This window comes from Monodelphis domestica, chromosome 4, assembly GCF_027887165.1.
Source record: "Monodelphis domestica isolate mMonDom1 chromosome 4, mMonDom1.pri, whole genome shotgun sequence".
NCBI lineage: Eukaryota > Metazoa > Chordata > Mammalia > Didelphimorphia > Didelphidae > Monodelphis > Monodelphis domestica.
In genome coordinates this window covers 424,017,654-424,089,742 of record NC_077230.1, presented here as the reverse complement: position 1 = coordinate 424,089,742, position 72,089 = coordinate 424,017,654, and the positions used below count along the sequence as shown (strand labels likewise).

Below are 72,089 nucleotides of genomic sequence, written 5' to 3'. Positions count from 1 at the left end.
GCCACAAACTTTATGCCTCAGCCTTTGGACTCTAAAGCCATATAAGGGTACACTGTAGATGAAACTGCACAAAGACAATAGTCATTCTTGGTCACCGAGAGACTACCACTATATGTTTTCATGATCCACTGGGGAGACTGTTATCCCAAAGGATAACAAGGGGATATGTGTTGATTTAGAATCTTGAATCCTAGAGACTACATTTCCCACAACCCCCTTTTCCTTTTCCTGTATGTGTCTCTTTGCATTGAGGGAGTTTGGAATTTCCATTTTTGCCCAAGTGGTCTCTTGGGCTGTTATCAGTGTGAAGGAGGAAGCAGGTTTTGGCTTTTCTCTCTTTTTTCTTTTTCTGGTTGTTTTTAATTTCTCTCTGATCTAGGTAGATTTTAATAAATGGTACTAAAATAATACCTGGAGTATTGGATATTAATTTTAATCTTAGGATAAGAAAATGGGGGTTAAATGACTTGCCCAGGGTCACACATCTAGGAAGTGTCTGAGGGCAGGTTTATACCTATGACCTCCCATCTTTAGGCCTGTCTCTCCATCCACTGAACCACCCAGCTGTTGCTCTGACTTCATTTATTAAAGTGTTATGAACCTGAGGTGTTATTCAAATGTAATGGCTTCTAAATGACAGATGGTAAAAATAAATATCTATAAAAATGCTGGCAGGAGCATCTAGGTTGCACAATGGATATAACACTGAGCCCAGAGTCTGGAAAATCTGGGTTCAAATTTGCTCTCAGATGCTCCCTAGCTATGTGACCCTGGGCAAGTCACTTAACCCCACTTACCAACCCTGACCACTCTTTTGTCTTGGAATTCATACTTAGACAAAAGGTAAGGGTTGAAAAAATGCTGGCAGACATTCTACTTATCCTATATTTGCTGCTTCTTCAAGGGCATCTATACTTTTACTTGGGATCACGTGAATTTACCATACAGTTTTTGGCATCTAAGAAGTACTTAATGAATGGAGTTATTTTTAAATGAATTCATTCATTATCTCCTTAGTTGGGGCTCATACCTAACTTTCTATTGATAAGGGTACATTTTAGGGGTTGAGACAGAATATAATTTTAGTGGTTGCCAACATTTTTGGACATGTTCCACTTAAGATATGCTGTTGTTGGGGCATTTGGTTTGAGTTATCATGTTCCCAATTTCTAATTCTAGAATTATTATTCCCAAAGTTGTGGTTTCTATTATCATTATTATAGTTATTTCTATAATTATTTTTTCTGTAGTTGTTATTAAATTCCATATTATTTCTGATTGCCTTGAATAAATTTATACACTCCATCATTCTGTTACCCTTCTTACAGAATTGGCAGGTAATGGATTGATAGTTAGATCCTTGGAGAGGCGCAAGTGCCATTGGTTGTGTATAGTGCCCTTTTTCCAGTTTATCTATCTTATCTTTTAAATATTTCAATTCTTTCCTAATTGTCTCCAAGAAATCATTAGTCTCTTCCTCTTTTCCTTTTTTTCCCTTTGAAACATATACAGCAGTTTTTCTCAAATCATCAAGATCCATTTTAGGCCACCTTAGGCAATGAGTTCTAAAATAATCCCTGATCACTTTTGAAGACTTATTAACAAAGTGTCTTCTAATTTGTGTTATTTAATTTTCTTTAGAAAGGTCAAAATCTAGGTATCAACCCCCAAACTCAATGAGTTTATCCATGAATCTGGAGGGTGTCTCATCATCATTTTGCTTAAGTTCAAATTCCATCCTTTTATCTGTGATTTCAGAGTACTCTCTCATAGCAGTTAGAATGACCTTCCTACAATAATATAGTTGTAAATAATATTCAGAGTTGATATAATACCATTCGGGATCTTGAGATGGCCAGCGTTCTGCATTGTGCCCCCACACTTTATTGACATGAGAAATGATTTTATTTTTCTCATGTTCTGTTAAGAAAGCCTTGATTAAGTTTTCAATACCTTTGTAAGAGGGATTATACTGAAAAAATATGTCTGCAATCTTTTTTGTTACCATAAAGGTAACAAAATATAATAATATAAGTGGGAACATTTCATGTGAATTCATTTATGTCTTGGGGAGTAAATGGTATATGGTGCCTTAGAGTCACCACATCTTCATTGCATCCTATTTTGGGTACTTCTCTTAGAGGAAAAAAGGCCTCTAGTTGAATCTGGTAAGGGTGAGTCAGTTTGACTAGAAACAGTTTTGCTAGAAAGATGAGATTTCCTTGGGGCTGGAATTGGTTTTGGGGTGGGAGAAGGAACAGAAGAAACTGGGATTTTAGGAGAAACTGGCATTTCAGGAGAAGGGTCTTGGGATGTAAGTTCAGCCAAGAGTTGCAGACCATGAAAGAAGCAGTCCTGCAGTTGAGTTATAGGAGAAGGTGTCTTCAATCTCCATTTCAGGGGAAGGAGGGGTTAAAGTCAGGTTACGAAAACAAAAGGTGAGGGCATAGTCTCTTTTTAAAAGTCTTTTAATCTAGTCATCTCTTCTAGGTGAAAGGGGACAGAAAACAAAGCCTTTGCCAAAAACTGAGGGTGAGTTTTTTTTAAGTTTGGGAGGGGCCACGAGCTGGTCTCTCCTCCCCTTTGAGGCTAAAACAGTTTCTCTCGTTGAGGAAAGCCTTCACTTTTCCTAGTTGGCCTCACCAGGTTTTTTTTTTACTTCTCACTTAAATTTTAAAATTAGAGACATGTAGGGGCTTGGAAAAAAAAGGAAAGTAGATATCCAGAAGCAGAACAAGGTGAAAACTTTCTCCAGATTTCCCTCACAGCTAGTGAAGAGTAATCTAGTCAGCTAGTATTGTTGGTCAGAGTTGGCTAGGTGGGTTGTTTGTTCCCTAAGGTAAGGGAGATTCAGCTTCCCCAGCTAAGACCTTAGGGCCCTGCCACTTAAGGATGTATTCAATTCAATTTAAGGAGAAAAGAAAAAATATTTTATACTCACCTGATCCAGCATGTGTTTTAATTGTAGGCTTAAGAGGAGGTAGTAAATAGAGAAAGAGGAAATAATTTTTTTCAGGAAGATTGAGGATAGTCATCACAATCCCTTCATGGTTGCCAGACTGTTATGGGTAAATTTTAGGGGTTGAGAAGGAATATAATTTTAGTGCTTGACAGGGATTTAAATTCTAAATCCAAATGAAATACTCAAGTCAGAATGGAATTTTACAGTGGTTTATTTATGATAGAAGACAGAAATTAAGAATGAGGGAGAAAGAGGGAAAAGGGTAGAAGACCTACTCTGGTCTCACCTGAGCCAAGGGGAGTTCAGAAACCTCAGCCAAGGGGCCTTCCCAGAAGATTAAATCTAGTTCGGCTTCCAGCCACAAGGCCTCCTCCAAGATGAGGGGCCTCCTTGGAAGCTGGTGCCTTCAGAAGGGTTAAGGGAAAGGGGAGTCAGCCTTATAACTCACCATGTGTCCACCTAAAAGCAGTAGTCTCAGGACCCATTTCCAGCTCCTCCAACTCAAGTTCCACCACCAACGTCTGCAAAAAGCCACAAAAGTCCCTCTCACAGGAAGTGATGCAAAATATAAAGGCAGTTCTTTACATCACTCCTGTGTCTCACATATAACAATGGTGGCTTCAACTTGATCCCAGGGCATCAGTCAGTTGTTTATTATGTGTCACTTGCTAGCACAGACAGGTCACAGGCCATCCTCCCCCACACTTAATCCTTAGGTGATGGTGTCTACATTCCTGGTTACTAAAATTCTAAAGACTAATCAAGGGTGGACTAAATCTAAAATTCACACTACACTCATTTCCTTTCAACTAGCTATTCTCTGAGGATTTGTGAGGTAATACCACTTGTAATATTCCACCATCATCTTTCATAAAATTCCTGAGCTCTTTTTGACCTCTGTGTCACAATAACTTTCTACAAGTGCAATGCATTATAATAGTTAAAATTAAATCATGAGGCTGTTAATAGCTCAAAAAATTTAATTTAATCAAAGTAGTGATAGTAAAGGGGGAAATGTAGGAAACAAGTAAAGAGTAGCTTAGCTTAATATCTTAATATGACCTTTGATGGAGTGAAACTCACTACCAAGGGTTCCCTCAGGTTCCAATCTCTACTCAGAAGAGCTCGAGAGCTCAAGATCAGCCTTGGTCTTGGCATATAAGCATATAACCTACTAGCTCTCTCATGTCACATCTCAGGAGTCAATCATAATTCCTTTAATTTTGGGTGTAGTAAGCAAAGGAAGATTGCAAAAGGATTCTGCAAAATGAACTGCATTTGATTGACAGGGACATGTGCCATACAATCACATGGGATCCTAGGTCAAGATTCTAAGGTCCCAATTGAAAATACAATTTCCCTGGGGAAGCTTTTGGAGATAGATGAGATATCCCTCTTTCTACAATGTTTCTGGCCCTTTGTAAGATACCAGCTCTAGAGGAGAAAAAACTGTTTGTACTGGTTGCTGGCAACTGGACAGAAGACCAAAGAAGAACCACTTCTCTGCTGGACCTACTCTGGACATTTCCTCTGGGATCTTGGCTCATTTACTAGACTGTTTTGTGAGGTTCTGTTTGGGGGAACTTAACTTGTTTAGCCCAGATAATTTAGCCATTAGAATTTTATTGAGGGAATTTAGGTTTGAGAATAAGATTAAATACTTCCTTCTCCCATTTTACTCTTCTTCCTCTCCCTTTTCCCATCAATAAACATAAAATATTTAGATGTTTCCTTCTTGTCTCTTCCCCATAAACAATCCCACCATAACAGGTGGCACCACATGGGAGGGGAGGGGTAGTGCCTTTGGGATCAGTTTACACTCTTATTGGTTTTAATGGCCTTTCTCTGAGGTTTTGGCTTTACTTGCACATCTGAATGTTAAAGGATCTCCAGGTCCCTGATTGATTACATCAAAACAAAATGACATAACAGGGGAAGGGAATTCCCTTCTGTAAGGGCGAGAATGTAAGGGGTTAATATAAGACATTGGACTAGGCTATTTAAGAGTAGGGTCACTAGGAATTTAATCATTTCCAAAATGACTTTTAAGCAATTTATTTGTAAAATATTGAAAGAGTGAAAGTAAGAAAATAAGAGAGGATAGGGTAAGATATCTAATCTACACAGGAAGTATTTTGCTCCAACCCATAGATCAACCCAAGCAAGGCTAATTAGCCCTTAGTTGGAGGGGCCTCAGTCTTAAACCTAGGACCTGGGGATGCAGGAAAGCCTTTTTCACTATGGTTAGGCCTCTCCTGAGGCTAGTCCCTTCAGAAAATCCAGGAAAGGAGTGTGCCTTTTTCACTTACCCCACATGGTAGTTCTAGGGGAGCAGTTCAAGGTCTCAAGCTGGACCTCCTTCAAGATCAAGTTCAAGGTGAAAGACCTCTTCACAGGAAGTTCTTGGCATTTTTAAAGATCATTCCTTTTCATCACTTCCTGTGACTTCCATTTTACATGTACTTTTGGGTATGCATAGGTATTCGGACTAATAGATGTTTTGAAATTATCCTTCAAAATAAAAAAAAAAAACATTAAAATGATTCCATGTACTTCAAATACAAATAATTAGAAGAAAAATTCAAATATCCCATTGCAAATAAAAAAATAATAAAAATTTTAAAAATCAGGAATTCATTGTTTCAGTCAAAACAGTATGCAACTTGTCTATGGACTATTACAATGGTATTATCTCCAGTCCAGTCAAAGGAGGAGGGTATAAATGAAGACAATTACATGTGACAAGATACAGTTAATCTCTGTGGATAGAAGGTGCCCATTTTACATGTGAGCAGTGAATCGAAGAGTCCTTTTCTCCAGTTCTAATAGCTGTTGAAATGGTTAACAGTAACATTACATACACCTTGTATTTAAATTTTTCATTACAATTATTGTAAACAAGGAATAATGTTCTAAATTGACTAAATAAAATTTTAAAAAAAGGAAAAAAGAAAATTTCAATACAGAGACTTCTTCACTATGAGGAAGGGGAGAGAATGAAACAGTTAACATGTATAAGGCAAGGGAGTCTTAAAAGGCTTAAAATTCACCTCCAGACTCTTTGAGGTCTCTTCCCTTCCCAAGTACCATCAGTCCTCTAGATTTCTTTGATCACACCTCTGGGGTCCCCCCATGCTGAAGAGGGTTGCCACACTAAGTATAATGAGGACAAACCTTATATTGGATGTTTTGGCGTGAGTTATGATTTACCTCATTCTAATTACTATTCCTATGTGAATTCCTATTATTGTTATTATTACTATTTCCCTTGTAGGTAAAACCATTCCTCAGGGTACAGTCTTAGTTTTAGCTGAAAGGTTGGGAAGAGTTCTCTCCCTTCCCCTCCCCCCAGAGGTAAAAAACCAGCAGTGCATGCTTCCAAGTGGGCCTACAGGGCCTTAGCTCTGAGAGGCTCCTGGACTCCAAGGCTTTATTGGGGAAAGTCATAGCAGGGAACCACATCACTGAGCTGGCCTAGGGGGAGGTGGGAACAAATACCTTGGGTAGAGAGCATAGCTATGGCCAGGGTCCCCTTCTGGGATTTTCCCCTAGTAGGCCCTGAAATACTTTGCAGGGTCAAGGGAGCAGCTTTAGAGTTCTTGCTGTTGCTCTCTCTAATGCCCCATCTTCCACTTAAGCAAATGCTGGAGGTACATGGGGGCTCAGAAAGGGCCATAAAAGAGAAAGAAAAAAATGGACTCCCAGAAGTAAGATACCCTCCTTTAAAAAACTAGAAACTGCAGAGATTTGGGGTACACCTGGTTCTTGGGTCAGGAACTCAAAGCTTAATCCCCCGAAACTGGCTCTATTTGAGGGGAAAGGAAAACAAAAGCTAAAATCTAAGCTTGTTCACCTTCCCCAATACTCATTCCCTTCTCATCAATCCAGAATTTTGGGCCACAAGGCTGTAGCTCCATGGGAGGGGGACGTAGCTGCATCAGAAAACAGGCATTCAGGGGGTGGAAGGTCTGACCAGGTGGAGTTCAGTAAGGACCAGCTGATTGTTGCTAAAAACCCAGCTTGCCAGGCAGCAGCAAGTGATGGGCCAGGGCTCTACTCAGTTATTCTCAGGTGCTACTCAGCCCTAAGTTAGTTAAAGGGAAAGGGGATTAATCTGTCCCTCGTCCTTACAGTTCTCTCAGGGAATCAGCAGTGGTTGGGAGGAAACAGCGGTGCAGCTTAAAAGTAGAAGCAAGGACCTTCTAAATTATTTTACACTATCAGACCAAAGGCTAATCTGCCATTTTGTCTATTTCAAACAGCATTACAAACTTAGAGAGGAGAAGTGAGAGTTCCAAACTTGACTTAGCTACAAACACACTGACTTAAGGATAGTTTAGAGAGAATAAAAAGTGAAGACATGAAGAATATGAGGGTGATCATCAAAATCTTTATGGTTGCCAAATTTTAATAGGTAAAATTAAATTATGAGGCTGTTAGTAGCTTTAACAATTTTATTTAATCAAAATAGTGATAGTAAAAAAGAGGGAAATGTAGGAAAGAGGTAATGAGTAGCTTAGCTAAATAGCCTAATGTGCCATTAGATGGATTGAAGTTCATCACCCAGAGGAGTTTCCTCAGGTTCCAATCTCCAGTAAGAAGAGCTCAAGAGCTGGAGAGCTTCCTTGGTCTCAGCTTATAAGTGTTTTGTTTTTTTTTTTTTCCCACCTACTAGCTCTTAATTTGCCTGTCACCACACTGGTGTCAACATGGAATTTAGGAATTCCAAACTTGTGGCCTAGGGAGATCTGATGAACCCCAATTTTAGATTGAGCTTGTAGATTGGAGACCCCAAAAGCTTGTCCTTGTTCCCTGTTCCCATGGGAATCTACCCTAAAGGGAAATGATAATCATGGTTGGGAGAGATAAACATATGCTAAGGACATTCTTTGTTTTAGGTAGCATCCCCTATTGTATTAGAACCTTTCTCAGGAAGATCCACACCTGAGCAGCAACCATCCTTTAGTAACCATTGTAAGCAGATTCTTTTCCCAAGCTTGATTATATCCTGTCAGTGTAGTTTGAACATTTCCATTTTCCTTGTAGCCATAGTGATGCGAATCATCTTTCCCTGCCCCTGGATTTCCCAAACGGTATATAGGCTCCCCAAGTTCTTTTGTTACCCCGGAGTCCATGCTGAGTCGGTGGCACTCTCAGGGGCTGGTGACCAGGGCGTCTTGACTCTGTGCAGTCTTGGGAAGCAGCTCTGTTATCGTATTAGTAGCGCTAACCCCTTTTCCCTTGATTAAAGAGTGATATTGACTATTTAATAGTTCTGTGTTTTTTCTAGTTGACAATGGGTAGGGGCAGTGCCTGTGGGATCAGTCTCCCATATACTTGGTTTCTACTTCCTTTCTCTGAGGTTTTGTCTATACTTGCACATCTCAATAGTACAGGATCTCCAGGTTCCTGATTGATTACATCAAAACAAAGGGACATAATGGGGGAGAATTCCCTTTCCACAGCATGTAAGAAATTAAGTTAATTAGTGATGACTTTTATCTCCCTCATACCCATTTATTATCATAAACAAATGTTGTGAGTGGGTCAGGTTGAAGTAGAAATTGCCTGCAGCATTTTCTTCTTGTCTTTATCCTTTCTTCTGGCCAGACTAGACACAAAAAAACCTAATTCAGTGGTTGTTTCCATGGCAGTAGTCAGTCATTTCCCAAATATAGTCAAATGTGTTTTCTGTTATATCCTTTGGTCCTTGCCATGTTCAGTGTCCTCATATTCTCTTCAGGAAGAAAGTGCACTTGATAAGCACATAGAGGGTTCCTGAGAAGCCTTGGGCCTCCTTTGCTTCTTAATCCAGAGTCATAGTCTATGACATAGTTTTCATCATCCTCCCCTCTGCCAACTTTCACATTGAAATTGCCATATATCAATGAATACTGACTTGCTTGACTTGGTTTGGATGCTCTTATCAACTCTTCATGAGTTATCTATGTCATTATCTTTGCAAGAGAGACTGGACGTAGGAGATGCAATTCCCTTCCTGATGGTGGTCCTTTTTATTCTCATGAACACCACACAACATGCTTTTTGTTACCTTTGGACACACAATGAAACTCTTTCATTGATCAAGCCTCTCCAAAAGAACTCCAGAGCTGCCATATTCCATTTAGACAAAACTCCATGTTTCCTGGTTTCCATTAAAGTAAGAACATCAATAAAGATTGAGGTGGTTCAGTCCTTTCCTTGGGAGACCAATTTCTTTCATCAATGAACAAGGGTCTTGCTCACATTTAGAGTAGATTAAATTAGTTAAATTATTTATGCAGTTAAATTAGTGCTTTTAGTCAACCTAAAAATAATAAGATTTTTCATACCCTCTGACCTCTTTTTTGCCTTTTCACTGTCACTACAAAAAGTGACCACACATGACAGAGAAGCTATTTTAAAAATATATGAATTAAAATTTTTTTACCATTTAAAATACTTCTGACTATCCTCCTTTGGCTAGGTTGTCCTAGTCAAAGAGTTCATCAACTAGTGGACATTCTATTATGATGAGCATCATCACATTTGGCAAGGGTGGTCTATGGACAAGAGGTACAGTCTATCACAAGAAGCATACTCCAAGTTTTCCTAGCTTGGAAAAAAAACTCAGAGTTTATGTGTGTAACTCCAGTCTGGGATGGTGGTTACATATATGCCAGAAATAGTGTTCAAATACAAATAATTATAATTGAAAAATAATAAATGATCATCACTATTCCCCTACATATTTCCTCAGCTCTCTCTCTCTCTCTCTCTCTCTCTCTCTCTCTCTCTCTCTCTCTCTCTCTCTCTCTCTCTCTCCAAATCATTACCTTCTGTCGTAAAATCTATACAAAGTATCAATTCCAAGGCATAAGAGTGGCAAGGGCTAGGGAATTGAGTTTAATAGCCAAGAATCACATAGCTCGGAAGTGTCCGAGGACAGATTTGAACTAAGAAACCCTATTTCCAAGTCTAGCTCTCTTTATCCACTGAGCCACTTAGCTGTCCCTTCAGTTCATTCTCTGACCCACCCACCCCATCATTGTCCCTAGGGCCCAAAGTCCATTTCCTCCAGGAAGTCTTCTTTGACCACCCCCACCAATTATGACAAGCTCCCCACTCACTCAAATAAACAAAACCTGGAATCAGAAGGTAGGAGTAAAAAGATGTAGTTGTTTATTTACTTCATGAAGGAGAACATTTCAGTAATGGTCTAAGAACTGATGACCTATTATGCAGCAAACAGGCACTATATACAAGTTCTCATCACAAGGCTCCCTCACCCACCCCAACCTAAAATCCAAAACTCCTGTGGCTGGGCTGTAGATTCTTCCAACCCAATTCAGATGATGTAAGGGGAGCAACTAAATTGTTTATTGCCCTGTCTCCTTCCCAAACTTGTCCCAGAGTTCTCAATTTTCTTCTTTCCATTCAGCTTTGGTAAGCTGGAAACTCATTCTGGCTCCTTAAAACTGAATGTCTTACTCCACAGAAAGTCTGTCCAGAGCAGGATAGAATAAGATATTCACCTCCCTTCCTCTAGACTTAATGTGTCCTTGTTATTCAATCATGATGGACTCTTCCTGAACCAATCTGAAGTTTTCTTGGCAAAGATGTCAAACATGGTAGAATGCTTTACCATTTCCTTCTCCAGTTCATTTTAAAGATCAAGAAACTGAGACAAGTAGGATGAAGTAACTTTCCCACAGGCAGGCTGGGTTTGAATTCAGGTCTTCCTGATTCCAGGCCCAGAACTCTATCAACAGTGCTACCTGCCTGCACCATGCACCCTAGGAGAGAACTAACCATTCTACCTTCTTTCCTCTACTGTTGACTCAACTTTCACCCAGATCTATCCAGTCAAAATCTCCTCCACTCTTCAGTAAGGAGAGGGTAATTCACAAGTCCTGGAAGGCTATCATCTACATTGGTGAAGGTCATATGCAAGACTTGCATTCTCCTGATCATTCAGCTGGTGAAGATGACAAGACCAAGACTATAAAGTCAATAGTTTTTCTGAGATCCTGACCTAGGCTATTCCTACAAAAAAAAAGAAAAAAGAAAAAAGAAAAGAAAAAGAAAAGAAAACCCATCCCACAGAATTCAGAGCTGGAAGTGACTTCAGTAGTCCTCTGATCTGAAGATGGGAAATTGAGATCCAGAGAAGGGTCTCGGACCTCCTGCCCCATAGATAATGGTAGAATATGCAGTAGAAAACATTTCTTCAGACCACAAGGGCTTCAGTCATTGATGGAGAACCTTTTCTGAGATTGATTACTCAGAGGGCAAATTGAAGTTGCCTATGAGACCCCACATTACAGAAGCGTTGTACTTTCAGAAGAGCTGTAATTAATCTTGAGATTAATCAAGTTATCTTTCTGTTGTTTTTTTCTTGGGAGGAATGGGCAGTGTAAGTATTGCCAAGAATGTGACTAAACAAAGCCATTCTGAAACTGCAAGTCCTGTGAACCCAGTAATACTCTCTGGGACCAGAAGTTATTTTTGATAGGCAGGAAACTACACTTTCAAAAGGTGGGCCACCCTCTCCAGCATCATTTTCAGTCTCTAAGCAGTGCACTGCAGAGCTCAGGCTGTGGGCAGGGTCCCTTGTGGTGATTTTTCCCTTATTGGGCCCTAAAATGCTATTCAGGGTTAAGGGAGCAACTTTATAGATCTTGCTGCTGCTCTCCCCTAAACCCCACCTCCAGATTAAGCTAATGCTGGAGGCATGTGGGCAGTCAGAAAGGGGCCTTTAAAAATAGGGAAAAATGGTTCCTCAGGAGCAAGGTACTTTCCTTTAAAGGTCTAGATACTAGAGATTTGGGTTACACCTGGCTTTAGTGTTAGGAAATCAGAGGTCAATTCCAAAAACCTGGCTCTATTTGGGAACCTCCTCCACCCCCCACCCCCCCACCCACACACACATACACAGAGTTTAAGCTTGCTTTTCTCCCCCAATACTTAACCCTTCCTCCCCAATCCAGAGTTCTGGGCCCTGAGTTGGTAACCTTGATCAGTCTTGATTAATGGGTCTGGTCAGCATCTTGGTGTTTTTTAGCCAGTCTAACTGAGCTACTAACACACTTACTTAAGAATAGTTTAGCGAGAGTAAAAAGTGAAGAAACTGAAGAAAATGAGACTACTTGTCAATTTTGGTGTCAAATTTGGTGGTTGCCAAATTGTAATAATTAAAATTAAATTATGAGGCTGGTAGTAGTTTTAGTAGCTTTATTACATCAGAGTAGTGATAGGAAAGAGAGGGAAATGTGAGAAATATTTAGAGAGTTGATTATCTCATTACCCTATTTTCCTTTTGATGTATTGGAGCTGACCACCAACAGAAATTCCTTCAAGTTCCAAGCTCCAGCCAGAAGAGAGAGAGAAAGAGACAGAGAGAGACAGAAAGAAAGAGACAGAGACAGACAGACAGACAGACAGACAGACAGAGAGGAGAGAGAGAGAGAGAGAGAGAGAGAGAGAGAGAGAGAGAGAGAGAGAGAGAGAGAGAGAGAGAGAGGGAGGGAGAGTTCTGTGACAGAGGTTGGCACTAGAGAAAAAGTGCCAGACTGAAGAGTATGTGAAATTGATTACCTCAATGGGGGAGGGGCTCCAGGAGTGAAATCCAGAAGGAGGAGAAGACTCTGGCTGGAGGAGAGAGGAGTGAGGGCTCTCGGTTTTGAGAAGCCCAAGAGAGAAGGTGGGGAAAAGACTTTCTCCTGAGGGTTACCCACTTTTCCTGCTGGTGACTGGAAATCTTTTCCCCCAACACATCCCAATTGAAGGGAATTTCTGAAGAGAAAACTGAGCAGACTTTATCTCAGCTCCTGTTCCCCAAGGGTGAGTCAACCTGACTTTCTCTCAGGGGACTCAGGCTAAAAGGCCTGAGTTCCCCCCAAACTTGAGGAGGGAGGAAAAGGGTTTAGAGACAGACGTTTTCCCTTTCCCATTCTTCCCTGCCTATTATTCTTTTTGTATTACCTGTTCGAGTTAAACAGATAAAAGTTATCTGTTCTTCAAGCTGAGTGTGATTGAACAGACCAAGGGAAGACCCTTTGTTCTCAAGTAGTGAAGGGGGAACAAGAGCCAATTGGGGAGAGCAGCTTTAGCTAAGGAGGGAAGGCAGAAGGGGGGAAATATTCAAACCCCCTCTCCTCTCTCTGAGCCAAATCATTACATCTGCTGTCTTCCCTGAACCCCATTTTGAGAAGGGAGTTCTCTTCTCTTTCCCCCTCTCCATACTGAAAGTCCAAGCTTCCCTCAGGGCACAATATTTCCTTCTTTATTTTTTAAATACAATTGGCACCCTGGATTTAAAAGAACCCCATTTATTAAAAAAAAAAAAAAAACTTTAGTGACTGTCACCAACTGTCATCAACTGTCAGTTGTGAAGTTGTCAATTACAACTCCTGAGGCTAACAGCCTTTGTCACTGCCTAGCAGTTTCCACACAGGATCCAAAACATCTTGATTCCTTGGGGGAGGGGGGACAAATCAGTTACCAATTGCCACTCTGGTCAGTTACAAAACTGAGGGAGACAGTCTTTTGTAACTGTTAACTCCTGGCAGTTAGAGCCTAGAAAAGATCTAATGGGAAACATGCTACAATTAATATTTTGGTCTTCCATATTAGGAATAATTGCCATTTATTGGGGCTACTGTATCATTTTTAATATAGAGTGGCAGGGATGATAGGCAATGTTCTGGCGACATTAACCAATATGACTATGGGATGGACACAGTTGCCAATGAATTATCTAGATGTAAATTTGTAAAACTTAAAATTTCTTAGACTTATAAATGTTGGAAATTTCACCTTATCTAAGAAAATGCTGTGGTGACCTATTACAGGGAATGAAGCAATTGTCAGAAAGACCCAGTGCATGGAGAAAATTTGACAGATTATCCCAAGAAAAAATAAACACCCAAGCACATTTATTGATTGCCTTATCGAAAAAACTAAGGGACTGTTAGGTTTTAGCCCTGATTCAAAAAAATCAGAAGCACATGTGAGGAGACAATTTCTCAAGGGCTGTGATAAACACTTGAGGGATTCCTACAGGAGCTACTGCCCTAAGTTTGACACCATCTCACTTAATGAACTTAGAGACATTTCTACCTATCTTCATGATAACAAAGAATATCAAGAAAAAGAAAAGAATGATCCAAAGAAAAAACTCCAAGAGACCTCTTTTTGTTAAGGCAGAAAGAATTAGAGGAGGTTAAAAATCTGGCTATAATTAAGACATTTAACAGACAAACCCCACAGTATAGACAGATACCCCAAAGTCAACAGAGGGTGCAAAGGGATACCAGGACTTGCTTTTTGTGTTCTCATCAAGAATACATATAAGAAACTGCCCAATGAAACATCACTTTGAACAGGGCCACAATAGGAGAGATGGGAAAGGTAAAAATGCATAGTGGTAGTCTCTTGGTGACCAAAAATGATAATTGTCTTGGTGCGTTTTCATCTATGGTGTACCCTCATATGGCTTTGAAGTCCAAAGACTGAGGTGCAGAGTTTGTGGCACATGGGTATAAAAATAGACTTGAATACAGGACTACAATCCCCACGAGCCTTTGCTCCACTTCCCCAGAATGCCTTGTAATCTCACCTGGGCCGAGATCAAGAAGGTATTTAAGCTGATTCAAAGGCTTTTGAGGCTCTCTCTTGGCTCTTTTTGGACTTCCGTTTTGGAGCAGGCGGTCTCTTGCGTGATGTGAGGTTATTTTGTCTAGGCCTCTGGCCTAGGCACATGTTTCTTACTTGTATATTCATTAATCTTTAACCTTTAATAAACCTCTAAAAAAATATAATACTCCATGCAGAGAGAAACTAATTTCTACCTGCCTCAGTCTCCCTGTCTCCCCTAAATTTTAATCTTTACATGGGGCATGGGACGCCAGTTGTTATGGGAGGTGCGGCTGTGGCCTGGTGTCGGCGTTCACGCGCAGCGGCAAGACGTCCATGTCGGTTAATGTGGGTTCGCCAGCTGCTTCTGTCAGAGGCAGCAAGTTCTAGTTGCTTTGGTGTAATGCCAGCCCACCTCAAGTTGGATTTTAGCTGATCCTTGAATCTTTTCTTTGGTCGGCCTTGTTTCCTGAATCCAGCTGACATTTCACCATAGAATACCTGTCTTGGTATTCGCTGTGGGTCCATGTCTCACAACCGTACAGGAGTGAGCTGAGGACCACTGTGTTATACACTTTGAGCTTTGTCGCAGTGCTTACACCACTGTGTTGGAAGAATTTGGAACACAGCCGCCTGAGTTCCTGGCTGGCCATTTGGATCCTGGCATTGATCTCATGGTCTAGGGACCTGTTGTTGGCGATGGTGCTGCCCAGGTACTTGAAAGTGTTGACGTTAGAAAGCTGCCTGCTGTCGATTGTAATGCACGGCTAGTTCGTTGGCCTCCCTGGTGCAGGTTGGAACAGCACCTCTGTTTTGCTGAGGCTGACAGTCAGGCCAAACAGTTTTGTTGCGGTGGGGAACGTGTCCACAATGGTTTGAAGATGATTTCCTTGGTGGGCCATGAGAACACAGTCATCTGCAAAGAGAGCTTCCAGGATGAGTCTCTCTGTTGTCTTTGTTTTTGCAGTCAGGCGGCGAAGGTCAAATATTGAGCCATCCAGTCAGTATTTGATGTAGACGCCCAGGTCTAGATCCATCACAGCATGTTGTAATACTAGGGTGAATAATAGGTTGAATGGCACGGGAGCACGGACGCAGCCTTGTTTCACGCCATTGGAGATGTTGAAGTGATTGGAAGTCTCTCCACCAGATAGGACTTCCCCTGTCATGTCGACATGAAAAGGCTGGATCAGTTTGATGAATTTTTCTGGGCAACAGAGCTTGCTGAGGATCACCCACAATGGGTCTCTGTTCACTGTGTCGAATGCCTTTGTCATGTCTATGAAGACAATGTAGAGCCTCAGGTTCTGCTCAAGGCATTTTTCCTGCATTTGCCTCACCGTGAAGACCATGTTGGTGGTGTTGCTATCTGGTCGGAAGGCACATTGTGATTCAGTTAGGTTCTGCTCTGAAACAGATGACAGGAGTCTGTTGAGTATAACATGGGCGAGGATCTTTCCAGCAGTGGAGAGTAGCGAGATGCCTCTGTAGTTGTCACAGGCTGCTCGTAAGCCTTTGTTCTTGTATAGGGCTACAATGGAGGCATCTCTGAGTTCTGGGGGCATGTCTTCCTCTTCCCATATGCTGGTCAGCACTATGTGGAATGCCTGGAGTGCCTTTCCACTTAAGGCCTTACACACCTCGGTAGGGATCTCGTCTTTACCGGGTGCCTTGCCTGCACTCATTTGTTTAATGGCTTTTTGGACTTCCTCTATTGAAGGAGGGGCATCAAGTTGTTCAATGGTGTGGTTTGGGGGGATCTGGTCAAGGGTGTTTTGGTGGACTGAATAGGGTTGGTTGATAAGCTGACTGAAGTGTTCTTTCCACCTGTTGCTGATGCCTTTTTTATCTTTTATGAGAGTGTCACCATCAGAGGATAGCAAGGGAGTGGTGGTGGGTTTTAATGGCCCATAGACAGTCTTGAGGGGAATGAAAAAGTGTTTGTAGTTTTTTGTATCAGCAAAACACTGGATTTCCTCTCCCTTTTTTTCCCACCATCGGTCTTGAATCTTCCTGATCTCATGGTGCGCCGTGGCTTGGAGAGACTTGAATCTGTCCTTTTTAGGAGCAGAGTTTGGGTTATTTTGCCACTCCATAAAGGCTTTGTTCTTTTTGCTCAATAGGTCTTCAATAGCAGTGTTGTTCTCCTCGAACCAGTCCTGGTGGTTGCATTGTTTGGGGCCTAGAACTGCCTTTGATGTTTCCTTCACTGCATCTCTGAAATGGTTCCATTTCTTGGTTGAGCTTCCAGTGAGTGGTCCCTTAGCAGACAGCTTGTCATCCAGGCAGGACTGGAATGTTTGCAAATAAGATGGATCTCTAAGACGACATAAGATGTAAAATGTTCAAACTGTCTGGGTGCGTTTTGGATGGCGAGGCACAATGCGCATTTGAAGAGCCGCTCTAACCAATTGGTGGTCTGTCCAGCATTCAGCTCCTCTCATGGCTCTGGTGATCTGTACATCCTGGATGTCTTGCTAGTGTACAATGATGTAGTCAATGAGAGTAGCCACTGTTTTGATCGTGGGTGCATCCACATTGTTTTATATTTGTTCGCCATTCTGAACACAGTGTTCGTGATGGTGAGTTCGAACTCTGAGCATTTGCTGATTAGCAGTAGGCCATTGTTGTTCATTTTGCCCATGCCATGTTTGCCAAGCACTCCTTTCCATCTTTCATGGTCTTGGCCAATGTGGGCGTTGAAGTCTCCCAGTAGTATCAGCTTGTCATTGGTGGGCACTGAGTGCAGGATGGCACTCAGGTCAGAGTAGAACTGCTCAATGGTCTCCTCTGTGCTGGTCAGTGTTGGGGCATATGCGCTGATGATTGTGGCATATTGGTCTTTGCTGAGAGGTAAACGGATCTTCATGAGCCTCTCGCTGATGCCCACAGGCAAGTCTGGCAGCTGTTTGAGCAAACTGGTCTTGATAGCCAGGCCAACACCGTGGATTCTGTCTTCATTTGAGGCTCTACCTTTCCAGAAGAAGGTGTATCCAGTGGTGGGTTCACTGAGTGATCCCTCTTCTGGTAAGCGTGTTTCGTTTAATGCTGCGATGTCAATGTTATATCACGCCAGTTCTTTATTGATTAGAGCTGTTCTTCTCTCAGGTCTTGGGGTATTCTCTCTGTCAGGGAAAAGTATATAATAACAAAATCTATGGGAGACAGGACTCTAATAGCAAGCAGTATTGCTCTCACTGCAGACTTAGAGAACAGGAGACCCCAGACCTGAAATCCATGGAAGCAGCAATATCTTCTGGAGCAAAACCCCATTATTCAGAAGTTGTAGCGAAAAATAGTCATTATACCTCATGATGCCAGGCTCTAGCATTATCTAGTGAAAAAGAGACGAATTTGGAGGGTACCCCAGGGAGGAAACATGAAGACATAAGCATAAAGGTAAAAAAGGGAGATGGTAGAAAAGAAAATGAAAACTTTACAATTTTAGTGGTGGAGAAACAGATTGTTGGGCAAGATGCCAAGTGAAGCAACTTAAGTACAAAACAAAAGTCTAGAATTGGTGTGGAAAATGAAATTGCACAGATAACAGCAGACATGAAACATGACATTTATGGTTCAAAATACATGGGCACACAAAACTACATGGAGAAAAGGAAGGAACAGATTAAATCCTTTTTGGAAAAATTTTTAACTTGCAGAATGGATCTAGATCGGGGAAAATCAAGCAGGGCTAGCAAATCTTTCAAGCAGCAACTTAAGTATCCAGACAATTCTGACAGTTTAGCCAAATGAGACATTGTTGCAAGAGACTTTGGAGCTGATACATTTATACATCTAAGAGGGGAAAGAAAGGAAAATGAGGGGATGACTAACTTAAATCCAAAATCCAAAGACTTTTACCCACAAAATCCTATAACACTCAAAGATTCCAGTCCTGGGGATGGTTTTAGTACAGATCAATACCAAACTTCCAATGATTTTCTATTCCCTGTACCAGAGACTGCAAAACAATTTAAGGAAGTGGGAACAGAAGAGTCTTTGATAGTGAAACTTCATCCAAGCAGTTCTCAAACTGAAATGAACACAAACACAAACCTTTCCTCTGAGCAGGCCGGTAGCTCACAGACAGCAGTGGTTCAAAGTGATTCAGAGCTAGTTAATAATAGTGCATTGAATGGGGATGGAATAACTGAAGAGGGGATGGTAGATTGCATTATAACATCTACAAAACCTGAAGCATCTAGTAGTTATACAAGTGCATTACAAACCCTGGGGCAAGAAAGTAAAGAGGATAATGGGAAACCTGTGTATGTAAACACCATAATAGCTAATTTATAAGAAACAAATTTGTCACTACAGAACTCAGAATTAGAGCATATTATTGGGCAACAGCTAGAAAAAGAATTGGGAAATATAGAAATCACTGAAATAGGGTCAGACAAAGACACAAAACCTGATTTAACAACACCTGACCCAGAATTACAGCGGAGTCACTGAACAAATCTAGTGAAAGACAACTTAGGGTATTCCTAGGCACTTCTGGGTTCTCTCAGGATATTCACATATTTCCTAGTGTCTCACAGATTTGACAAAAGATGAGGTTGAGGAGCCATTGAGGCTCACAAAAGAACATCTACATGCTCTGTCTACTTTATCTTCCTGTGGGTGACTTTTTCTCCTTCTAACTTGGCCTTGGAGGAGTTCTGGCTTGGGACCTCAGACTTCTTGTGGTAAGACTGTTCTTGAATCTTCTCTTTGACTATCATATGGGTTAGTGAAAAGGCTGACTCCTTTCCTGGATCCTGGAGGGACTAGTTTCTGGAGAGGCCCCCTGTCTTAGAGACCTTGTGGCTGGAATCCTTGCTTTATTCAACACTGGAAACTCCAGTTTATGGTCCTCTGCTGCACAGTTAATAAGCCCTGAATGGTTCAAACTAGGCTGGAGTAATTATCTAGTGTGATAGGATAGATACCTTCTCTACCCTCTCTCTCATCTCTCTACCTTACTCTTTCCCTCTCTATTTTATAAATGAATTTAAAAATTCATTTTGACTTGAGATATATTAATTTAAGCAACCACACTCATATATTTAGTCCAACCTTAATTTTTAACCCTTAAAAATCAGCATTATCAACAACAACATCAACATCTAACTATCCATCTTTTCCTGGCCCAGGAAGGATTTTTGCTGGGTGTCCCAACCTAATCACATACAATGCAGAATACTGAATGAGAGCCAAAAGACCAAAACACTGAGCAGGGGCGCCTCTATGTGATCTTTGGGGGTAAAAAGAAAACTTTCTTTTTCCTGGACTCATTTTCTTCATTTGTGTATGAGTGAAGCTGACCTGGACACTGCATTAAGTTAATAAATTAAATCTAAGAATAAACCAGATTGGAACCTTAAATCCCTGTATGACTAGCACACTTTGTTCCTTTTCAGGTAGGAAATATTGACTGGGTCAGCACTTTTTCATTTCTACACCTAGGAGCTTCTTGCCAAAATAGTTTATGCTTAACATGTCCAAATAACACATTGATTCAGTGAAAAGGGCACTTAGTTTAAATGGAATGAAATACTAAGTAACTAGGTTAAGAAAAAAAAAAACTGAATTTAAATCTGATGACAAGGAAAAAAGTGTGCTCAGCACTCACTTAGCTTGGCCCTCATCTTCTTGCAGTCAAGCTACTTGCCTGATGAGCTGATACAGTATAGCATGTAAAATGTCTGGTAATTAGGGTGGTCAGATGATTATGGAATATCTCTTTATCCTTTGCTAATAAATACGTATAAATTTTTTAAAAGATTAATGAGAAAGGAAGACAAAGTGTCTGGAGGCACTAGGAAAGGATCCCCTTGGAGATGGCACCAGAGCTGGGGCCTGAAGGAAGCCTGGGATTCTCGAAGGACCAGAGCTGAGGAGCTGACATTGGGGTCCATTCTTGCCAAGGCAGGCAGAAGGCACCATGGAATGCTGGGTAAGTGGGACAGTTGCAAGGCAGAGATGAGGTAATAGTTTGATTGAAAAAGAAAGTGCTTGAGGAGAAGTACTATGGAACCACTTTAGAAAGGGAGGCTGCAGCCAGACTGGGGAGAATTTCCAGAAAGGGCTGAAGGGATTGTGATTTATGCCAGAGACAGTAAGGGAGCACTGAAGATATTTCAGTAGTAGGGGACACAGTCAGATCTGTGTCTGATGAATCTCCCTATGGCAGCTGGGTGGAGGGGAGAGAGAGGAGAGGAGAGGGGGAGGCAGGGAGACCAAACAGGAGGCAGGAAGGATTAGAAGACATTTGAAATAGCCCACACAAGAGGTAATGAGAGCTTGAATGTAAGAAAGGTGGAATGAGTACAGAGAAGGGTCTGGATTTGAATGCATTGTGGAGATCTGGGCTGACACAAATTTAGAAGTTGAAAGAAGATGGATGTGCTGGGAGGGGAAGAGTCAAGGACTGCATGAACGCCTTTGTGAAGTTGGATGATTGGATGGATGATGCTTTCACCAGAAATGGGCAAGTTGGGAAGAGAAAAAATGATGAAGTCATTACTGATAGGGAAACAAGAACTCTTCACCTGTTTGGTGCTCTGGACCCCTTTGCTTGTCAGTCTCCAAAAGCATATGAACCCCTTCCCAAGATAATATTTATCATGTGTGAAAAGGTATTAAATAAAAAATATAGGATTATAAAGGATTACAAATTGTATCAAAAGAGCTATCCACATAAATTTACAGAGGCAGCTAAGTAGCACAGTGGATAGAGTGTGAGGCCCGGAGTCAGGAGGACCTGGGTCAAATCTGGATTCATAAACTTCCTAGCTATGTGACCATGGACAAGTCATTTAACCCCAGTTGCCTAGTCCTTGCCACTCTCAGGTCTTAGAACTAATACTAAGAGAGAAGGTAAGGGTTTTTAAAAAGTAAATTAGCATATATATATATATATATATATATAATGTTTAAAAGGAAAAAAAAGTAAATTAATAATGGTATAGATCCCAGGTTAAGAACACCTGTAAGAGGTTCCTAAAGGGGAGATTGTTTGATTTAGGCTCTACAGCTGAATGAGAATTCAAGAAGCAAAGAGGGAATTAAGAAGCCATTCCAGGAATCCAGCTGGTACCAGATTACAGGGAAGCTTCAGATTTGTCATGTCCAATTCTTTTAAAACATGACCCCATTTGAGAATTTCTGGGCAAAGACACTGGAGAGTGCCTTTGCCATTTCCTTCTCCAGCTCATTTTACACATGCGGAAACTGAAGGCAAACAGGGGGAAATGATGGACTCCCAGGATTATACAGGAAATGTTTGAGATCTGCATGTAGGTCTTCCTGACTCTAACCCAGGAATTTATTATAACAATTACTCATTCTTTTGCCTAATAAAGGAAACCATCAAAATTGTTTTTTACCAGGGAGGGAAGAAAGAACAAACTTCATGATGTTTTAATTGTGGAGAAACAGAGGCACAAGATGCTAGGCACCATGGAGCTTAAAAGTCAGAAGAAGCCTTTAGATTCCTTTAATATGAGACACTAAGGTTCAGAGAGCGGCTAAAGTGAAAGGCTATAGAGTAAGTAGAAGTTCATACACTCAGAGAAGTCACACTCTACTATAAGGTCAAATGGAAAAGCCCAAATGTCCCCCAAGGGTGCAGGGGAAACATGGATGGCAGGGTCCCAGGATATGCAGTGGGGTCCACAAGCAGGTGACTTTCAGTGGAGCAGGAGGGGAGAGACATCAACCTAGAGAGCCTTAGGAGGCATCGGCAAGACAAGATGACCTGGTAGTTCTTAGTGCCTGAAAAAGCAGCCCCTTCACCCAAGTCCTTCACTTACTCCTTTGTTCAAATCACAACTTTTGGACAGGGGTCTTTTCCCTCCATTATTTCCCATCCCCTGAGCCACACCGCTTTCCCTCTGCCATCACTCCACCTGCCTACTCCCCACCTCCACTGTGCCATTGACATCACAATCGAGCCCTCTGTCCTGGCTAACAGTGGCCCCTACCTGTATAACTCAGGGTCTGTAGACATGGTTCTGGAAAAGCCAGACCAGACCAGACAGGGAGGGGAGGAAGGCAGCCTTTGAGCTCCACGTGCCTTCATGGGCACCAACAATGCAGGGGCTCCTTGCTGCTCAGACCCAGAAGCAAAACAAAATCAGACAACAGAGTCCAAGTCCAAGCCTCAGTGGAAGCTGAAGCCGAAGCTGGAACCGCAGTCCCAGAGCCAGTCCCAGCCCATGTCCATCCAGGACGGGTAACAGGACAGCACACTGCAGTAATCATCACTCCTCATCCCAAGCCTGACCCCTCAATCATTCCCACCATTCCAGTAACACCAACCATCATCCCTCCAACACTTGTCCTACAAGAAGGAAGGCAACAGGGCTAGCAAAAAGAAAGGCCAAGAAAGGCCGGTCACCATACAGAAGGGAAAAAACAAGCAGGTACTGGCCATACTGCCCCTCCTTATATTCCCTCTTTGTTTCCCACCTGTCCACCCCATACCAAAGGGGGCTCCTTATCTCTAGTGGGGTGTAAAGAATGTAGAGGGGCAGATGGACAATAATCCACCCTGACTGGGGCTCAGAGTGTTTGGAGGAGAGTAGGGGAAGCTGAGGCAAGAAAGATCAGCTAGTGCCAGATTGCAGGGGAGCCTTGAATGCTGGGCCTTGAAAGGGTTGACTTTTTTGGATGAGACAGCAGGACCCAATAATGAAATCTCCAGACTTGGAGTTAAAAGGTTTGGGTTCAAAACTCTCCGAAAACACGTAGTAGCTGGGTAACTCTGGAAAAACGAATGGTCACTTGTCCACTCTGAGGGTCAGGTTCCTCCTTTTCCTGGAAGATGCTGGCTGGTGGCAGAAGTTCATCCTTTTTAATAGACTTTTCCTCCGTTGCTCCTCTGTTCAGTGCCTGGCTCCATGCCTGTGGAATCCACTGAGCTGGTGCCTCCCTCTTCCTCTTCACCTCCTGCCTTCCTTCAAGGCCCAGCTCAGATCCCACCTTCCACCCTGAGCCTCTCTTGCTCTCCCTCATGCCGCTGCCTCCCCTCTGCCATTTTCTGCAGCTTGTCCTCTGCTCAGCTCCTTGTACAGAGCTGGCTGCCTGCTGGCTCCTTCATTGGATGGGAGCTCCTGGAGAGCAGGGAAGCTCCCTGTCCTTGTTGCCAAACCCTTAGTGGGTCCTTATGAGGAGGTTTGGGGGCTCATTAAGCTTATCAAAGGTGCCACAGACCTTCCTGACTCTCCCAATCTCAGCCTAAGCCCATCCCTGGCTCTCTGGGTGACCTCCACCTCCTGGCCCTGAGCACTCCCTCCTCCCAAAGGGGACTGACTGGGGACCCCCCTTGACTGTGCTAAACACCTGACAACTACTATCTCCTTTGCTCCTCACACCCACATGGGAGGTAGATACTAATATAGGCAGATACCATCTTATAGTCAGAAAAACTGAGGCAGAGAGTTTAAGTGGGCAGCTCTGTGGCTCCCTGGAGAGAGTACCAGGCCTGGAGAGTCAGGGAGGCTCACTTATAGACTTCAAAGGTGACCTCAGACACTTCCTAGCTGTGGGACCGTGAGCAAGTCACTTCACCCAGCCAGCCTCAGTTTCCTCATCTATAAAATGAGCTGGAGAAGGACACAACAGACACTCCAGTATCTTTTTCCCAGAAAACCCAACATGGAGGCAGGAATAGACAAATGCAACTGAAGGACAGAGATGTTAAGTGCTGTCCAAGGTCCCAAAGGCTGGATTTGAACTCCCACCTTCTAGGCTCAAGCCCCAGCCCCTCCCCCATTGGCTGAGCCCCCAGCAGGAGGGGTTGGGGATGGAGAAAGTGGGGGCAGGAAGAGGGGGATGCCCTCTGTCTGCTTTAGTCTCCCTCCTTCCCTGCTCCCACTCTCCACTGCAGGGGACCTCCAAAAGCCATACTGAATGACTGAGCAAAGGTCAGGGCACTGTGGCCTGGCCTGAGGGGAGGGAAGGGAGGCTCAGCAGTCAGCATCCTGGAAGCCCCAGTCAGGGTCCAAGCACACTGCCTCTGCCCCTGAAATCCCCAGACTGGGTCCAAGCACACTGCCTCTGCCCCTGCTCTCTGGGATCTTTGTGGGATACAAAGAATGGGTCCTCTGTGAGGGAAACAAGGCAGGGGACCAGCACAAGAGGACTATGGGTCATGGGTCATCCTGAGTGACCAGGCTTCCCCTGGGCACAAAAGCACTCCAGGGACAGTGGGAGGGGGGCTCCCCAGGTGACAGAAGAAGCCAGAGCCTCTGGGAGGGGAAGAAAGAGGAGGAGAGAGGGAAGGGAGGGGAAAGTGAGAGGCCAAGTCCCTGCCTTGCGGGGCCCCTGTGATCCTGGCAGATAGAAGAGCTCCAGCCCTGAAGAGAAAGATCCAGTCCTCAGGAGCAGGGGAAGCAGCCATCACAGAGACAGAGCCAGGCTCTGGGGCAGCCACACAGCCTTTAAAAGCCTGCAGAGCAGCAGGGACAGCTTCAGGGAGACATCCACTGAAGAGACACCTTGCTGGGCAGGAGAGCAGAGATTCCTGAGGAGAGAGGCAGTGACATCTGGTGGGTAGTGCAGACCAATGGAGAGGCCCTCAGAAGCCTCACAGAGTAGGGGCAGCACCTGGAAGGGGCTCCTGATCATCACAGGTGAGATGCCTGCTCTGCTGGGGCCCAGAGAAGGAGGGGGAACCTGTGGGATTCTGGCCCACCTAGAGACAAGGGGAGCCACCCAAGGACAAGCAGGGAGGCCAGTCTCAGGAGACTCTCTGCAGAAATGGTCAGGGAGTCAGGGGCAGAGGCAGAGGAGAAAGTAAAAAGCCCCAGAGCCCTGCCCCAGAGCCAGGTAAACTGAAGAGGCCAAGGCTGTGTTGTAGCTAGAGAAGACAGCTCTCCTGTCTCCTAGCTGAGTGACCCTGAACAGGTCCCTTACCTCTCTTAGCTAATGTTTGCCTAGAGCATCACCTTCCTCCTAGCCAGGCTGGGGGTCACAACTATGGGCATTCCAATGCCCAGGGGTTTAGTGCGAAATACCCTCCCTGGGCCGGAGCCAGAAGATCCGGGTCTGAGGCTGCCCTTGTTATTTGCTGTTTAATACCTGCCCCAGCTGTCATTTGTTTGGACCTCAAGTCTTAGTCTGTGAATTGGCCATATTGGATTCATTGATCTGGAAGGTCCTGTCCAGCTCTGAGACTCGATTCCCCACCTCGGCCTCACCCATTTAGTGATTTGTTTCTCCCTTCGGTGTCTTGCCCATCACCCTGGTAGGGCCTTTCTGAATCAGGTGCTCAGAGGGAGCCTCAGAGGGGTCCCAGGCTGACCCCTGAGATCCCCTGTGGAGGCCGGGCCAGGCATATGGATGCTTGGGCAGGAATGTCCAGACAGACTCTGGGGCCGGCTTGGCAGCACCCCTGAGCCTGGGGACAGCTCTGTGATCCGGGTCTGCCAGGAGGGCAGGGGATGTGCTGACCTCTCTCTGCCTCCTTCCTCCCCTCAGCCTCCATCCTCAGCTGCTGGATCCAGCCAATGTCTGCTCGAGGTCTCACTGTTGTGCCAAACCCGGCCAATGGGAAAGTAGGTGCCGGCTTCAGCCTGAGGATCCAGGGGTACTCAGGGCCGGCTATTAAGTATAATTGGTACTATAGGTTATCAGCACGGGATCCCAATGAGAAACTGATCGGGTGGTTCAATCCTATTTCTAAAACATACTCAGGAGGCCAGAAGTATGTGGCGTTCCTTGATACCTCCATACGCATCTCCAATCTTGGCTTAAATGATTCTGGTTACTACGAAGTAGAGGTCATCAAAGACATGAAATCTCAGGACAAACCTAGAGCTGGAACCCAACTGACAGTGTATGATAAGTGCTGCCCTACCCATGGGCCATATAATTATTCTAACAGCCTCTCTCTGTCTGATGTCTGACATCATCATCATAATAATAATTATTATTATATTATTATTGTTATAATCAGCTAAAGTGGTTGTGACAGAGGCACCAAGCTGCTACATGCAACATCCTGAACTTCTTTTGCTCAAGAAGCACCAAAGTTCCAAGGTGCCATATCCTGTAGTTGTTTTGCCCCAACCTTATTTCCCAAAAGACTGTCTGTGTAAGCTTATTTTAGAAATCTCCCCTGTTCTGAGAAATAGCTATAACCCACATATCCCAGCATCAGAAACAGAACCCCTCCTGTGTCAAGGAAGTTAATCCCCTCCCCCTCCTGAGTAGCTTGATCTGTCCATCAAATATTCCTGACACAACACAGTTGCGCCAGGTTATGTGTCCATGAATGTGTTATATGTGAATAAAAAGGAGGGTGAGGTCTTTAGCGGGGCTTCTGGCTTTTAGAACAAATGTGGGGAGAGAGAGAGCAAGAGAAGAGGTAAGAGGAAAGGAGGAAGAGACTTGCAAGCTAGGCACCTCATGGTCAGGTTACTTATAGGGATGATGACATTTAAACTGATTATCTACCCTTTCTAATAAACTTTATAAAATATATATCTGGGTAGAAATATTAATTCAATTCTTACAGATGGCAACTACTAGACTGGATTTTTTTCTGGACCTTTAATTTTCTTCTGAGAGGTTTTGAGTAAGCGCTTAGGCAAGCAGAGGTGAATGCAAGCAATGTCAGTTTGCTGGCCTGCTTGCATATATGAAATGCACCTTGGCTGAGAAAGAGAAGCAGAACCATCTAAAGTGCCTCCCCAAATTGATTGCTGAGAAAACTCCCTCCTATGTGTTCCTTGGCCGATGGTGGGTCAGTAGAGTCCCGGCCACAGCACAGGAATCCAGCTCAGCCCAGACCCTGACTTCCCCTGGCTCAACTAACTGCTGGCTAATACTGCCACTTCACTCAGTTAGAAGCTGTGCTGAACATAAAGACACCCCTTAAAATTAATTCTAGGGGTCCTTCCAGGCTGTGGATTAGTTAGGAGCTTCCTGGGGCAGTAGAGAATGGAAAGGACTCTTTTTGCAGATGTGACCCGGTTCTAACTTTTCAAATTCAGCCACTGGGACTCTTGACCCAAAGCCCTCCCATGGCACTTGGCAAAGCATGGCCCTTGTGGCCTGGGGAAACAATGCAAATGAGTGGCCCTCTGGGAATTGGTGTAAGATGCATCCCAAGCAACTATTGACTGTGATATTGAGGGGCTGGAGAATAGAACTCACATGCTTGGTAGTCAGAACATGAAGGAGGAATTCCTGGGTTAAAAAAATGGCACTAATTGAGCAGGCCCCTGGCACTTACCAGCATCCCCCAACTTTTGAAAGAAACAGGTGGCTACTGACTGTGGGGGAGGGGAAGGGATTTAACTCCATTTTTCTTTCCCATCTCCCTTCTCCCCTCAAACAGTCCTTAGAAATGGGCTAAGAGGAAGTGCTTTTTGGAATTATTTTCTTTCCTCCCTCCTACCCATTGCATGTTCCTTCAGACTACATTTTTAACAAGGAAGTTCTCTTTTGAAATTTCTCTCTCCCTCCTCCACCCTCAAGGTATCCTTGTAGACTGCTGGATTCCTTTAGCATATCAAAAGCCACAGTTTTTTTTTTTCTTTCTCTTCCCTTATCTGGCTGCTTTTAAATAAAGGTCTGACCACAAGTGCCTTCCACTCTACATGCATTTATAGCACCACCTACTATTGAGAATTAAAAATGAAGGATGATAAAAAAATTCCTTTGTTACTGCTACTAGTGATCTAAAATAATGTTACTAAATTGAATACATTCAAATAAAGGGATAATTAATAGTTAAATATTAATAATATTGAATTTAAATTAAAACCAAATTTCTAAAATGGAAAAAAGACACCATTCAACCAAATTAATTACATGTCATATTAAGGCATAATATTAGAACACAATAGTATTGATATTACTATAAATAACAATAATTATTAGTTTTCAATAACTATTATTAGTCACAATTATTAATTACTAAAGCTTATAATTGATTATTGATAATTATTTCTGTTTGTTTATTGTATTGTTATTGACTAATAATAAGATGAATAATAATTATAATAAATGCATATAATAAATGCATAATTAATAACAATGATTATTATACTAAATACACATTCATTATTTTTTTGGTTAATTTTATAATATTTTATTTGATCATTTCCAAGTATTATTCATAAAAGACATAGATCATTTTCTTTTCCTCCCCCCCACCCCCCATAGCCGACGCATGATTCCACTGGGTATTACATATGTTCTTGATTCGAACCCATTGCTATGTTGTTAATATTTGCATTAGGATTTCCTTTAGAGTCTCTCCTCTGTCATGTCCCCTCAACAGCTGTAATCAGGCAGTTGCTTTTCCTCCGTGTTTCTGCTCTCACAGTTCATCCTCTCCTTATGAATGGTGTTTTTTTTTCTTCTCCTAGATCCCTGCAGATTATTCAGGGACATTACACCTCCACTAATGGAGAAGTCCATTACGTTCGATTATAGCACAGTGTATTAGTCTCTGTATACAATGTTCTCCTGGTTCTGCTCCTCTCACTCTGCATCACTTCCTGGAATTTGTTCCTGTCTCCATGGAACTCCTCCACTTTATTATTCCTTTTAGCACAATAGTATTCCATCACCAACATATACCACAGTTTGTTCAGCCATTCCCCAATTGATGGGCATCCCCTCGTTTTCCAGTTTTTGGCCACCAAAAGAGCTCAGCTATGAATATTTTTGTATAAGTCTTTTTTGTCCATTATCTCTTTGGGGTACAGACCCAGCAGTGCTATGGCTGGATCAAAGGGTAGATATTCTTTTGTCGCCCTTTGGGCATAGTTCCAAATTGCCCTCCAGAATGGTTGGATCAGTTCACAACTCCACCAGCAATGAATTAGTGTCCCTACTTCGCCACATCCCCTCCAGCATTCATTACTTTCCTTTGCTATCATGTTAGCCAGTCTGCTTGGTGGGAGGTGATACCTCAGAGTTGTTTTTATTTGCATCGCTCTGATTATAAGAGATTTAGAACACTTCTTCATGTGCTTATTAATAGATTTGATTTCTTTATCTGAGAACTGCCTATCCATGTCCCTTGCCCATTTAACAATTGGAGAATGGCTTGATTTTTTGTACAGTTGATTTAGCTCTTTATAAATTTGAGTAATTAAACCTTTGTCAGAGGTTTCTATGAAGATGTTTTCCCAGTTTGTTGTTTCCCTTCTGATTTTAGTTACATTGGTTTTGTTTGTGCAAAAGCTTTTTAATTTGATGTAGTCAAAATTATTTATTTTACATTTGTGATTCTTTCTATGTCTTGCTTGGTTTTAAAGTCTTTGCCCTCCCAAAGGTCTGACATGTATACTATTCTGTGTTTATCCAATTTACTTATGGTTTCCTTCTTTATGTTTAAGTCACTCACCCATTTTGAATTTATCTTGGTGTAGGGTGTGAGGTGTTGATCTATCCCTAGTCTCTCCCACACTGTCTTCCAATTTTCGCAGCAGTTTTTATTGAATAGTGGATTTTTGTCCCAAAAGCTGGGATCTTTGGGTTTATCATATACTGTCTTGTTGAGGTTGCTTTCCCCCACTCTATTCCACTGATCTTCCTTTCTGTTTCTTAGCCAGTACCAAATTGTTTTGATGACTGCTGCTTTGTAATATAGTTTAAGGTCAGGGACTGCAAGACCCACATCATATGTGTTTTTTTTTTCATTATTTCCCTGGATATCCTTGATCTTTTCTTGTTCCAAATGAATTTTGTTATGTTTTTTTCTAAATCAGAGAAGAAGTATTTTGTTAGTTCAATGGGTATGGCACTAAATAGATAAATAAGTTTGGGTAGGATGGTCATTTTTATTATATTGGCTCATCCTATCCATGAGCAGTTAATGTTTTTCCAATTGTTCAAGTCTAGTTTTAGTTGTGTGGAGAGTGCTTTGTAGTTGTGTTTATATAGTTCCTATTTTTGTCTCGGGAGATAGATTCCTAGGTATTTTATTTTGTCTAAGGTGATTTTGAATGGCATTTCTCTTTCTAGTTTTTCCTGCTGAGCTGTGTTGGAGATGTATAGAAATGCTGATGACTTATGCGGGTTTATTTTGTATCCTGCAACTTTGCTAAAGTTGTTGATTATTTCAATTAGCTTTTTGGTTGAATCTCTAGGATTCTTTAAGTAGACCATCATGTCATCTGCAAAGAGTGATAACTTGGTCTCCTCCTTGCCTATTTTGATGCCTTCAATTTCTTTTTCTTCTCTAATTGCTACTGCTAGTGTTTCTAGTACAATGTCAAATAGTTGAGGTGATAAGGGGCATTCTTGTTTCACTCCTGATCTTATTGGGAATGTGTCTAGTTTATCCCCATTGCAGATGATATTAGCTGATGGTTTTAGATATATACTGTTTATTATTTTTAGGAACGACCCTTCTCTTCCTATGCTTTTTAGTGTTTTTAATAGGAATGGGTGTTGTATTTTATCAAAGGCTTTTTCTGCGACTATTGAGATAATCATGTGGTTCTTGTTGGTTTGCTTGTTGATGTGGTCAATTATGTGGATGGTTTTCCTAATATTGAACCAGCCCTGCATCCCTGGTATAAATCCTACTTGATCATGGTGGATGATCCTTCTGATCACTTGCTGGAGTCTTTTTGCTAGTATCCTATTTAAGATTTTTGCATCTATATTCATTAGGGAGATTGGTCTATAGTTTTCTTTTTCTGTTTTTGACCTGCCTGGTTTTGGAATCAGTACCATGATTGGGTTGTAAAGGGAGTTTGGTAGAACTCCCTCTTTGCTTATTATGTCAAATAGTTTGTATAGTATTGGGATTAACTGTTCTCTGAATGTTTGATAGAATTCACTGGTGAATCCATCAGGCCCTGGGGATTTTTTCTTAGGAAGTTCTTTGATGGCTTGTTGGATTTCATTTTCTGATATGGGATTATTTAAGAATTCTATTTCTTCTTCTGTTAGTCTAGGCAGTTTGTATTTTTGTATATATTCATCCATATCACATAAATTGGTGTATTTATTGCCATATTATTTGGCAAAGTAATTTTTAATGATTGCCTTAATTTCCTCTTCATTGGAGGTGCTGTCCCCCTTTACATCTTTAATGCTGTTAATTTGCTTTTCTTCCTTTTTTTAAATTAGATTGACCAGTACTTTGTCTATTTTGTTTGTTTTTTAAAAGTACCAGCTTCTTGTCTTATTTATTAAATCAATAGTTCTATCACTTTCAATTTTACTAATTTCTCCCTTAATTTTTAGGATTTCTAGTTTGGTTTTCTGCTGGGGGTTTTTAATTTGATCATTTTCGAGTTTTTTCATTTGCATTTCCAATTGATTGATCTCTATTCTCCCTAGTTTGTTAATATAAGCATTCAGGGATATGAATTTACCACTGATTACCACTTTGGCTGCATTCCAAAAGGTTTGAAAGGATGTCTCACCATTGTCATTTTCCTCAATGAAATTATTAATTGTTTCTATGAATTCTTCTTTAACTAAATGATTTTGGAGTATCATATTGTTTAATTTCCAATTAGTTTTTGATTTGGTTTTCCATATACCATTACTAATCATTATTTTTATTGCCTTGTGATCTGAGAAGGCTGCATTTATTATTTCTGCTTTTCTGCATTTGTGTGCTATGTTTCTGTGACCTAATGTATGGTCAATTTTTGTGAATGTGCCATGTGGTGCTGAGAAGAAGGTGTATTCCTTTTTATCCCTATTTATTTTTCTCCATATGTCTATTAATTCTAATTTTTCTAAGATTTCATTCACTTCTTTTACCTCTTTCTGATTTATTTTTTGATTTGATTTATCTAAATTTGATAATGGTTGGTTTAAGTCTCCCACTAATATGGCTTTACTGTCTATTTCTTCCTTCAATTCTCCTAGTTTCTCCATTAGAAATTTGGGTGCTATATTATTTGGTGCATACATGTTGATTAATGATATTTCCTCATTGTCTAAAGTCCCTTTTAACAAAATATAATTACCTTCCCTGTCCCTTTTGATCAGGTCTATTTTTGCTTTGGCTTTATCAGATATCATGATTACCATTCCTGCCTTCTTTCTGTCAGTTGAGGCCCAGAAGGTCTTACTCTATCCTTTAATTCTGACCTTGTGGGTGTCAACCCGCCTCATGTGTGTTTCTTGAAGACAACATATGGTAGGGTTTTGGATTCTAATCCATTCTGCTATTTGTCAACATTTTATGGGTGAGTTCATCCCATTCACGTTCAAAGTTATGATTGCCATTTGTGGACTCCCTGGCATTTTGATATCCTTCCCTGCTTCTAACCTTTTCTTCTTCCACTCTACCTTTTAGTCCAATCATCTACTTTGAATCAGTCCCCCTTGTCCCCTCCCTTGATGTTTCCCTTTTTGGTCCCTCCCTTTTTGTTCCCTCCCACTCCCCTCTCTCTTTCCTCCCTTTTTGTTTTCCCTCTCCCCCTACCCCCCCTTGGTTTTCCCTTCTCCCTACCCTTCTTGGGTAAGATAGAATTCAAGATCCCAATGGATCTGGATGTTTTTCCTTCTCAGAGTTGATTTTCCTGAGATTATGGTTTAAGTACAAAACCCTCTCTTCCTCTCCTTCTTATAGGAGTTTTCTTCCCCTCCCCTTCCCATGTGAATCTTTGTGTGAGAAAGAGTATTCTATTTGGTCTTTCTTTACCCCCTATTTATACATTACATTTTCCCCACATGTTGGTATACATAGATTGATATAAATGTAGTCCTTATAGAAGAGAGTTTGAATAAAAGAAGAAGATAACATTTTTCTCCTTTCCCCTTTCCTTAATATTTACCTTTTCAGGTATTCCTTGCTCTTTGTTTTTCAGTATCAAACTTTCCACAGAGCTCTGGTCTTTTCTTTGCAAAAAATTGGAAATCTTCTATTTTGTTGAATGCCCATACTTTCCCTTGGAAGTATATAGTCAGTTTTGCTGGGTAGCTGATTCTTGGTTGAAGACCCAGCTCTGTTGCCTTTCTGAAGATCATGTTCCATGCCTTTCGATCATTCAGAGTGGAACTTGCAAGGTCTTGTGTGACCCTGATTGGCATTCCTTTATATCTCGATTTTCTTTTTCTGGCTTCCTGTAGGATTTTTTCTTTTGTTTGAGAGCTTTGGAATTTGGCAATTACATTCCTGGGAGTTATCTTTTGGGGGTATAGTGTAGAAGGTGTTCTGTGAGCTCTGTCAGTGGCTGTATTACCCCCTTGTTCTAAAATCTCTGGGCAATTTTCGTTGATTGTATCTTGTATCACGATGTCAAGTTTGGTGTTTATTTCTGGCTTTTCTGGAAGTCCAATTGTTCTTAAATTATCTCTTCTCCCTCTATTTTCCAGATCTGTCACCTTGTTGGTGAGATATTTTATGTTCTCTTCTAATTTCTTGGTATTTTGGCTTTGCTTTATTAATTCTTTCACTTTTACATGATCATTGTCTTGCAGTTGCCTGATTCTGACCTTTAAAGCCTGGTTTTCCTTTTCAGTTTGGTCACACCGGTTATGTAGATGCGTGAATTTCTTTTGCATTATTTCCCACTTTTCCTCCTCGAAGGCTTCCATCTTTTTGGTCATTTCTGATTCAAATTCTTCATGGGTTTGTGGAGAGTTTCCATTTCCGTTGGAAGGTTTCGAAGCATTTTCTTGTGTATCGTCTTCTATCTCCTCTGTATTTTGTATTTTGGCTCCATAGAATGTGTCCAATGTAGCCCCTTTCTTCTTATTTTTCTTGGGATTTGGGGGCTTCTGTGATTCTGTGGAGTCTGCCATCTCTGAATGGGGAGAATTAGCTTTTCTTACCTCTGTCTGGTGTTCAGAGGTTTTAGTCTTGGGCAGATTGTCCATTCTATGAGCTTTCCCTGGGTTGAACTGAGTATGCCTTAAGGCAGTGACTTTCACTGGAACTGGAATGGAAGGATCCGGCCATGGGTTACACTCTCCCCCAGCTCTCTCTGTTTCCCTGCTGTTTGGGTGCCCCCTCGACTGGGTCGAGTTGCTTTCCTGAAGTTGCCTTCAGAATAGCTAGCCATGAGACTGTCTTGTCGGCCCTGAGGGTTACCGTTGTTTCCAAGGACCCTGCTCTCTGCAGGGGGAGGGGCCGTGGCTTCCCGGAGCTCCGAGGACAGTGACTTCCACTGGAACTTGGATGGAAGGATCCTGCCAGGGGGTTACAATCTTGGGTCTAAGTTTCCCTCTGTAGCCTTGGACTTGGCACTCCTACCCCTTAGGTCCGAGTGATCTCGGGTTCTGGCTTTTGAGGGGGGCCATACCTTTTGATCCAGGTCCATTTCCAGGAGGAGGATTCCCAGGGTCTATGCTGTTGATCGTTTTGAATTTCGGCGCCCTAGGAGCATATAGTTTGAGATAGGTAGGGAAGGGTTTCCAGAGATCTGAATTTTAGCTTTCTCTAAGCCGCCATCTTGACCGGAAGTCTATGGTTTTTCTAATTCAGTAAAATGTTTTTTGGAACTTCTATGGGTATGGCACTAAATAGATCAGTTTGGGTATGATGATCATTTTTATTATATTAGCTCATCCGACCCATGAGCTATTAATATTTTCCAATTGCTCAGGTTTAGTTTTAGTTTTGTGGAGAGTGTTTTGTAGGTGTGTTCATATAGTTCCTGTTTTTGTCTCAGGAGATAGATTCCAATGTATTTTATTTTGTCCAAAGTGATTTTGAATGGGATTCGCATTCTAATTTTTGATGCTGAGATTTTTTGGAAATATATAGAAATGCTTATGACTTATGCGGGTTTATTTTGTATCCTGCAACTTTGTAAAGTTGTTGATTATTTTGAGTAGCTTTTTGGTTGATTCTCTTGTATTCTTTAAGTAGACCGTCATATCATCTCCAAAGTGTGATAGCTTGGTCTCCTCATTGCCTATATTAATGCCTTCAATTTCTTTCTCTTCTCTAATTGTTATTGCTAGTGTTTCTAGTACAATGTTAAATAATAGAGGTGATAATGTGCATCCTTGTTTCACTCCTGATCTTATTGGGAATTCATCTAGTTTACCCCATTTGCAGAAGATGTTAGCTGATGGTTTTAGATGTATACTGTGTATTATTTTTAGGAAATACCCTTATATTCCCATACTTTCTAGTGTTTTTAATAGGAAGGGGTATTGTATTTTATCAAATGCTTTTTCTGCATCTATTGCGTTAATCATGTGATTTTTGTTGGTTTGCTTGTTAATATGGTCAATTTTGTGGATGGTTTTCCTTATTGAACCAGCCCTGTATCCCTGGTATAAATCCTACTTGATCATGATGAATGACTCTTCTGATCACTTGCTGGAGTCTTTTCCCTAGTATCCTATTTAAGATTGTTGCATCTATATTCATTAGGGAGATTGGTCTATAGTTTTCTTTTTCTGTTTTTGACCTGCCTGGCTTTGGTATCAGTACCATGTTTGTGTCATAAAAGGAATTTGGTAGAATTTTTGTTTGTTTATTTATTTATTTATTTTATATTTTATATATATATATATATATATATATATATATAATTTATTCTTTGTTTATTAAGTCAAATATTTTGCATAATATTAGGAATAGCTCTTCTTTGAATGTTTTATAAAATTCACTTGTGAATCCATCAGGCCCTGCGGATTTTTTCAAATGAGCCTTTTTTATGGCCTGTTCGATTTCTTTTTTTGATATGGGATTATTTAAGAATTCTATTTTGTCTTCTTTAATCTAGGAAATTTATATTTTTGTAAATATTCATCCATATTGCCTAGATTGGCATATTTATTGCCATATAATTGGACAAAGAAGTTTTTAATGATTGCCTTATTTTCCTCCTAATTGGAGGTAACGTCCCCCTTTTCATATATGATGCTGTTAATTTGCTTATCTTCTCTCCCTTTTTTCATTAAATTGACCAGCATTTTGTCTATTTTGTTTGTTTTTTCAAAGTACCAGCATCTTGTGTTATTCATTAGTTTAATAGTTCTATAACATTCAATTTTATTAATTTCTCCCTTAATTTTTAGGATTTATAATTTGGTTTTCTTCTGGGGGGTTTTAAATTTGTTCTTTTTCAAGTTTTTTGATTTGCATGTCCAATTCTTGGATCTCTGCCCTGCCTAATTTGTTAATATCTGCACTCAGGGATATGAATTTTCCTGTGAGTGCAGCTTTGCCTGAACCCCATAAGGTTTGAAAGGATGTCTTGCCGTTGTCATTTTCCTCGATGTAATTAATTGTTTCTATGGTTTGTTCTCTAACTAACTCATTTTGGAGAATTATATTATTTAATTTCCAATTGATTTTTTATTTTGCTCTCCATTTACTCTTACTGATCATTATTTTTATTGCCTTATGATCTGAAAAGTTTGCATCAATGATTTCTGCTTTTCTACATTTGTATGCCATGTTTTTATGACCTAGTGCATGGTCAATCTTTGTGAATGTGCCATTTTCTGTTGAAAAGAAGGTGAATTCCTTTCTGTCCCTGTTCATTTTTCTCCATATATCTATTAACTCTAATTTTTCTAAGATTTCATTTATCTCTTTTATCTCTTTTTTATTTATTCATTTGATTTATCTAAATTTGATAGTGGTTGGTTCAGATCTCCCACTAGTATAGTTTTATTATCCATTTCCTCCTTCAATTCCTCTAGTTTCTCCGTTAGAAATTTGGGTGCTATACCATTTGGTGCATACACGTTGATTAGTGATATTTCCTCATTTCCTATACTCCCTTTTATCAGGATGTATTTACCTTCCCTATCCTTTTTAATCATGTCTATTTTTGCTTTGGCTTTGTCAGACATCGTGATTGAAACTCCTGCCTTCTTTCTGTCAGTTGAGGCCCAATATGCCTTACTCCAACCTTTAATTCTGACCTTGTAAGTAGCTACACACCTCATGTGTGTTTCTTGAAGACAACATATGGTAGGGTTTTGGACTCTAATCCATTCTGCTATTTGTCTACATTTTATGGGTGAGTTCATCCCATTCATGTTCAATGTTATGATTTTCATTTGTGACTTCCCCAGCATTTTGATATCCTCCCCTAATTCTGACCTTTCTTCTTTTGCTATAACCTTTTAAACCAGTGGTTTACTAAGTAAGTCCCCCTAGTCCACTCCCTTATTATGCTTCCCTTTCTGGCCCCTCCCTTTTTGTTCTCTTCTCCCCCTTTTCGTTCTCTTCTCCCCCCTTTTCCCCTCCATTTTTGTACTCCCTTCCCCCAGCCCCCTTAGTTTTACCTTCTCCCTTACCCGGTTGGATAAGATAGAATTCAGGATCCCAATGGATCTAGATGCTCTACCCTCTCAGAGATGATTTCACTGTCCCCTTGTTTAAGAACATCAGAGAAATTCTCTTCTATTATTTCTTGTAGTATGGCATCGAGATTTTTTTTCATCTCTGGTTTTTCAGGTAGACCAATGATTCTCAAATTGTCTCTCCTTCCTCTGTTTTCCTGGTCTGGGTCTGTCTCCTTGCTAGTGAGATGTTAATTTTTTGACTTTGCTTAATTAATTTTTGCTGTTTTGAAAGTTAATTGTCTTCTAGTTGCTTAATTCTGGTCTTTAAGGACTGGTTTTGCTTTTTCAGTTTGATCTGCCCTGCTGTTTGAGGCTTCCAACTGTTTCTCCAATTGGGAATTCTTGTCAATCAGACTGTTTATCTCTCTCTCTCTCTGAATTTTTTCCCCATTTTTCTTGCCAGAAGGTTTTCATCTTTTTGGATAAGCTCCATTTTGATTTCTTCCAGTGCTTGTGGACAATTTCCATTTTGGGGGGAAAGTTTTGATTTTGTTTGAATTTCATCCTCTTTTTCCTCTGTAGCCTGGGTTTTTCCTCCGTAAAAGTTCTCAATAGTCACTTTTTTCCCTTTCTTCTTGGAGGGTTGATTTTGGGCACCATGAGCCATCCCTTTGGTGGTTTTCCCTTTCCTTTTTAGTCAGAGGTTTGAGTGAGATGGGCATGATTTCTGTGGATTTCAGTGGCTGTGCTTTTGCCTCCACAGTTTGCTAGTGTGCCGGCACCCGTGTGGTCTGATGTCTCTTCTCTCCCGTGAGCAGGAGTCTCCTGTGAAACCTCTCTGAGGGGTAGTTCCCTGGCAGTACTCATTAGATCCCAAGGACCCTGGTGTGCCCTTCCCCCAAGCACTATTGAGACTTTCCTTTCTCACTCACTGTCTCCAGTGAGTGTGCTGGTCCCTACTCTGGTTCTGTAGGTGAGGTGGGGGAGGATAATTCAGATCAAGTTTGGGTGTGAGCTTTTTCTCCTTCTTATTGTATGGAAATGCTCAAACCCCGCGTTTCTTCATTTGCTGTGCCCTACTTTAGATTCCCTCCTTTCTTCCAACGATGATTCTTATTATCTTTTGAGGTAGTCTATTTTTTTGGGTGCTGGGGAGAGGAAGCAATTCAAGTCTTGATTGCATGTTTACCCAGAAGTCAGGACTAGATGTTTGTGTAAAAGTGAAGTGTCATTCCGTAGTCTGATTTTTTGTCATTTCTCAGGGATAGGGGAGCCAGACTAGCCAATTGTTAGGCACTTTCATAGTAAGTATTTTACAAGGAGTGTGGTTCAAAGAGTGCTGCATCTTTAACATATGTAAAGAGCCACAACCTCGAATCTCACACTATGTTCAAGTCCTATCAACCCCATATGGATTAGTATCCTTTTGACCTAGTGCTTCTATGGCACTGTGTAGATAAAGTCTGTGTTCCTTTTTTAATCCCATTTCCTAGAATCATGAACATACATTAATAACAGTCCCATAACATTTTTCAATAAATGGCAGGCTTCCATAGTCTAAATATGCATTTTCATGCTAAACAAGTGGATATCTTAACTCATTGCAAAAATAAAAAAAAAAGTTAGAACATAATCTTTTCAATACATTTGCATGTGCTTCAAATGCAAAAAATGAGAGAAAAAATAAAATAAAAAACTATGGCACAAATAAAGGTTAATAAAATAGTACAGATCCATCAATAGGCATGTCTTATTATAATAAATAATTAAATAAAATCAATATAGTCAATTATTCATTATCAATAGAGGGTACTCGTTTTACATGGCTACAATGAATACATGAGTCCCACTCCCCAATTTTAATAGCTATTTGTGTAGTTAATAGGACTTGGAATGGTCCATCATGAGCATGTTCAGCCAACCCAGTATATTTGAAATTCTTTATATACACAGTATCACGGGGTTTTAAATCATGAAGCAAGAAGTCTATGGGGTGTGAAGATTGGGTTTAACTATCTCTCCTCATTTTAACAATGAAGGTACTTAGCACTTCCTTTATTGGGAATATTGAATTGTAATCCACAATCTATTTTTAGATTTTAATCTACAAAAGGTGATAACTCAGTTATTTTAAGTTGATCTACCCATTTTAACTACAAAAAAGTATTAAGTAACTACAAAATGTTAACTAACCAAAAAGGTGTTAAGTAACCCAAAAGGTATAATCTAACCAAAGAAGGTGTGAACTAAAGAGTGGGCAATCCTGGTGAAAAGTGTCTGCTGTGATTGGTCAACATGAAATTTAGAGAAGGTGAAACAAGGGAAAAAGATCTTTAAAAAGAGAACCAGAGGCCAGAAGAAGATATTCGATTTGAGCTATTCGATTTGAGAAGATTGAAGAGCTCTCTGATTTGGAGGAGAGACTGGAAGACAAACACTTGAGAAGTGACCAGAAGACAGATATCCAGACTTCTTTCCATTTAAAGGGTCACCGTTGATGAGTGAAAGGCAGACTTAGTGATCCTGCCTTTCTCAGAGAAAGGCCCATCATGTTGAGGCTCTCTTCCCCTTGCTGAGGCTTAGATTTTCTAACTGGTATCTGAGGAAGCCAGAGTGCTCTCTGTCTCTGTCTCTGTCTCTGTTTCTGTCTCTGTCTCTCTGTCTGTCTTTCTCTGTCTGTCTGTCTCTCTTTCTCTCTCATTCCCCATAACTCTCTTCCTTAATATTAAAATAGTGGGAGGAATAAACTGTGGCAGTTAAGAGTGTTTGCCTTAAATTGTGACCACAGAAATATGGTTTCAAGACAGTGTCTTGTTTAAATCAAAATATAAAGTGGTTGCCAGGGAAAAATTCCCAAATATGAAATATACCCAAGTCAGATGGGTTTTATAGATATTTTAATTAATACAAATGATGAATTAAAGAGAGAGAGAGTAAGAGGAATAAATGAGAAAGGGGCTAGACCAGCCTAGGCCAGCCTAGGCTGAAGCCCTAAGAGAGAGATCAGTCAGTCTTTAATCACTCACCACAAGATTTGTCCCAAGCAAGATTCTAGTGTTCAGGGAGACACCAGTTCAGATACAGCTAGCTCAAACTTCCCAGGTGAATGAATGAACCCAGAGCCCTTTTCTGAGCTCCTTTTAAAGTTAATTTTCTCCTATGTCACCTCCCCTAAGTTCTTACATCTACCAATCACAATAGACATTTTCCAAAGGCCAAACCATTCTTAATTCATACCTGAATAGACTAAACTTTGAGTAATTCACTCCAGAGTAGACTAAAACCTCTGAGTAAGTTCTCACCTCTTTGTTCCTTGCAAGTTTACAAGTTGGCTGACCTTTATTGGTACTTAGCACCTTTTTTGTATTAGATCTAAAAATAGGCACAGCTTAAGGGCTTTTTGTCTTACCATAAGTATGGGTTAAGTACTTTTCATTGTTTAGCAAGGAGTTTACAACTTTATCTTCCCCTAAGGCATGCTTTAGTATGGGTGAAGTAGAGTCCTCACATTCCTGATCTAAGTCCCTTCATTGTTTAAAATAGGGAATGGTCTTAACCAAATCTTCTGAAATAGGGTCTGAGAATTTTTAAGATTCACAGTTTTAAGACAAAGTAAGAAGGAAAAACAACTAAGTGCAGGATGCATCTGTAGGTAGGGGTGGATTGGGAGGCAAGAAAAAGGATTACTGACCAAACCAAAAAACAGGTGGAACAGAATCCAGCTCAATCCAGCATAGGCAGCATCCAGTAAAAAAAAAAAAAAAAGCTGTAATGCTCCCCAAAGCCAACTAGTCATCCTCCATGAATACATGGCAATGTAGCAAATTAAAATGTTGATATTTATTAATAAAATGAGAGAGGGAGCCAGAGAGACAGAAAGACAAGATAGACAGAGAGAAATAAACACACAGGATTTCCATGGATTTCCATGTTTGTGTTTCATTGGACTTCTCCTCATCTTTCCAGGAAACTGAAGCCAATTGTATCCATAGACAGCCCTGGAGAGGCTAAGATGCCCTATATCACACTATCTGTCAACTGCTACTCTCTGACACTTCTTGGAGTAATAATCCAGAGTTGTTTCTGTCTTGGTAATACAACCCAGAGGACACAAGTACACCTATAGCAAGAGAGGAAGATCTGAGACCAGGGACAATTGAGCCAACCTGAGTTGCATCTGATCATAATGGGGCAAATGTTGGAGCCCATCCTCATCCATGAAGGGATTAGGTTGGATGTGAGCATGTTTAAAGGTCTCAGCACTGTTCCAGAGTCAGTTCAGGAATTCTGTTCAGTTTAGTTCTCCAAGGCATCACAAATAATTCTTGGTACAGAAATGTGTATTGAGTCAAATCCATCAAAACTGGATCCTGTTTGGCCTGTGGAGTCAAGGAAAGCCACTGGGACTGTTTCCTTGAGCTACAGCTTACTTATAGATATCCTCTACCTCTCTTTGAATTCATCTCCATCCTGCCCCCCCTCCCTGTTCCTTTTGCTGCCTTTCCATGTTTTCCTTCTCTTCCTTCCTAGATCTTATCTCTTTTATTTTGGGGCTATAAAAGTCTAAATCTAACACCTCTACTCCGAAAAATGGAGAAGTAAAAACTGTTTCCTAGAGAAGAAAGTTGAAAATAAAAGGAGGAGCAATGAATAACCCTGAAAAGAAGAAAAATTATGTCCAGGGCAGGAAATACTGTGAAACACAAACATGGGAAAGGGAGGAAGACCAGGGCCCTAGAGGAGGTGAAGGAATTGAGGAATCATTTTGAATTATCTTCCACATTTTGGGACATAGTCTAGGAGAAAGGAGAGTCAGAGGCAACCCAATCCTACTCTCCAATCTTTCTGATAAAACAACAACAACAACAAAAACATAGTAGAGTGTTAGAGGCCATCATACCCTAATCGATTGACAAGCTACTTCCCCAAGGTCTGGGGAAGGAAGGTCAGCAAAGCAGACCCCAGAATGAGGGCCTCCTGCTGATCCCACTTTGTGACTTCTTTCCCCAAATTTTCCCCACTAGTGGTCTTGTTATGATTATTATATTCTCTTCCCATTATAAGAGAAATAATATGAGAGCAAATACTTATAGGATCAATAAATATATATACCCTACTTTCATCCCCCTAAATTATTACCCCAAAAGATTGCATTTACAGAATAAAAGCCCAAAGATTACTGCCCATGACCCCTCCTTTCTCAAGCATGAGATACGCTCCAAGGCCGTACAATAAACACCAGCTGAAAGGTTGAGTACTATAATGAATCTTGTCCTACAGTTACCACACTCGAATGAATTTGTTGGAACAGAAGCCAAGCAGCATTACTAGGCATCTCAAAGTAACACAAGAAAAACAGAACTTGTAAATTGAGGAAAATCCCAAAATTTGTCTGCCTAAAGTGCTCACACCTAGATATGAATATGTTTTGTTGTTCATCTCCCAAGCAATTATGATGGATAGTGAAAGCTGACCAAAAGCACAGTGATCCTCTCAGCAGGTCAAATGTTACTAACCTACAAATGGCTTTATTCACATTAATCATATCTATCACAGAGAGTTGTAGAAACCTAGTAAATGATCTCAGAATTCTTTGATGTAGTAACATTACAAGAGTGTTGTTTAGATGATTTGATAATATCCAGTCAAACTGTAGAATGTCATATACGTAGAGAATTTATAAGTATGTACCAAAAGCCTATATAATAAATGTACCCAGTACTATGACAGAGTGATATGCGTGATGCCTGCGTATGTGGGCTGAATGCCTGGTGTGTCTCATCTCATTTATATGACTGTGACATCACACTTGGGCAGACAACCTTGGATCATCAGAGAAGCCACAGGATGGACCTCTGGAGTAGAGTTCCCAATAAGAGTCACTGCTACTGGGATTCCAATAATAATCCTAGCTCCTTCTGAAAAAGAAGTCATGACCTCCTTTTAAGAGGTGATCTTCGGGGACACCTGGGTAGCACAGTGGATTGCGAAGCAGGCCTAGACAGGAATTCCTGGGTTCAAATTGGGCCTCAGACACTTCCTAGCTGTGTGACACTCAGCTAGTCACTTAACCCATATTGCCTAGCCTTTCTGCCTTGGAACCATTACATAGTATTGATTCTAATGCAGAATGTAAGAGTTTTAACAAAAAAGAATTGATCTGTGATGGAGAGACAAGAAAAAAGAGAGTCTTAATGTTGCTGTTAAAAGAAGACAGTTTGGCAATAGCAGAGAATAATCCCTATCTGACCACTATAACAGATTCAGCATCCCTTTCCATAGATGGGCATAGAACCCATTATAACTACCAGTCCTTGGAGACATGTCTCCTCTCCCCCTCAAGTCTTCTCTTCTTTGGGCTAAGCATCTCTAGTGCCTTCAATTGATCCTTTAATTTAATACGTGTGTGCTCATGTCTCTTCTCTGCTCATGACTCCCTATTGCTTTCAGTATATCTTTCAGTATTCTTAGTCTAGCATTAAACCTTATCCCTTCACAAAATGGCAGCATGCCTTTCAGATACTTTTGGCCATGCATTGTCTGCTCAGACAGCCTGGGTCTACCTTTGGCATTCAGACTCACTCTGAACTTACCCTCCTCTGAACCTTTGTTCAGGCTATGTTCAGGTTTTATAAAGAGTTTTTAGAGATGGTCTCATTTGACCCAAAAACACAATTAGGGAGAAATTATTATTCCCATTTTACAAATGAGGAAACTCAGATACAGATAGGGTCTTGCTAGTAATTCACAGAGGCAGTAACATTCTGAGATAGGATTTGAACTCAAATCATTCCCACTCTAAGTTCAACTCTAGTCACCATGCAATTCCAGACATTGAATCCATTGAAGCTGCCAAGGCACCTTACAAAATGTCCTACCATGGCCTTCTTGCCCAGGAACATGCTCACTGTTCCTTCATAATCTCCCACACATACACACTTCAAAAGGGAGCTGACCTTAGATTTGTCACATTCCTGACCAGTCTCACTTGGCTTTACTGGATAAAAGTGGGAGGCTCACTCTAAACTTCCCAAACAGGGACCCAGGGACAGAGTGCAAGCTCTACCAAAATAACAAGAAGAAAGATCAAGGAAACTGAAATATTTCTAACTTATTCCTTCCACTTTAGAAATTAATCCTAAAACAGCTGGCCAAGGATGACCCAAGAAAGAAGTCTGATGAGTCTACTGGATGTGACCCAGAGATTGTTCTGGGACACACAACACTCAGTGACAAGGCCTCCCTGCCAACTAGAGATAAGGAATGGGCTCTCCTTGGGCCATGAAGGCTCAGGAAAAATTAGTCCCCATTTCCTTAGCTTTCCAGTATAAAGACCATATCTGAGCTTGAAGAAGATCACCTTCAACATTCTCATTCTCATCTTGTAGGGTAGAAAACTTGCAAGGAAAGGGGAGAGCCCAAAGCAGGGAATTCTAGAATCTTCTATAAAGGGTATGAAATGCCTCTGGGGGCAAACTACAGCTCTAGGCAGGAGAGATGTTATTGTGGGTTCAAAATCTCTAGATTTGAACTCTCTCTTGACTCCCAATCTGAGACTCTTCCTTTTGTACTCTGCTACTTATTAATTGATCTATTTCGATTTTCTGCCTTTTCTTTTCTTTTCTCTTCATAGTTAAAGTAAGTTTCCCTTTCTGAGCACAATCTCCCCATGGCCTGTCCCTAGTCTATCTTCTCCAGCCTCCCCCAATATCCTCAACTAGGCATAGAGGTAAGTAAACCTGGCTTCCTGAAGTCCAGGCCAAGGAAACATAAACTCTCAGTGGTCCTGCTAAGATAGAAAGCTCTCAAATCCAAGCCCAGGTCCAGATGAATGGGTATATCCCTGGACTAGATTGCCTCAGCCAAGATTGAGCACCATGGGCTTGGGCCCCATGTGAATGTCTTCCACCCACAGGAACTGAAGATGAACTTTTCCTGGAGGAGGTGAGATCTGCAACAGAGAAAGGGGTGTCTTTGCCATTGAAATCACAGGTTCTTGATCTCTGGCTTCCAGTCTTGCCAAGGTCTTAGACAGGCCACTTCCAAACCACTTATTTCGTTATAAGGTAGAAAAAGGAACAAACACAGTCATTTTCTGTCTATTCTCTGCACAGCGCCACTGTCCAAACCTGCCATTCTCATCTCCAACAAGACTGCAGTGGAGACCAAGGACTTCTCAATGACATGCAAGGCTAAGGGTCAAATTAACACTTACCAGTGGTTCATAAATGGACTTGCCCCAGCTGGTAGCAGGATACAGCTGTCGCCAGATAAGAGGACACTCACTATCCGCAATCTCACAAGATGGGAAAACAAAGGACCCTATGTGTGTGGAATCCAGAACCTATTTTATAGCAGTAGGAGTGATCCATTCACACTGAATGTTGCCTGTGAGTATATTGCTACTTCCTATATAGTGCCTGCTTATACACTGGTGGGGTGTTCCCAGAGGCCAGGCTAATTCAGTCCCTTCTCTGAGAGCTAAAGAGGTAGACTCTGAGGTTCCCAACCCCCTTCATCTTTAGGGAGCCCAGAATGGCCTTGTCATGTTTTCTGGGGGAGGGTGGCCAGCCAGGGTGATGAACTGGAGAAAACCCTAAGATCTTCCAAGTTTAGATCCACACTTGAAAAGTAAAGGACCAGCTGTGAATTTCCCAGCTCAAGGGAGGATCAGGGAGACACAGTGGTTCTTGGTGATGGGTTACAGACTAGGAGATGCCCTTCTTTCTGTCATAATCTCAATATGGAATCTTTATCTTTCCTCCAGATGGACCAGATGGCGCCACGATTATCCAAACACCTGATGTGTACCCTATAGGGATAAGGGTTAACTTTAGCTGTTCTGCTCCATCTAACCCACACAGTCAATTCACTTGGTTTTACAATGGACGATTCCTCAGCAATGCATCCGCAATGTTTGTTACTGCAACCCTAAGGCACACTGGAAACTATACCTGTATTGCATCTAACTCAGTCACTGGCTTGGTGCGCAACCAAACCAAGATTATTACAATTTATGGTGAGTAACTGGATTGGGCCCCCAGATTGGTGTTGGGCTCCCTCCTTCCCTGGCATGAGAGAATAAGTAACAAAGATAAGTAACACTCTGCCCTCCTGCTCCCATGGTACGATGTGTTTTGGTAGAAGGAGCTCTGAGCTCAGAATCATGAAACATGGATAGAATCCTTCCTTTAACTATCTGTATAATAAGTGTGTCTCCTCCTTTCCCAGCCTCAGTTTCTTCCTGTGGAAAAATGAATAATCTTTTGCTCTGTATACAATAGGATTCTATGTGGAGAAAGGACTTTTTACATGGTAGGTACAAAAAGCATTTCAGTTGTCATTGGCATCATAGTTGTTGCTATTGGATTATTCTCTTCTGACCCAGAGACATACAACCTTCTTTGTCTCCCAACTTCTAATATTGCACCTTCAATGACTACTCTGTACTCTTTCTCATAGTCTATTCTTCAGCCTATTTCACTTGATTCTGTAGCACACCGGGTGTTTCTAGTCTTGGTTGCAGTATAAATTATGGTCTTTCAGTGGGGTTGGCCTTGATCCCCTTTGGCAGGGAAATTCTGGAGATGGAAAGGAGGGTGTAAAGTTTGTCTCCTTCCACAGACTGTGATTTACGACTGAACCTGTATTTTTCCTCTTTGTGGCTATAAGGGGTAAAATATTAAAGATTATACCAAATTGATGAGAATCTGGTCACCAGAAACTAATATATCTCAAGTCAGAATGACTTTTTATGGTAGTTTATTTACAAAAGGAGAAAGACGAAAATTAATAAAACCAGAGAAAGTAGATATTTACTCCAGTCCAATCCAAAACAGTCAGGGCTTGTAAGGCCCCAGCAAAGGAGGCTCAGAGCTAAATTAAAGAAGAAATTAAGCCACTCCTTCTCCAGGATGAGGGGCCTCTCTGGAAGCTAGGACCTGCAGGAAATTCAGGAAAAGAAATGGGCCTTTTTCACTCACCCACATGGTAATCCCAATGGAAAATTCAAGAGCAGTCCTGGGTCCCCAGCCAGAGCTCCTCCAGGGTCAATTTGAAGTCAAAATACCTGGTCACAGAAAGTTCTTGCCGCTTTTAAAGACCCTTTTTTCAACACTTCCTGTACCTTCCTTCCAGTTTTCATGGCCCAATTATAGCTTTAATTTTGCTTAGAACTGCCAGGGGGCAGTCAGTCGATTCTGATTCGTCACCCACTATCTCACAGTGGGTCACAGACCTCCCCATACTTCAGGACAATTGGCATGTTTACACTTCTGGTGTTTAAATGTAAACATTGGAAGATGAGAGTTAATCCCATCTTCATAATCCCCCCTCCCCATGATAATTTGGGAAACTATTTTCCCCAATTGATCATTTAACATAATCTCCTTATACCTATAAAAATCTTCTAGCTCCAGGCTTATACAATATTGCGCCTTCTAAAGGGAAACTACAATAGTTAGAGATATTGAGGGAAAAAAATGTAGGGAAAAGTTTTGCAAGGGAAGGGAAGGTAGTCAGGGGTTGGCTCTCCTCCCCCCCCCCCCCCCCCCCCCCCCCCCCCCCCCCGCTTCAGTAGGGAAATTGACTAGGCTTTTCTTTTTAGCTGTAATAATGCTAGGGAATTTTGAATCAGGTCAGATTCTAGGAAAAAGTTAGATAGGTAGGCCAGAAAAATAAATGTTTTGGAAAGGTAAAGAAAATTAGATCTCCTACAGATATGCAGGGACAAAAGGCTCTCCTCTCAATCTCTAAAAAAGGTGTCACAATCCACAATTCTCTCTTCTTTTTATATCTTCTCAGATAGCTCCCACAAAGGAAGTGGGAAGTGTCTGAGGAGCTTGGGGAAGAGGGTCCTGAGAGATTTAGTCTCCCAGGGTTCAGAGCCATTTTAAAATGCACAGAGATAAGAGGGAAATAGCAGAGAGAGAAAGAACAACCAATATTTGCTAGACAAATTGACAAAAACCAATTGGGGGTATTCCCCTTTGGCATAAAAGTGTACATTCAAAATACATATGTTCAACCCCCTTCAGTTCAATTAATTGCACCCCAAAGCATTCTGCGTCTATTTGATGCAATGTAGGTTTCTGTGGCCATCTTTCTCCAAACAGTTTATTTTCTGGATTTAAGGAGTTAGAAAGCTTCTTTTCTTGACATTATTCTCAAATAGAATTTTAAATTATGGATTTTATAAAAATAGAAGAAGAATTAAACTTTGGGAGAAAAAATTCACAGTCAGAATTAAAATATAAAAAATCTCTATAAAAATTTCTGGGGTAAAGTGTAATAAGCTCTTAACAGGCCCTTGCATTAGGGTCTAATTAAATTAATTTCTGTCCCACAATTCTGTAGGACAAAATGCAAGAATATTGCACTCAACCTTTATCTTCCAGGACTACAGGAATTTACCATACTGTAAGAGAGAAAAAAGGACTAGAGTTTCTGTGTAAATGGAAAGTGTCATTCCTTGATCTGACTTTATCTTCACTCTCAGGTATAGGGGAGCCACAATGATAGCCAAATTTTGGTACTTGTCCAAATGTGGGATGGGGGTGACCTGCGTCTTAAGAATGTCAAACAAATGTAACCTCCAAACTCAAACAAGTCCTCTGTCTTGGCACAGTTTCTCATCAGTCCCACCAGGATTGGTTTGGTCTTAGTCCAAAGTTTTGTCTATGCATTAATAGTAGAACAAATGTATATATTATGCTTATATTACTGAAAATCATAAATACAGATTAATATTGATTATATGCACTTCAAATTTAAGAAATAATGAAGAGGAAAAATTCAGACATTGTATTAAAATGCAAAGGAAAGCAATAATAAAATGAAAATTCAGGAATACAATGTTTTCCCAAAAGCAGTCTCCACTTGTCTATGGACTTTTATCTCCAATGAATGTGACAGCATATAGTATAGTATAGTATAGTAGTAGTCTCTCGGTAACCAAGGATGATGATTGTCTTTGTGTGTTTTTGTGCACAAAGACACTTGTGCATGAAGATTTAAGTGGAAAAGTTGATGCACAGGGACATTCCCACTCTCTCGGCATTGGAAGCCTGGGTCCAATGGCACAAAAAGTCGTTACACCTGGAGATTTCCTCAGCTGCATTGGATGGCCGTGTTGTCCTTTGTGCTCCAACACGCCCTAAGCACTCCACAGTGCCTTGCTGCGTCACCATCTCAGCCTTTGAACCTTCTTATTGGTTTCTTCCGTCTGTTTGGCCGAAGCAGTCTTCACATGCTGGGTGAGCAAAGCCCTGGTTCACCAGGGGTCGACGACCCAATGGCTACCCTCACAAGGTTTAGCCGGCCTGTTGAAGCCGTTGCCCGGGGTATGGCCGGTGCCACATGCTAGCAGCTACTGGGAGCCACAAGTGAGAGCTGGGTGTCAGGTGAGGGTCAGAGGCTGGAGAGCTGCCCTAGGAGGGCACAACAAGCCCTCCATACCAAAAATATTACTCCTCCCTGAGCACCCCATATACCCTGTGACAGTATATAGTCAATCAGTTTCAATAGAAGGTACTCTCTGTACATACTCCAACTTTAAAGCTATTGGAGTGGTTAACAACATTTGAAAAAATTCTTTCCAGGAAAGCTGAGTTGCTCCAGTATGCTGGTTAACCTTTATGTATACCACATATCCTGGGTTGAGATCATGAAGTGAAAAGTCTATTGGTCCTGCTTGTTCTTCAGCTTCTGATTCATGGAGTTCTTGCAGTTTGTTCTGCAATCCCTGTATTTAGGAAGAAAAAAGTATCTCCAACTAATAGTAATATGTATGCAGGAAAAAAAGGATTAGCCTGTATACAGGGGGATGTTCAAAAAGCATCTCAAATTGTGATACGTGTAGATCTTCTCTAAGCCTGCTCCTAAGATAAAATAAGGACCAGAGGGAGAATTTCAGACCATTTTAAATGAGTCTCAATGCATAGATTTGCAATCATAGTTTTAAATTCTCTGTTCATTTTTTCAATTTGGCCTGAGCTCTAGAGATGTTATGGTACATGGAATCTTGGTGTTGTCCCCAAACAAGAATATACTTGAGATAAAAGTGAATTGGTTAAATGACTTCCTCTGTCTGAATCAATACATTCAGGCATGCCAAATGGAGGAATAATCTCTTTTATGCTGGGACTCGGGCAGTAGGAAATGCTTCTGTCCATCTAGTCAATTGATACACTATGAGTAGACAAAATTTATAATGTCCAGTTTTTGACATACTTATGAAATCTATTGGCAGGTGTTCAAAAAGTGTGTAAGTCAAAGGACACCCAGTAAATGTGTTACCATGAAAAGCATGTTGTTTATATGCTTTGCAGGTGGTGCAAGCTATGTACACACTTTATATGATATAGTAGTTATATCAGGGGCTATCCATACTCTCTTAACTGAGTCTACAATAACCTGGGTGCAAAAGTGACAATTTTTATGCACAGAATGGAAAATTTGTTGATAAAAAACTTCTAGGGAGAGTAATAGAGAGAAAAGGAGACGGGACTTGAAAGAGGCTAGACTAAGAGAAACAGATGCTTTGAAGGACTGATTTCTGAATAGCACCTTCCCTCTTCCTCCACTAACTGAGTAGGTATAATGGAGTCAGTCCTGACCAGACCAGAAGGTCAGTCATCCTTCCCAACCTTCTTCTTTTTTTTTTTCTCCCTCTTATTACACAGACTTGGAGACAGTTCTTCTGTAGTATATAAGATCTAATTTATTTCTTGAAATGAAGAGAAAGAAATAGAGAGCAGAGGGTAGAGGGAAGAGGGACCAAAGGAAACCCTGCCAACTATGTTCTATGGCTGCTTTTGATGGTGGAATTAAAACTGTCTTTCAAGGAATATAGTTTCCCTTGGGGAAATTGTGATCCAGGGTGATTTTCAGTTTAGGGCAGAACACTTTTCTTCACCTCAGCCAGGTAAAAGGGTATTGGAAGAGAAAATCTCCTAACCAGCTCTTTTTCAGTCTTAGGTTAGAGAATGACCAGAAACTTCTCTGACCAACAGCTTTCTTCTTTTGAATCTTCCATGGAGTTCCCCCTTTCCCCTGCAGGTTCCTGAATGTTCCATTTGCCTCTCCAGGTATTTTCTTCAACCTTTGCAGGTTCCCCTTTTTTCTTGGCAAATTCCTTGTTTACAGGAGCAGGGACATTCCATACTCCATTAATCTGTTTTGCTTAAATTTTTTTTTCCATTTTTCTACCTTTTTCATTATAGGAAAGTGATCAATTTAAGTCATCAGTGGTTATTCATGTTAAAATTAATTCAGGCCCTTCTATGGCCACTAGCTTTGCAATGATATCTGCCTGGTCATTTTCCTTAGAAACAGGGTCAGTGCCAATTGTATGGGCAGAGCCATGAATTATGGCTAGGGCTTCAGGTAGCCAGAGAGGAAAAAGAACTTCATTAATCATTTTGGAATTATTTATCGATTTTCCAGCTGAAGTTAAAAATCCCCTCTGAAGCCATAACATACCAACTGAATAATAAATTCCAAATACATACCTAGAGTCTATAAATTGTTGCCTTTTTATCTTTGACAATTAAACAGGCATGTTTAATGGCTATATGTTCTGAACCATGAGCACTTTCTTAAAGGCAGTGAAGCTGACCACACAGTGGCAAATTCTGTGACTACTGGAGCTCCAGGGTAACACATACCATCCCTCATGAAGGAAGAACCATCAGTAAATAAGACTTGATCTGGGTTGTATGAGGGAGTATCCAGGGGATTATCTCAAGGACTTTCAGCCATGGACACTAGTATCGCAATGTTGTAGCACTTCCTCTAAAACTGGTAAATCTGGAAGCAAGTTGGCAGCAATCTGGAAGTAAGAGTTGTACAGAGTTTTAAAGTGATATTTTCATTGCCCAACAGGGTTATATCATATTCTGTGAGTCTTTGATCTAAAAATGCCTGTGAGCTATGTCTTGGTAACAATACTTCTACTTCATGAGGGCATATGATTGTTAATGGGCATGCCAATACTATATCAGCATCTTTTCTTACTAATAAAGCTGTGGCAGCTACCCCTCTGTAGCATAGTGGTGCTCCTGAAGCTACTGGGTCCAGCTGGGCCAAATAATGATCAACCAAGCACTGAAAAGTCCCAAAGTTTGAGTTTAAACACCTGAAGCTATCTCTCTTCATTTGTGTACATGTAAATGAAATGAAAGTAAATGAATTGTTTTAATTTCGGATGCCTAGAGCAGGGTCAGATACGATAGCCTATTTTAATTGGGAAAGAGCTGACAGGCATTTTGCTTCTAATTTAAGTGGTCCAGGGACTGAATCTTTTGTTAGTGCCATAAAGGGTTTAGTAATTTCTCTATAGCAAAGGATCCATTGTCTACAAAACCCTGTTACTTCGAAGATTGCTCTTAATTGTTTCTTAGTGGTAGGAGTGCTCAATTTTTGAATATTTTCAATGTGCTTATGAGAAATAGAATGGGCACCAGCAGTTAAAATAAACCCTAAATATTCCATTTTGAAGAGACATCAGTGAACCTTTGTCTTTGAGACCTTGTGGCCTCTTTCATGTAGTTCTAAAAAAAGATATTCTTCTTGAAATACTGCGGTATTTGGTGAGGCCAAAAGAAACTCATCCACATATTTAATTAACTTACTGTTTTAAAACTTTATATTGTCTGGCTTAAAATTTTTGCAAACAGGGTAAGGCTTCCCATGTACCCTTGGGGCAAATGACACCAGGTCTTCCATGAACCTTTCCAGGTAATGACAAATATATTCCTGGAATATATGGATAGGTATCAAAAAAATAAAAAAGCTGAGCACAAGTGCACTAAAGCAAAGTAATTGACTGTACTTGGAATAGAGGAAACTATTGTGTTTGGGTTTGAAACTGTAAATCTTGAAATCTCTCAGACTTGTGAATGTTAAAAATTTTCCCATCTGGGAATTCTTAATTGGAACAAATTCCCTACTGAGAAACATTCCCCATTTTGATGTGAGAACTCGCCAGGATCAGAAATGGGAGGACCTCTACTCCAACCGTACTTAAGACTGCTTTAGGGGAGAAAACTCCTTGCTAAACAATGAAAGTACTTGGACCCATGCTTATAATAAGGCAAGGAGTTCTTTGAGCCAGGCCTGTTTTTAGAATTGATACAATGGGATGCTAGGTACCTAAAAGGGTTGGGCAAGTTTTCTCTTGATGAGATTAGTTGACGCAGCTGTGTTTTCTCTCGTTCAAACTTACTGAGGACATTGGTTGACACAGCAGCATTTTTTCTGATTCAGACTTACTGAGGAGATTGGTTGACTTAGCAGGAATTTAGATGGGCAGTCCTTTGGAAAGCGTCTACAGTGATTGGTAGATGTAGGGACTTAGGGGAGGTGACATGAGAGAAAAAACCCTATATAAGAAAAAGCAGAATCTCTTGAGGGATATCCTTTTGGAGAAATTCTTTTGGAGGATCTCTGATGAGGATAGCTTGGGAAGAATCTCTTGAGAGAGGCTCTGGAGAAGGGAAGCTCTTGGAGGACAATCTCTAAGGAGGTCTCGCTGGAGCTCTCTCTGGTGAAGTCAGCTGAGATGGAGCTGGCCTGGTGTCACTAGATTCCTTGTTTAGTCAGACCTTGTGGTGAGTGTTAAAAAACTGATTGATTTCTCTCTTAAGACTCAGGTCTAGGCCATATTGGCTTGAGGCCCTTCATACTTATTCCTTTCTTACTCTCTCTTTCTTTGATTACTCATTGTATTGTTAATTAAAATCTTTATAAAACCCAATTGACTTGGGTATTTGAATAATTGGGAATATTTCCCTGGTGACCACCTTATATTTGATTTAAAAACCAAGACACTGTAGTGAAACATTTTCTGCAGTCAAATTTACTCACCCTCTCTTATATCTATCACAATTTATATCTTCCAACATTTTAACTCACTACAGTTTATGGGCTTCACCATTTTAAATCTCACAAAACCATAGGATGTATTTTTATGATATGATTATTCATAACCCTTAAATCCTGGAGGAATTGATATGCTACTTTACCATCTGGGCCTAATTTTGGCTTTTTAACAGATAAAATGGGTGTATTATATTGTGATTTACATGAAATTGTTATTCCTTGCTCAATTAATGAATTGTTTACTGGGGTGAATTCCTCAATTGCCTCTTTTGATAAGGGGTACTGAAGAATTGAGGGGGCTGCCCCTCCTCTTTTTAATCTGAACAGGAACAGATGATTTAAGTTGACCTACATTGGGAAAATATGTGGCCCAAAGAAATACAAGTATATCAGCTGGTATTTTAAAGGTGGGAGACTCATTCACCTCCTGGCTCTCAAAGAAATACAAGGAGTAATTTAGCTACTCCTTGGGACATTCTAGTGTTATTGTGCCATCTTGTGAGCAAGTTATTATGGTTTTAAGTTTACACAATAGGTCCCTTTCCAGCAGGTTTGTGGAGAACCCAGGCATTAAAAGAAAAGAATGTTATACAGATAAGGGTCCCATGATTACCATTTGAGGGGAAAGTTTTGGGACCTTTTGAAGTGTTCCTGATATGCCTACAACAGTTAGAGAGCCAATAGAGATACATTTTGCATCTGGTTTACTCAACAGTACTGATCTATATGCTCCAATATCTAAGAGACAATCATAGTATGGATTTCCCACTTTTAGGGTTCCATGCAGTTCATTATAATTTGTGTGGGGGGGAATATATAGGGATAATTGGCAATAAAATAACAGGTTATAAAAAACTAAAAGTTTCATTCCAAGGCCTTAATCCCCCCATCCCCAATGGTACCTTCGTAAAGATGCTTGGACATTTTTCTATAAATCCCCCATGCTGAATATTTTCACCCTTGCTTTATTATAGACAAGATCCAGTTTTTACATATTGTAGTTGGGTATTTTGTTGTGTATTATGATTTGTCTCATTTGGAGTATTATTTCCATAATTGTTTTTATTAAAATTTTGACCATTGTTAAATCTGTTATTTCTAAAATTTCCAGTATTCCTAAAATTTATGTTGTTGAATATTTCATTCCAGTTTCTGCAGTTTAAGATTAAGTTGCTTCTTCCCCTCCCCTCCCCCCACATAAATAATATTCTGGTGATTTATTTGTGGATTCCTGCAATGGGACTATGGTCACACCCTGATTTTCCAATTTTACTTATAATATTCTATTTTCTTTCTTTAAGACCTCCATTACTTCATAGTTTTCATGTTTTCATGCATGGCCCTTAAAACATAGACTGATACCCTCCTCAATTCCTTAAGATTAATAAATTCCAAATTTGGGCATCTAGGCCTAAAGTAGTATTTGACTACTATACAACAATTCTTAACGAATTGTCAATGAATTTGTTTAATATCCCATTCTGTGGAAAAGTCAATATATATTGTTTCCCACCTCAATGAGTCTGACTATATACTGGGAGGGATTTCCAGTTGGCCAATGACTTGTTCTCCTACCTTGCTTCTGATTAGCAAGAGAGATGTTTTGATTTTTCTCTCTTTCAGAACAATTTCCAATTGATTTTAAATATCCTCCCAATTGGGGACAAATGTTTCAAATAAGTTCTTTAATTTTTTTTATGATTAAGATTGTTTCTTCTTCTAAATAGTGGTGTCTTACTTGAATCTATTTAAATCTTAGGGGGGGGTCAAGGGTTAATGATGTCATAAAGACACCACATCACTATTTTCATTGATGGTGGGTACTTCCTTTAAGGGAAATTAGGTTTTAACTGAATTATTTTCTGCTACTGCCTCTAAGCTCCATGATTGGTTTTCAGTGGGGTAGTTAAAGGGAGGGGGAAGAATAGGAGTTGGTAAGACAGTGGGGGGAGGAATAGGTTGTGAAGGGATTGGGGCAGCAGCAGGGTTGGGAAGAGGAAGAGCTTGAGTAGTAGGAGGTTCAGAATTACATAGGGTAGGGTGGGTCAGAGATTAAATCAATTCTGCTAATGAGAAATTATGGAGAGATAAATCTCTCTTACTCTGGGATATTTTTTTTTAACCTTACCTTCTGTCTTGGAGTCAATATTGTGTATTGGCTTCAAGGCAGAAGAGTGGTAAGGGCTAGGCAATTGGGGTTAAGTGACTTGCCCAGGATCACACAGCTGGGAAAAGTCTGAGGCCAGATTTGAACCTAGGACCTCCCACTTCTAGACCTGGCTCTCAACCCACTGAGACAACCAGCTGTCCCCTTACTCTGGGATTTTTAAAAATTATTTTCAATGCTTTTCATAAAATCCCTGATCTCCCCTAAACTGTTCTCCACATTTTCCAGTCGACTATAAATTTTACTCAAGTTATACTGAAGCTCAACTTTTAGTACCATATTTTTTTTAGAAGTAGAAGAAGTAATTGGTGGGGAAAAAAGCAACCTGATTGCTTCTGGTAAGGAAAAAAAGCTATCTTACCCCATGAGGTAATTTTCAACTGTTTTAAATTTATTTTAAGGAGAAAGGGAAAAAAATTGAACTTTCTTACATCTGTAGATGTTAACTTAAAATCAAGTAATAAAAAACTGACCAGGGGATAGTAACAAATGTGAAGGACAAGTCATGAAAATTGAGGGAGATTGTGCTGAGTCAGAATGTAAGGGGTAAAATATTAAAGTGTCAGACGACATATATGAGTGTGGTTGAAAAAAATTAATGTATCTCAAGTTAGAATGACATTTTATGCTAGTTTATTGTAAAAAGGGGAAAGCGTGAAAGTAAGAAAATCAGAGAAAGTAGATATTTACTCCTGCCCAGTCCAAACCAGGCAGGGCTTCAGAGGCCCCAGGAATGGGGGCACAGAGGTAAATTTAAAAAGGGTTTAAGCCCCAAAGGATCCTCCAAGATGAGGGGCCTTTCTGAAGGCTAACCTCCAGGAAAACCAGGAAAATGAATCAGCCTTTTTCACTTGCTCATGAGGTAGTCCAAACGGAATATTCAAGAGCTGTCCCAAATGCCCAACCAGAGTTCCTCCAAGGGTCAAGTTGAAGGCAAAAGATATGGTCACAGAAAGTTCTTACAGCCTTTAAAGACCCTTCCTTTCCTCACTTCCTTTTGCTTTGTCTAGGACTGCCCAGGGGCCATTCAGTCAATTCTGATTCATCACCCACTACCCTGCACATGGGTCACAGACCAACCCATACTTAAGGATAAGTGGGGTGTATAGACTTTGGATGATTAAATCTAAAAATGGGCAAGGGAGAAATAATCCCATCTTCACATGGCATAAAAAGTCACATGAAAGCATGACTGCCATGAAACCCAGTTCTTATCCATGTAAAGGGAAGATTGGCTTTAGCATCCAGTGGCTGAGTCCACAGTAGAATCCCAGCTGCCCAATTAATTCACTGTTCTGGCTCTCCTGTGAACAGATGACAGACCTTCCATTCTCCTATTCACACTAGTGTGCAGCAGGACCATAGAGAGATCATCTCTGGCCTTAGTTTCCTTTTATTTTATGGAGATTTATTGTTACAAACCTTAAGGGTATCCCAGCTTTCTGTCTCTGATTCTGGGAACTTTCTGAATGGAGAGCAAGGGAAAGGGGTAGAATTGTGAAATGGGGAAGTGACCTTGGGGAAGTGAGATTCCAACAGTACATATCTTAGAGGATGGATGGCTTTTGTTGGCCTAAATCTGTACATAAGGATCCTTAAAACCCACATTTTAATTTAGCATTGAAATTATATATATGTTATTGTATTTTCTTTTGTTAACTATTTCCAATTAATTTTTCATCCTGTTCAGACTGCACCTGGCAGTGTTACAGGCTATATATTTGACACCTGTGATCTAAATGAACTTTTTATTAATTTAATTTTTTCCAATTAACCAAAATCTATTTTCAATACTTCTTACACATCCCACTAAAGAAAAAGAAAATCTTTGAGAAAAATATGGACAGTCCATGAAATCAATTTCCCAAGCTCACAAAATATCTGTTGCAGCATACACCCTGTATTCATCCCATTTCTGAAGTGAGGCAGATGTTTCACAGAATGTCTGCAGCTTTTTGTTGTAAGGGAGAAAGTTATTTCATCATTGGTCTTCTGCAGTCCTGGTTGGTCACTGCAGTGATCAGAGGTCCCAAGTCTTTCCAAGTTGTTTGGCTTCAGAGCATTGTCGTTACTGTATAAATCACCCTCTTGGTTCTACTCACTTCATTCTGCATCAGTTCATACAAATCTTCTGAAGTTTCTTGTCTTGAACTCATTGCATTTGATGTTCATCAATGACTTGGATCAAATGAAATAATATGTGTAAAGGGCTTTGTAAATGGTGACCATTTTTGTTCTACTGATTTTACAGACAAACAGAAAGCATAGTTTTGAAACTTGAAAGAAAAGAGAGAGAAAGAAAAAAAAATTGGGAGGATAGAGATGAGAGGCATGATGCAGTGAGGATCCAGAAGTAGTGAGGCATGCAGGCACAATTGGTGGAGCGTGATACTGGGGAGTTATAGCATGTTCTACTCTTGAGTACAAAAAGTCCAAAACATAAATACACATCAGCCTTGATGTGGTAGAGACTGATCACCATGCCATTAGAAAAGAGTTAGAGTAATAAGTGATGACTGATTTTAAAAAGGGGAAATTGGAGATAGAATTTTAATGCAATTTTAGATTGCATAAGGATACTTTGGGCATGTCTGAGAGAACCACATACTTAATATCAGTAGGTAGGGTAATAGGGTTGTTAAAAAACCTAATGTAATCTTTTTTTTAAACCTTTATCCATCCAAGTTAGAATTAGTGCTATGCAATGGGGGTTAAGTGGTTTATCCAGGGTCATACAGCTAGTAAGTGTCTGAGGCCAGATTTGAACCCAGAATTCCCATCTCTAGACTTGGCTCTCAATCCACTGAGGTAGCCAGCTGCCCCACCAATGAATGCAGTTTTAAGAGAAGTATGTCCACTTCCAAGAATAAGGAGATAACAGTCCTTCTGTACTATCAGATGGCACTTGGAGTATTGTATTGGGTTCTAGATGACACATTTTACAAGGGGCATCAGTAAACTGGAGTGTTCAACAAGATTGGTGAGGGGTCTGGAGTCTCTGAAGATCAATTGAGGGAACTCCGCAAATTAGCCAAATAAATAGAAAGCTTTGGGGAGACACACAAATGATAGCAATTTTCTGGACCCTCATGGGGAAGAGGAATTAAAAGTGTTCTGTCTGGCCTCAGAGGACTGAGCTAGAATCATAGAGCCAAATGGTAAACAAGAGGGTAAACACAACCCTTCTGTGTGAGGAGAAATTCTTTCAGAAGTCATTATTAAGTCATTTTCAACTCTTCACATCCCCATTTCTTAGCAGTGATCCTGGAGGGGTTTGCCATTTCCTTCTCCAGTCATTTAAAGATGAGGAAATGAGGTAAACAGGATGAAGTAACTTTTCCAGGGTCACAGAAACAGCTAGTGAGTGTCTGAGACCAGATTTAAACTCAGAAAGATGAGTTTCCTAACTCCAGTCTCCATTCACTGTACATCTTAGCTGTCATTTAATCATTAATTAGAGCAGTTCAAAGTAGCCTGGGCTGTAACAAAAAGTGGGAAGATCTCCATCCATCATAAGATGGCTTTGACATCAAAGGCAAATGACGAATTGTTGAGGATGTCGTAGTGAGGAATCCTTCAGTGGTTCTGTTGGACAAGATACCTCTGAGGTGTGAAATTGAAATCACTTTAAAAGACCGATATATATATATATATATATATATATATATATATATATATATATATATATATATATATATATAAATTTAAGGTCACCAAGGAAATCACCTATGTAATTCCTAAATAAAATACCCAAGTCAGCTGCCAACCTTTTTTATGGTATTTTAATTACAAACAAGAGGAAGAAAGTATTAGAGGGAGAGAGAGAGAAGGAAAAGGATGAGAAGGAAAGAGGGTTTAAAATACCCACTCTGTTCAGGCTGAGGCAAAGCTGGCTTAAGGCCCTGGATAGACAACGCAAGGAAAGAGAGCAGTTTTATCACTCACATGACCAAACTGGAGGAAAAGAGTCTGTGGGCTCCTCCAACAGCAAGCACCAGCCTCCAACTGATTCTCACCCTTTTCATAGGAAGTGCCAAGAACTCCTAGGCTGTTCCCTATCTCACTTCCTGTGTCTCACATGTGTCAATGGTGGCTCTAGCTTGACCTAGGACTGCCCAAATGTCTGTCCTTTTGGCACATGTCTTTTGAGGGCCATATTCTCAAATAATTAAATCTTGGGTTTTGCTGCAGCCCTACCTAATCTTTATACCCTGTGTAAAGTGGAGATTATAGTTTCCAGAACCTTATTCTTCTATTCCAAGTATCTATTGTTATTGATCAGGAAATAGCTAAATCCCATCTTCTAAAGAATGGATTGAACAGGGTGGAGTAGTTTTGAAATTCACAGAGGTCCCCCTACAATTGTAAATTGTGGACTTCAATTAAAACTCCTTAATATATGGAGCTGACCTGTCTGTGAAATGCTTAGCACACATAGTAAGCCCTTAAAGGCTTCTTTTTTAGACAAGGGCTGGACTCGATGGTCACCAAGGTTTCTTCAATTTCAAAAGTCAATGGTTCTGTCTACAAGGTCAGCTTCCAGCTTCAGAGGGATTTGGCTGGTTCACCTTGACCCCAGAGGAATGAACATAGAGTAGTGAGTCAAAGCTGCAGAGAGGTACAGTTCAGATGATTGTCATGGCAAACTTTCCACCAATTACATTGGTCTAAAATTGGAATAAGTTACCTGAGCAAAGAGGTTTCCAAAGAAAGGTTAGTTTAACTTGGGCTAATTGACCCTCTTATCCCAATGCCAAGCTGCTGCATCCTTAGAATATAAAAGATGCTAGAAATGGCCAGACAGCAATTATGGAGTAAAACACTTTAGGGACTGATTGAACTAAAAGCTTAACTTGCTCTCAGGGGGCAGTAATAAGAAGCCTGCTCTCTGGATCCAGGGAAGTAGGGTTCCTTTTGTGCTTCAGGAAGGCCAGGCCACCACTGGAACTGATGCCATATGCACTTCTGGGCATAGAAGGTTATTAAGATAGTGATGTAGAAGCCCCCATCCATGAGGCTGACCTTCAATCTCTCAACTACCCAGAAAGGTAAACCTAACCCTTATATATGTGGCAACTCACAGTTTTGTCTGAAGGAACTGATCGAGTATGGATTGAGAATGAACTGAAAAGAAGCTGTTCTGAAGAACCTGCAGGGCTCTTGGGTGGAAAGAGATCAGCATTGCTCTATATGGCCCCAGCAGGGAGATTTCAGACTGATGGAGGGAGGTTGGAGGGAAGCCAATGTTAGCACAGCTTAGGGGAGCACACAGAAGCAGAGCTGTCCAGAGGGGGGAAAGAGGCCATATAAATGACAGTCATGGATAAACGGAGAGTGAATGACCATTGATCAGACATGCTGTGGTATCTTGGACCAGATGCCATCTGTCAGCTCTGATACTTTGTTGCTGAGACAGTGCTAGATTGTTGGCCCAGTTGGGTTCTATCACAGCCAAGGCCACTTATAGCTGACAGTATGATGCAAAATTTCTCCTGCAACAGAGTAAATCTATTGACTACCATGCTATTAGCTGGCCAAAGAAAGAATGAAAAGCTGCACTAGAGGGAAGGGAAGGGATCAAGAAAGAAAACTCATCCCACAGAATTCAGAGCTAGAACTCACTTCAGTAGTCCTCTGACCTGCAGATAGGAAATTAAGCTCCAGAGAAGGGTCTCTGACCTCATGCCCAATGGATAACTGCAGGATCTGGAATAAAAAGCTGTTAAGTTATTAACTTCCAAATAGCTTCATAATTTTAAATATTAAACAACCTAGTGAGAAACTAAATGAGGTAAAAGACTCCTGAGACACATCCAGACTCCATAGATTAGCTGAGAGGGAGAATTAATAGTTCGCATGGCTGAAGGACTAACTTTGAGGTGGTTGTCTGTCAGTGATGAAGCGTGATGAGGAAAAGAGAAAAGAAACCTAGGAGCCTGGGAAGAAATCTTGAAATGTGAGATGAGTCTTTTAACTATTCTCGAAGTATCTGTTCTTGCTCAGGGAGCTCAGGTGCTGTGATTGAGATCTCAGTCACAGCATGTCTGATATTTATTCAGGGATAACTACCATAACCTTACAGAACAAAATTCCTCAGTATCCAACCACTGTAAGTAAAGTCAGGATCCAACAGATTTAGCATGCCGTGGGTTCTCCTGGTGGCCCCATTGCTCTGAAAGACTCCTACAATCTCCATTTCTGGGCCTTTCTCACTTGGGAGTCCTTCACTTCCAAAGGCCAGGTTCCCCCTTTACCTTACTCATAAGAGGGACCTGGGATTGTCCTTCCCAGCCATAGAAAGAGAGACAGACCCTCCCATTCTGAGGCACAGAGTGGCAAGAGCCATCCATCCCAACCTGGCCAAATCAGACTCACAGCAGAGGACTTATTTTTCAGGAGCCATATTCTCACCCTTTCTTTTCCCCCTTGGTTTTGGCACTGTATGTGAGATGTGAGTGTCTTCCTTTGATGAGCTTTTCTATGGGTGTTCTGGTAACCTCATTCCCTGTTCCTTGACTAGAAACTGCTACTAAGGAATCTCTCTAAAGGAAAATCAGAAACACATGAAGAGTTCATGTAGATGGGGAAATCTGAAATAGGCTAACAAGACACCTCTCCATGCCAGTTGTCTAGTGCTAAGGTTTCTGGACTGTCCAAGAACAGGAACACTGAGGAAGCATTTTGTTCTAAGGATGGTGGTCACTCTACAGTTCTCAGGTCTCTCCCATATCCTTCTCCTTCTCCTGTTTTCTTTTTTCCTAGGAACAAGGTGAAAAGGCTCAGTGGATAGAGGAGCCAGGCCTGGAGATAGGAGGTCCTAGCTTCAGATCTGTCCTTAGACACTTCTTATCTGTTACCCTGGGCAAGTCACTTACTCCCAATTCTCTAACCCTTACTGTTATTCTGCCATATAACCAACACTTAATATCCATTCTAAACCACTAGTTATGGATTGTTTGTTTGTTTTCTTAGATGTGAGAATCCTGGGCTAGGGCAAGAAATGAGGAAGAGGGTGATGTGGACTTCTTCTACTCACTGCACTGTTCAGATATTCTGTATTTTACTATTTTTTCCACAGAAATTTTCTAAGGTCAAGGCTTTTTTTTTCCTATTGTTTCCTCCTCTAGATACTGGAGAATTTGGAATTTTGCATGTGGGTGGTCATTGTTTTCTAAGCTTCTGTCTCAAGGGCTTTGCCTTGGGACTATCTTCCATACCCTTTCAGAAGCCTGAGTGAGGGTAGGTAAATCTGTGATTTTTAATTTTTTGGGGGTGTGTATAATTCTTGCTATAAAGCATTTTGTCCTGAGATCTCTTCCTCAGCTGGTATCTCCTGGATTTTCAACTGCATCATGTGTTTTGTCCTAAATCTATCTTCACCACCTCTCCTTTGACTGCCCCTTTGTCTCCTCTTCTGCAAGATCAGTGTTAATTTATCTTTGAGTCTCACTGCCAAGGCCAAGCACAGCCCTCAGGGGTATATCTGTGGTGCTGTCAGTCAGCCTCTGAGACTTTGGAGATTTTCCTGTCCTTGGCTTTAACTATGGCTTAGTAGGTTGGGGGAGGGGAGTTGGTCCACTTTTGCTTTCGTTTGAGCAGTTTCCCCAACTTATATCATAGGAATTACTACTCACTACCTACCTTTCACACTATTCCAGTGGGAGAGTCCCTTTACTCCTCTGGTTCTGATTTCTGTCCTTTTGTGATGCTTTATAATGACTTGTTTGAAGGAGATTCATAGAAGCTCCTTTTACTATGCTGCCATCTTGGCTCTGCCCCTGTTGGTTTCTAACTGCTGTACCTCTGCTTCCCCAGGTTATTCCCACTTTGATAGCTCACCTAATGGGGTCAGCTTTATCCCTTCCTGCCAGGTAATCTATTGGTCCAAGCAGGCTAACCTCTAGGCACAGAGAAATTAGAGGTTAAAAATTACAAGAGTTTCCAGATAACCAGCACTTTAAAGTCTACTAAGCAATATAGCATCTCATTGGGTTCCAAAGCACATGTGTTATCTTCATTTGACTGGCAAGGAAACTGAGACTGATAAGTAGCACTGGACTAACACCAAGCTTCTTAGATTTTCTCCCTCCCACATTATTGAACCCCTTCTTATCAATTCCTAGGCGCATTAATTCATTCATTGAAAGGGTGTTCATCTAGCTGAGTCACACAGGGCATTCACCTCTATCCCACAATATTTATCGCTCACTTGCTCAGCACAAGGTGTCTCTAGGCTCTGGACTAGAGATACAGAAAAATGACTCTGTCCCCTCCAGGAGTGTGTCCCAAACTAGAGGAGCCAAAGGGAGAATATGATTAAGTCAGACAGTATGCTTCAGAATCACAAAATTGTTGATCAAAACCATATCTCTCCCATACTGTTTTCCAATTTGCTCAGCAGTTTTTTTCTCCCTTCATTCTTGAAGAGCACAGATAGGCACCTTCTAGCTTGCCCCTGATAAACATTGACTTTATATCCCAGATATCTGATTGTCCTCTTAAATCGACAGTTCACCCCCTTTTGACATGGAGGCAAAGGACCTAACCCCTTGCCAGTGTGGGGATTCCTGGAGGACAAGTCCCCATGGGACAGAGGCAATTCTGGGGTTTCCAAAACAAGGTTATCATTTCTTCATTGTGCTCAGAGTGATTCTGCCATTGACCAAAGAAAGGGACAAATGTCACTGTGCCCAGGAGAGTCTGATGCTTCCAATGTTGGAAAGGCATTGAGGGGATAACTGGCTTCTGCAGCATTGCCCATGTGCAGAAAAGCATTGACAGTTAGCCAGAAGACAGACACTCCACTTTGGCAATATCGTAACAAGAAAAAGTGACCTACCCTGTTCCCCACAGTCTATCATGTCTTTCACGTTCTATAGCTCTGATATAGATCTCATTGACCTTCTTCTCCTTTTGCAGAAAGTCTCCCTGGCAATACACAGGTTCTCCAACAGTTTTCATTGCTAGAAAAGAGAACATGGAAATCTGTTACCAAATTTTCCAACAGGAACTGATTGAGTCTTCCGATAGTTGCTCATAAGCATGTAGAGGGCTAAATTCTGCTGCGAGCCACAGTAGAATTTCAGTTAATTTGTCCTGATTGAATGGTTCTGTTGGTCCTTTGAAATTACTTGGTACTGGTGCTCTGAACACTGTTCAAAGGTAACCTCAGGAGCTCACCTCTGACATCTTATTGTTTGTATTAAAATCCACTTGTAGCAAGTAGAAATATATAAGTCATATTTGTTAAGCTAATATGCTCTGCCTAACAATACCAAAGTAATTGTGTTGTTACAGTATGAACAAAAAGGATACAGAGTATATAGAAACAAACATTGAAGACAAAAACACACAACAGAGATTATAAAGGTTTACAACCCTTTAAATGTCCCCATTCCCCATTTTGAGAAAGAAATTAAAAAGAAATACCACTAAATAGCAAATAAAAATTTTAATTGAGTATACTAGTATAAATCCAAAACAACATTTTAAAAATTGCTTTCCAGTAACATATTAGATCACCTTTGTTAAATTTAGATGATAAAAGTTCTTTCATAAAAATTGCAGTTTCAAAAATTGTTTAAATGAAATAAAAAATTCTCAGAATAAAAATATATACTTCTCACTTCCCCTGCAGAGAATGAAATACTGATTCATCATTGTCATTTCCACCTTCTGGAAAATGAGGTTCTGAGGATCTAAAAGCAACTTTAGTTCACTTTAACTGCTTATTTATTGACCAAACCTTGCTCAAATGAACTAATAATTTCACTCAAATTAAAAGCAGTAATCAATATAATTAACCTGGTATAGTTTTGAATATTAGTAATAAAATAGTAATGGCCAGTTATTATACTCAGCTAAAGCTGTCAGAGCACTAAGAGGACTAGAAGAATAGAAACTAGGATTTAGGAATATGATTAGAAATCTATTAATCCTTATACTTAAAATCTAAATGAACCCCCCCCCCAAAAAAAAACAACTAACTCCTCATGGAGTTTTTTTCTTGCCTGCAAGCTGGCCTGACTTAATCTACTCTCACTGACTAAAGATTTAACCTCTAACTTTCTAGCCTATTCTCATTCACAAATATTCTTAAAGCAATTTATGAAACTCAAAAGGTCAGTTTCTCTGTGCAGAGATGCTGAATGCAGCTCCTCTGCCTCCCTCAGTCAGAGAAGAAAAGTCCTCTGACAGTTGCTCCAAACTGCTCTTTAGCCTCCCCTGTGGTTCTGAAGGGAAAAGCTCTCTGTAAATCAGAATCATTCTAAACTGTCTGTATTTCTCCACTCTAAAGTAAATCATATTTAAGTCCCTAACAGCTTCTTTGGCTGTCAGACAAAGATCCAGCCAACTGATCCCAAGAAAGTAAGAGAGAGGCAGGACCCCTTAGGAAGTCAGAGACTGGACCCAGAACTTTCCAACTGCCTCTCTTTATCTAGACCTCTGAACGGAATGGGGTTCAGATCTACTTCCTTGAGTCTCTCAAAGGAGACAGCGGAAAAGGGAAAAACCCTTTCTCAACCTATACCCCTGCTTCTAAGGAGACTAAATAATTAAGTAAATCTCATGATATTCGACATTGTTATTTTTAATAAAATTCAATTCAAATTTTTGAACTCTTGTGCACTTACCTGAGATCTCCCTCTGGTTCACAGACATCTGCATTCTATTTTTCCTGTCCAAGCTGGATGTGGGGGGATGTGGACAGGGAGAGGAAACAAAGACTTGACTGGGAGAGACAAGAGTCCTCATATTCTGCCCCTTCAGTTTTATGGCTGTGGGTGTGGATAGAATAACTCCATGGGGACTCTCTCATAGAGGTGCTAGTGGGTTCCGTCTCTCAATTTTCCAGGTTTTCAGATAGATGAGGTCCCCTGGCTGGGTTGGATGTTGTTATTCCTGCCCACCCCCAGTAAGCCTTAGGGAGGGTCTTGGTGAATAGGTCCAAAGTATTTAAAGAACTGTGTAAGAGTCTGTGTTTCAGGGTCCACAAAGAAGTCAATGGTGAGGTAAGGTCTGCTACGAAGGAGTTCAAAGGGACTCAACCCCAAATGAGCTTGAGGGGTTATTCTAATTGAAGTGGCCCAACGGGGAGTGCATGGACCCAATCAATCTTTTCTTCTTCAAAGTGTTTGGTAAGAATCTCTTTCAGGGTCTGGTTCTACATTAACCTTTCCTAAGTACTGAGGATGCCAGGTGGAATGAAGGTAGTAGGTTATGCCCAAAGTATTAACAATCATGGGAATCATCTCTGTGGTGAAGGCAGGACAATTATCACTTAATAATGTGATCTGGAAAGGCCAACCCTAGGAATTACCTCATTAAGAAAGGATTGTGTTACATTCTGCCTTTTTTGTTCTGCTGGGCAATGTCTCTACCACTCCAGTAAAGGCATCTACAAAAACTGAGGACCCTATGGCTTATACCTTTTGTAAGATAGTGGGTGGATGAAATCGATTTGCCAATCTTCCCCAGTACCTCAATGGTATGAATATCTCAAACCTCTTTCCAAAAATCCAAATTCTTTATTTTTTTATTTTTAACAATCTTTTTTTTTTTTTAATTTTGAGCTACAACCCTCCTGCCTGTTCCCCACCAATCCCCTACCCAAACTGTTTTAGCTAAGGCCCTGGAGATGCAGGAATCTCTCTCAAGAGGCTAGGTCTCTCCTGAGCTTATTCTCTTCTGAATATCCAGCTGTTAAGAGTCAGTGTTTGGTTTACCACATATCATTTCAAAGGAAGATATTTTAGACCAGGAACAGATTCTGGGGTTCAGTCAGCAGATCCTTCTTCAACCTTCACTGCTAGTAGAACTGCCCGTCCAAGCCACTAAGGAAGTTGTGACTCCTTTGTAAAGGAATTTTCATGTGAGTTACTTCCTGTCCATTCTTCTAATTCTACCAATCACAGTTGAAATCCTGCTTTAGGACTTCCCAAGAGGCAGTCAGTCAATTCTGATTTGTCACTCATTATTGCACACAGGGGTCACATACCTCCCAATAAATGATTAAGTGGGATGTTTAAGCTTTTGGTGTTTAAATATAAAAACAGGCAGGGGTTATAATTTAATCTTCACAATAAAGAGAGAATTCATTAATTTCATTTTCACAATTAGGGGAAAGTTAAATTTAATCCTTACATTATGACGATATGATAGACCTTCTTGGTTTGACATATAGATGAGTGATTAATGGGAGAATTGGTTGGCCTCTCCTCCTTCATCAAACAGTGAGATTAGACAGAGTAAGGAGGGAAAGCAACAAAGTGCAGGGGATATCTGGAGGTGGGGTGGGGTGGGAGGAAATAAGAAGAATGTCTGGCCAAACTAAAAATAGGTGGAACAGTCTACAACTCAAACCTTCATAGACAGCATCCCAAAAAAAAAAAAGCTGTTAGACTCCCCAAAGCAATTCAGCTAGGCTACCGCCATGCATACATGGTAATGTATCAAATAAAAAGGTGCTCTCTTCAGAGGTATAAGTGTTTATTAATAAAATGAGAAAGAGAGAGATAAAGAGAGAGACAGAGAGAAATAGGATGAGAGAGAGAGAGAGAGACAGAGAGAGAGAGGGAGAGAGAGAGATAGACAGACAGACAGACAGACAGAGACAGAGACAGAGACACAGAGAGAGAGAAATAGATTTCCTTTAGGGCAAGGTCAGCCTGAATAGACCTGTTTCTTCATTTGGCTGGGTTAGGGCCTGTCTCACCACACAACAGTGGCTCCCCATAGATCAAAAGCTCAGGTATTGGGACCCCTATAAGAACCCCACCTTGGTTTAAAAGTTTCTCCCAGCTTATTTACTTTCTTAAGTCATGCCATTGTGGCAACATTCTTCTGTCTCTTCCTCCTTTACTAGGAAGGCCCAAGGTGACTCTCTGCCACATTGTGACCCACCTTAATTGCTGACCCTCATGCTGATGCCAGGGGGCATCAGGTCTTAGACCCAAAGTCAGCTAGGATATCCCAGGTACCTAGCAGAACCCAATATAAAAAGGTTGGGGAAAAGCTTCTTCCACTCCAGGAAAAGAGTCAGATATTAACATATACACAAAGGTTACACAATAAGCTGGAAAATAAGTTAAGGAAAGACAATAAAACAGAACCAAAGAAAGTTACTTTGGTGATGGGAAAGGTCGAAATAAACTCAGAAGAGGGTAATAATGGTAAAATGGACACATGTGAAAAGCATCAAAGGAAAATATAATATGATGTCACACCGAAAAAAAAAAATCTGTAAGGAGCTCAGAAAGGATTTTGAAAATCAAGTAAGGGACAGCGAGGTGGCACAACGGTTAGATAGTCAGACTTGTAGTCAGCGTGACCTCAGTTCAAATCTGGCCTCAGATATTTCCTAGCTATGTGACTCTGTGCTAGTCACTTCTCCTAGTTCTTGCTCTTCCTTAGTGTTTTATTGCAAGAAAAAGTAAAATGTTTTTTTCTTTAAATTAGAGAAGTAGGAAAAAATTTGGAAAAGAACTGAGTGACTCAAGAGAATCATAAAAAGAGTTAACAGTTTGGTAAAACATACACAAAAAGTAACTAAGGAAACAATTCCTTAAAAACTAGAATTGGTGATATGGAAAGGGAAGTCCAAAATCATATGAAGAAAACAAGTAGCAACAAACTAGAATTGAATAAATAGAAACGAAGGTACAAAAGCTCAGAAAAGAAAACAATTTTCTAATAATTAGAATTGGGCAAAGAGAAACTAATGACTCGCTGAGCCATAAAGTTACATCAAAAAAATCAAAAGAATGAAAAATAGAAGAAAATGTGAAATATCTCATTGGGAAAACTATTAACCTAGTAAATAGGTACAAGATAAATTATGTAAGAGTCATTTGACAATGTGAAAGTCACAATAAGAAGGAGTCTAAATACCATATTACAAGAAATTATTAATGAAAACTGCCTCATCTTCTCACATGAGAAGGAAAATATAAACTGGCAGAATCCACTGGTCATCTCCTGAAGGAGATCCCGAAATAACAACTCCCAGGTGCATTAGAATCAAATTTAAGAACTTTCAGGCCAGAGAGAAAATACTAACAGTACCCTAAAATAAAAATTTAAATATCCTAGATCCACAGTCAGGATTATACAGGACCTATGGAGGACTTGGAATATGATATCCCAGAAGGCATCAGAGCTAGGATTACCATGCAGAATTACCTACCCAGTAAAACTGAACATAATACTTGAGGGGGAAAATGCATTGAAAGACAGAGGACTTATCAAGCATTCCTGATGAAAAGACAAAAGCTTAATAGATAGGTGTAACTTTTTAAAAAAATCTTTTACCTTCTGCTTTAGAATAGATACAAAGTATCAGTTCCAAGCCATAAAAGCAGGAAGGGCTAGTCCATATGAGGTTAAGTGACTTACCTAGGGTCACCCAAGTACCAAGTGTCTGAAGCCAAATTTGAACACAGGTCCTCCTGACTCTAAGTCTGGCACTCTACCCACTGATCACCTATCTGCCCTTGATAATACTTGTAAATCTTAAAAAATTCATCACTACTGGGACAGACTGAAGAAGTATACACAGGGAGCACAAGAGAAATCCAAATAGAATGGAATGATAGTAAAAAAACAAACAAACAAACAAACAAACAAACAAACAAACAAACTAAGGGATGAGAAAGAGGACTGCATGGGGAAAAGAGGTAATGAAAGATCAAGATGAATTACTTCTCATTTGGAGTCATGAAAGAGTGAATATAATGAAAGTGAAGGTAGGAGCTGGGTGGGCAATGCTCAAACCTTACTCTCATTGGAATTGACTCAAAGAGGAATAATACCACACTCAATTGACTTTGGAAATCTATCTTGCCCTCTAGGGAAGGTGGAGAATAAGGTGGGCTTGAGGAGTAAGAGGGTGAATTGGGAAAGGTGGTGGTCAGAAGCAAAACATTTGTGGGCAGGGAAAGCCCGTAAAAAGAGCGAAGGATAAATGGTGGAAATGAGATAGAGTGAAACACATAATTAGTCATCATAACTATGAATGAAAAATCCATAAAAAAGAAGTGAGTAGCAGAGTAGAATTAAAAACCAGAATTCAATAATCTGTTTTAATAAGAAATACATTTAAAGCAGGGATAAACACACAGAGCATACACCTGGTGCAAAATCTAATATGCTTCAGGTGAAGAAAAAGAGCCACCTTAAGCTAAGCAAAAGTAAAAATAGGCTTAATTTTAAAAAGATAAAAAAGTGACAGCTAGGTGGCTTTATGGATTGAGAATGAGATTTAGTGACAGGAGGTTCAAGGTT

General features: G+C 40.6%; 1 protein-coding gene across 1 annotated transcript; it reads left to right on the top strand.

Annotated features, from left to right (window-relative positions):
• The first annotated feature begins 22,526 nt into the window (after positions 1-22,526).
• Positions 22,527-48,266, top strand: LOC130453966 (carcinoembryonic antigen-related cell adhesion molecule 8-like). The gene is made up of 5 exons (XM_056796418.1): positions 22,527-22,989; positions 24,908-25,200; positions 45,874-46,149; positions 46,527-46,778; positions 46,991-48,266. The coding sequence occupies exons 2-5, from the start codon at positions 25,134-25,136 to the stop codon at positions 47,041-47,043; spliced, it is 648 nt and encodes a 215-aa protein (XP_056652396.1). The 5' UTR covers positions 22,527-22,989; positions 24,908-25,133; the 3' UTR covers positions 47,044-48,266.
• Positions 48,267-72,089: the final 23,823 nt, after the last annotated feature.

Bases quoted from the DNA above. Each gene is read 5' to 3' on its own strand.
- LOC130453966 (XM_056796418.1), top strand. From the start codon at position 25,134: ATGGAGAGGCCCTCAGAAGCCTCACAGAGTAGGGGCAGCACCTGGAAG. The intron at 46,150-46,526 runs GTGAGTATATTG...TCTTTCCTCCAG, and splicing joins ATTCACACTGAATGTTGCCT to ATGGACCAGATGGCGCCACG. The intron at 46,779-46,990 runs GTGAGTAACTGG...CTCCTTTCCCAG, and splicing joins CAAGATTATTACAATTTATG to CCTCAGTTTCTTCCTGTGGA.